Genomic DNA, 72,089 nt, shown 5'->3' with positions numbered 1-72,089 from the left:
CTGGGCTCAGGAGTCAGATGTTGTGTGCCACAACTTATAGTGAGAAACAGAACTCTATGGGGTTACCAAACACTTGCTTTATTGGGTAGAGTTTGGGTTCATAGTAATTTTATAAGAGCTGAGTCAGTTCAGGTGAAACTTTCCATGTCACCTTTGCATTTTGGGAGAGGTATTAATTTTCTGCATGGAGGAGAAAGAACTGAGACTAAAGTAAAATTGTGCCTGTCCTGGATGAACACAACCACTTGATGTTATCTCACATCACCTTAAGCATTCTTTAAACTATAGCATGTACTACAACTTTGGTTCCAAACATAGTCTTTCAGAACATTATTTTCTTAGCTGAAAAGGCAAGTTTTGTTCTCTTGCATTTTCTTAGGTAAGCGGGTCTGTCCTCATTACTGTAGACTTGTTCTTATTTTATTCTTGGGGGTTTTGTGCCATAGCAAAACATTAGTTAGGGAGTAGATTCATTTAGATAAAGGACAGGAAAGCTCAGATGTAACACAGGGGAAGGAGCAATGCTGACCTGTGGAAAGGTATTTAAGACTTTCGTGTTGGGTTTTGCTTTGTAATGTGTATGACTGAGAAGCAATGACCTAGCAAAACTCCTGAGGCTGGAGTCAGAAAAGCACTGGTGACACTTACCAAAACTGGTGCTGAGGTCCTTTATAAAGGTGTGCTAAATGCATCTTTCTATCAAGCTTTGCTTGGCTTTGTTCCTCCCTCTCTGAATGTAACATCACATCAAGGAACAGCGGTCAGCAACTGTCTGACCCACTTAAGATAAAGCTAAACTCAAGAAAATGCATTGTCATCTGTTAAATAAGAACTGTAAAGGGGAAGCCAAAGGAGGAATAACAAACCTGCTCTATTCTGCCTGCCTTGAAACTAATGACACTATACACTTTTCTCCAGTTCCACCACAGGACAGTAGCTCTGAATTCTTACAAGGATGTCAATCAAAATGCTTTGCTGCAATAAACTAACTCTAATTATCTTGACAGCTGATGGCAAGAGTTAGGAGGCTTTAAACTTTCCCAGAGGAGTAGGTAAGATGAGAGCAAGCAAACAGAGCTATTAGTTTCCTGTCCTGCTGCCTTGATGAATGGAGAGCTGACATGATGAATCAGGATGGTGGATCTGAGGGCAAATAAGAAACGGTGCCATCGTGGAACCTGCTGAGGCTGTCATCAGGGGAGTGGGTGAGGCTTGTGCTGTTGTCCCTGAGTGGGGTCTGTCAGGGCCAACTAATTTATTGCCAGCAGCATGGCTGCAGCAGCAGAAACCAACATAAGGTAACTTGTCAGGTACCTGCCCTGCTCCCCAGGTGGGCTTTGCCAGCCAGGTTCCCCTCCTGCTCTGGCTGGCTTATATTAATTCCCCCTTGAGGTGGTTTAAAGTTAGCTCAGGTACAATGCTTGACTCTTAAACCTGAGTCATGCATAGCATTTCCCTGGCTGTTGGGAAGATGGTAAGGAGGTTAGGATGCCATGTTTGCAATATCACCTTGAGCATGTGCTGTTTATTTAGCCTGCCTTATCAACACAGGTGCTTACTGAGTCCTGAACCCCAAAACATATCCTTGCTGATGTTAACACCATGTGTAATAAAGCATTGGGACTCAGTTCAGAGATGTTTGTTCTGCTAATCTCTTTTGTGCTGTGTGAATATCCACATAAACAGTCAAATCCCTCCCTGAAGTGAAGTCATCCTCGGCAGTGGTCATCTGAGGAAGTTGAGAAGACACAATTAACAAGGTGACTTTAGTAAACTTAAAAATAGGTCTGTGAAAATGCTTTTAAGGACCTGGAGAGACTTATGTCATCTTCCTGGGGCACTGGGAGCTGTGTAGGAGAGAAAGCTATATGGAAAGGTTAAAATGGAAAAGTAAAATGGGGGACAGTTCTTATTTAGCTGTTACTGATTGTTTTAAGTGTTTTGTGGTCAGGAGAGATCCGGGCTTTTAATTTGATTATAGCACTGAGCAGGTAGTTAATCACACAAATGAGAACCTTATGATGCTTTTAAATAAACAATGCATACAATTTAATGTTTGTGGCTTGTAAGCATTACAAGCTTTGTCTTTAGAGCTTGGACGTGTGGTTTATAGATTGGTGGTCAGTACTGCTCTTAACTGAATGGGAGCTGCACTAATGAAATGTGGATGCTCCTATGGCATCAGGGCTGTTCTTCCCAAGAACAAATTGTTCTGATGACTTTCTGGTGCTTCAGAAGCCCTCTGTGTAAAGCCCTGGAGAAGTCAGGTTCATATTTAAAGGTGTGTGTAGGGACCCAACTACTTTGAAATTGAGATACTTTAGGTTGTTTTTGAGGGAAAGACTCTGTTTCTATAGCCTTAACATGCAAGTGATCACATTTGGTGTCTCTAGTACAGGACAATTTTCATACAGTTTAAGATACATGATGTGCAGGTAAAATACAGACATGTAACTTTATTTGTGGCGTATTATATGTGCTTCATGCACAACCTAAGAGCATGCGTCTTGTATGTGATTACATCATCACATGGAAAACATTGTATATATTCAGTCTAGTGTGTTGGTGTGTGTCAGCTCAATAGAAGTGGCCATTTTCAGCTTGGAGAGACAGGTAATAGGACGGGAGAAGCAGAGGGTGGATGTTGGTGGGTGGATCTGCAGGTATCTTTGCAATGTTTCCTGTCCTGTGGGTTAGTTGCCCTTGAAGCTGGGGTCATCGACAAAGCTTCTGACCTCACTAGGGCTTTCTGTGCATGATCTGTGGCCTCCTGCTCCTCCCATTCCCTTCTCTCTCTCCAATACACATGGATTTTAGGCCATCAGCAGGAACTGGCTCATGCAGAGATAAGCTGAGACCTCCTTTACCAAAGACCTGCTTTCTCATCTTACTTTTCCAAACTCAACTGCTATTCCCTGCAGCTTTTTACTTTTCCTTCTCTCCTGGCTTTCAATTCAATTCCTAAGCTATTTTGTGAAGAGGTGGGCTTTTGTTGCTCTGGCAACTGGAGCCAAAGTACTTTAAGAACTGACTTGACTTTTTTTTTTTTGTCCCAAGCTTGCCATATCTCTTGTGTGGGACAGTCTTCCCATCAGTTCCAGGGGGTCTGCAAGTTAAGACTAGTTGGTGGTAGGGTCTGTGGGCAGAGGATGAACTCCAGGGGACTTGTGTGCTTCATATGGCTGGCATGAAAGGAGAAATTTATGGACCTGAAGATGGTGTCACACAAAGATTGGGTCCAGTTCTGTCTCTTGATGGACCCTTGCTCTGCTGAGAACAGTAGGGGCACCTAGGCTGACCTACTGCACTAATGCGCCCTGTGCTGGAACTGCAGCATCTCCTTGAGGCTGCTGTTCCTGTTGAGCTACTGGCTCTGGATGGTGAAGAATTTCTTCTTAAGCCAGTCACTTGTTAATTTTTCTTTGCTGATAGTCAATGATACTCTGCTTTGCCTTCAGCTGCTGAAGTAACCAGTCTTTCTTGCAGGCCGGATGCTGGTGGTAGGTATGTGGGTCAGTGGTCTGAGCACAGACTTTCTTCCTGAGCTCTGTCAGAAATGCTGCAAGTCGGAGTAACATCACTGAATGAGTTGGCTGGAGAGCTGGGCATGTTGTCAGTAATTTCCCAAGCCAATAATAGTTAGGCAGCTGCAGCAGAGGTCTAACAAATTAGATGAGTCTCTTCTCTTTCCTTCCTCCCTCAGGCCCTTTTACAGTAGTTTGCAATTTATAGTGAAGACCAGAGCCTTTCACCTTGTGCCTCATGAGGACATCTTTGCCCAAGATGTACGGTACCCCGTGCACTTTGTCATCTGACTGGTTTTACTGTATGAAACAGACCATGAGAATGGGGAGATATTCCAGCACAATGTTCAGTTTTCCCAGAGAAATAGAAACTAGCAAATGAGATGGTAAAACATGTTTCATACCGGCATAAAGAGAGCAAAATGGAGCAAAAGAAAAAAAAAGGGGGTGGCAGGGATAAGTAGGAAAGGAAGTCAAAAAGCAATTGAAACCCAGTCCCTCCCTAATGATTTAAACTAATGCAGTGTTTATTTAAAGCAGTTAATGGTTTGATGTCTGGGTCCTCATTCCCCTGGGGACAGGCAGTGGGTGGCAAGGGCTATCTGGGAAGGTACAGAGCAGGTCCTAGTATCCCCTAACAGCAGTAGTGTTAGTCACAGGTGTGTAAGCAAAAAACTGAGCTGGGACCAGAAATGTACCTCGACTTCTGTTACCCCAGCACTGCCTGGAATAAAACCTGTGACTGCTGCCCTGGTGTTGCAGGGCAAGCCGTTGTCCAGAGGCTACAGTTTGTGTCCTATTCCCAGTCCCACAGAGTCACCCAAGCCCCAGTTCTTCACTTTCACCTTCCTCTTGGGGGTGATTTGCAGCCCATCATCCTAGTGCCAAGGTTCCTCCTCCACTTTTATGGTTTTATCCTTTCCCATTTGTTATCCTTGCTTTAGCCACTTGCTGCTGCCAGTAAAATGCATGCTGTCAGTGTCTGACTGTGCCAGATGTAGCATTTTATTTCCAAAATTATTTTAAAACCTAGTTTATTCTCTGTTAAAGAAAATATTCCTTGGTAAGGAGGACACAATAAATTATGATTTGGGCATAAAGAGGGCATATAAAGAAAGGCAGAAGCTTTGAGTTTCCCAGTGAGTAACATGAAACAGAAGCTAGCCCAGTGCTCTCTGTATTCCTGCCGTGCCATCACAGGACTAGCAGTCAGTCTCAGTAAGTCCCATATTACCTTGTTCTCTTGCCTAGACATCAGATCAACATGTATTTTCCTGAGCTAGTTTTTGTTGATCTAGGCTATTTCCCCCACTCTAAACTCTGGGTTTAATGAGATGAACCTGGAGGACTCCTAGCCTGCACTGTTTTAAGGAGAGCTGTATTCTCCCTGCTGTGCTCAGCTGTCTCTGCAAGGCCCTTTGAGTGGGTTAACAGATGGGATGGACAATGTTGCCCTGGACCTGCCATCCTAAAAGCTTTCCTGGCCTATGAGATGGGCTCCAGAAGTCTGAATGTGTGAGTCACCCTGGCAAATAGCTAAAGATCTAGTGCACTGCTGGGAAACATCACCATGAAGGTGGAAACCTGAGCACTTCACCCCAGGAACACCAGGACAAAAAACTTCCTGGATTATTTTTTTTTTACGAGCAACTTGCAAACACACAACTATTTTACATAGTTGAGAAACAGGCAGAACTTGTGAGTAAATCTGAAGAAACCACTGGAGTGTTAAGCTATCTTTTAGGGGGTTTCCCCCTCTTTCAGTCAAATCTTCCATCAATGTGGTCCTGTCTTATTCAATTAAACTTGTAAGAAGTTTGACCATGCATTTCACCTCCCTAGGAACAACTGCAAATTGGGGGTGTATAGCTGAATTAACATCCTGAGTGGAATCACGGGATAACTTTTCGTTGGAAAAGGTGGCTTTGCTCTTTTTTTTCATTTATTTTTACAAGGCAAGCCCAAGTGCTGTAAGTGAGGCTGACTTGCAGATGAAAACTAATGAGTGAAATTACTGCATTAATGAAGAAAAAGCTACTAGCAAGTTGTGAAAAGTACTTTAATCATAATTAATAGGACAAAATTAAAACTGAATTTTAACTCTTCTCTGGTGTTTTAATTAAGTTTAATATTAGTTATGGCACATCTTTGCATGCTCTGAAGTACCTGTGGCAGGGCACTCAGGAGAACAGCAGTTCTAGAAACTTCTACAATGACACATTCATAAACTTTAGGCTGGAGGGACCTTTATGATCTGCTTGTGCCATCCTGTATAAACAGCCCTATAAGATCACTGGACTGAGATGTAACATGGCATGGAGCATTCACGTGCAGTGTGTTGTTACACAAGGTGTAGTTAACAGTTTGATGGGGCAGATGCTACAGGTGCCTCAAGCTATTTCTTCTACTGTTTGACCAATCTGTTTTGTATTCAAAGTGCAAGCTCTTTCTCATAAGTTTCATTATCATCCCTTTAGAGTACTGCAGATCTGAAAAATACAGGCCAGGAAATGCTGTCTGGTGATTTTTTTTATCCCCCTTGAGCTACAGGCTAGTTTCCAGAAATATTTGATTACAAGACGGTGTCACTGCCTGTGGAGGCTGGGTGGCAGCAAGTGTGATCCCCCATGGTTTGCAGTGGCTGTGCTTTTTCCTCAATGCTCAGTTCCCCAGTCCCAGGCAGAGCACTTATTTCTCCCAGCTTTCTGTGCCATGTGGATAAGTGAAAAGTACTTCTCCTGGAGGTGCATGTCTTGTGTTTAAGCTTCCTTCAGAATGTACTTGGGAAACAAGAGGAGTATGTGAAGATGTACCTAAAGTTGATGAGTGCCCAGAAGTTACAAGCAGGTCTGTAGCACTGGGTGTTGTAATGACCAGGTTCTACAATACAGTCTGAGGATGGTTGGGAAGCCCACGGGCAAAGCTGATGACCTGGCAGGGAAAAGCACTTAGCAGATGGCAACTTTTATTTCTAAGGCCTCTGCTCCAAAGCTCAGATGATGTAGTTGGGCTGACTGATATTAGTGACAGTGAAGTGTACTTGATGGCTGCTATCTGTCTGGGACTGCTGATGGATGCTGATACCAGCACTGGTTCTGCTCACTGTGTTTGGAGCCTGTGGGATGGACTGTGTGATGGTGGGTGAGGGCACTGCTGCCCTGGGGTCACCGTCAGCTCCCAGCTCATCCCCCCCTTTAGGGATCAGCCATGTGCTGACTGCTCCTTGGTACAGAGTGTGCTATCTCAAAAACATGGGTTAGGGAGTTGGCCAGCTAGGAAGGGATGATTCTGAAATTGCAGAAGCTGCAGTAGTCTTTGCTCTCCTGTCCGTGCTGACTTGAAACTCTTCCGTAGGAGCCTGACTGAAAGGAAGCAAATGTCTTTTTAAAAAAAGATAAAACAAGAGGAAAAAGATCAATCTTAAGATGTATAGACATCTTAAACTCAGGAGGTAAGGGCTGTAGTTCTGGATGTACAGGGCTGGAGAGAACCAAGGGGGATGAAAACTGGGAGACTTCCTGTGATGCACTGGAAGGGACTTACAGAGGAAGGGTGATGTGTTGTGTCCTTTGACCTATAGTGATAAATCCTCTCCCAAAATGTAGACTTGGGTTTAAACAGCTGGGGGGATTGTAGAAATACTCCTGTTTCACTTCAGTGGGCTGTCTCCCGTGTGAAACTATGCTTTGCTTATATATGTTGTGCTTTCAACTATGCCCACCTTCAAAATGAAACTGGTGCCTGTCATGGAGGTTCAAAGATGGGAGATGTGAGGAAGCTGAAGCCCTCATCCAGTGAACCAGGCACATGTGTGACTTCTTATTAGTGCTCTTTCTTAATGAGGCCATTCTTATCTATGCAGGAAGATGGCTGTGAGATGAACAGTGCTGAGAACAGTTGTTTTCAGAAGGTCTCTTCCCTTGTCTGCAGGTGCTTCTGAAGTCTCGTATTACATTGATCCAGTGGTGAACATACTGTTTGGAAGCCTTGCTAGGAACAGCTGACTCTGTTTCTGGTTTTACAGGAGTACCTTCAAAAATAGCAGTAATCTCAGGCAATTCCTTACCTCTCCCACCTTTTCCTCCAACCCGCAAACTTTCTTAATGTTTGCACTGTTTCTTCATTCTTTGAATGGTCTATAAAGATGCAGCAAACCAAGGAATCATTACAAGTTGGTAGAAAGTGAGCTTTGAGTCTACAAATGCAAATATTCATCCTGGATGGTGATTGTGTGGTTACCTAGTCAGAGAGTAAACCACTATGGAGTTACATGTCAAATCTAAGCTGTGCACCAAAGATTTGAATTTCAAATCACAAACACTTGTAATACAGCGCTCATAAACAAGTTATGGATCAGGAATTAGTCACCAAAACCATTGTGACTAATTTTAAATAAGTTAGATACAGGGGGGGAGAAAAATCTGCTCAGATCTCACTTGCAAACTGAAGAAAATAGTCTAAAAATTATTCATCAAGCCTATCAAGCTTTATTCTTGAGTAATGTTGTGTCATCACTAGCAGGTGGTGGGAGAAATGGCACTGCATACCATAATTAGTAATAGCCATGTATTTTTGATACTAGTTTATCTGTGTGATTTACGTCCAAATGGTTTTGAAAATGGAATCAAGATAAAATACAACTTCCTGGATCAGAATTTGCTTTCTAGTTAATGAGTTAATTCAAAGCTTGTTATTGTTTAAAAAAAATTATTCTAGGTTACTAAGGAATAGTATTAAATGTTGGGATCTTTCCGGCTTTATCACTGGATTTCTTTTTTAGATTGATATTGCACATAAGCACCACTACGGGTGTGTTTTATAATGCTATCTTACTATGTGCCTGCATACAGAACTTTTTCCACTTGGTTCAAATGCTCACCATGTAGCCTTGCCAAACTTTAACTGCTGATCCTCAAAAGTTACCAGTGACTTCTAATGGAGAAGACATTTGGCATGACCTGGGATAGGAAGCACTATCAGCCTTGGTTCAAAGGATGCTTAAATAGCTGTTTTCCCATGAAGGATTGTTGGGTAGCACAGTTATTGAACTGGAAACAGCAGGACCTTCCTCAGATGAGCCCAAACCTCACTTAAAGAAGTAATGTCTATTTATGAAGTATGCTTGCTGGGTCACAGAGTTCTCATTTACATGTGTGTAGCTTTTGCTAATACAATTTTGCTTTCAAGTAGCCTTCAGTTTCAGCAAACACCTCTTCGGGTTGTGTCTAAATCTCTTGATCTGGCATACTCACACATCTTTAGCAGCAGAAGTGTTCTGTCTTCTAGGAAATCTCCAAGTAATTTCTTCTTTCCTTTTTTGACCCCATGGGCAAGACCATAATCTTCCTTGCCTACATCAGTAGTGCTATTTGCAGGCAACTGTAGTGTGAATGTGCATAACTTAGTCACTGTTCTAGCTGAAGAACAGTGGGTTTCATACTAAGTTTAGACATCTACTAAGTTTAATGTAGTTGTCTACACTCCTATAGCCAGCAGAGAGAAACAGCTCTGGATCCATCATACCCCAAGAAAAGTGTCTGAATTGCAGCTGCTTGCTTAGACTGTGATAATTATTTGCAGCTTAGGTGAGATGAATTTCACCTTAGATTTCCTGGGGACCACAGTTGGTGACTAGTTCATATCTAAACACAGATATTAAATACTCTGTTTTGGTTAATATACTACAGTGGTGAACTTTGAGTTTATATCAGAACCTAATGATGCTTTTCTTTTGGGGGGGTAAAGGGATGGGGAACAGAAATCCTGTGTTATCTGGTGTTCTCTGTTACCCCGTGCCAGCCAACAAAGGTGAGGAAACCTGCTGTTAGGAGATTTGGGCATTTGTCATGAAGTGCTTGTTACTGGGAGACAAATCCTCTCTTGGTGCAGCTGAGGAATACCGTGGCTCTAAATACTGAGAAGCACTCTAGGTAGATAGAACTCTTCAGACATTTTCCTTGAAAGCAGATTGCTTGTTAGTCTGTTTTGACAATTGGAGCTCTGTATTTTCAGAGTGACTCCGCACACTTATTTCAGCAATTGTCAGCTTAGCTCATCAGGAAATCCCTAAGACTGAAGTGGGCTCCTAGCATGAGAAGTTTCTGAATCTGCTATTGGAAGCTTTTCTTCAGATAAAAGAGGTATTTCAGAAGGATGTTCATATCTATTTCCTGATATGAGTATATTCGACTCTCAATCCTCCTTTCACACACGAAGTAATTTCAATTGGCTGTATGGGGCGCGGTGCCTCTCACCAAGGACTGTGCTGTGAGTTGCATTGGGTTGCTTCCTGGTGCTGACCTCCTTTTCTGTGCTGAGACCTACTTTATGGTCAGTCTCAGTACTACCCAAGGTAGCTGGTTCTTTGGAGTAAAATCAGAATAGCAGCATATTTAAAAAATAACATATAGGGAGTTATAATGCAGATGTATGAGGAGGTTCATACTATGGGCACATTCTCCTGGAGAGGGGTCATTGCAAAAAGAAAGAATGTGTTACCAAAATTGCAGTTCCATTTGGGGTGCGAGTGCTTAAAAACAGTTTAGTGAGACAAAATTACCCTTTTATCTGGCTTAAACTGCAAAAGGAATCCAGGTAAAAATGTTTTATATTGAGTGGTCAGACTTGTGGTTTGTGAAAGCTAGCATCCTTACTCAGTGAAGGAAGAGGTGGTTATGCTTCAATGTCACATCCCTATAAGATGGTACCTTTGGACATAAGGCTGCTCTGGTGCCATCACTCAGTTCAGAGTGGGAGAAGAGGGAGCTGTGCTGAAAGATGTGGGTTTGCATCATTGCAGGTTATCCTTCTGCCTTGAGCTCCCAGAAAAGAGGCCAAGTAACAAATGCGTGCCCTTTGCCAAATGAACTCAGTAAAGTTTGTTCACAGGAATGCAAGCCTCTGGTGAGTAACTCATTCCTGGGCAGAACAAGAACAAAGCAAAAATAACCTGTGGAACGTGTCTTCCTGGGACACAGGCAAGGGAGCAAGCCCCCTCCCTGGAAACAACTGCCATTGAGCAAAGGAGGCTGTACTGTCTGATACTTAACAGGGCGAGCAAATGCCAGGTCACAAATCATGTTAGTGGGCAGGGTGAAAAATGCTTCTATCACATTGAACTGTGGTGGTGTGGATTTGTTTAATTCAGCTAATGTTTCTATTTCCAGAGATTTTGATGCAAGAAATGTTGTAGCTTCTAGCAGAAGCATGAGTGGATGTGTTAAAACTAGACAGGTGAGATAGAGAGGCTAGAAACAGGAACCCAGCGGGAAGTAAATGACAAGAACTTCTTTCTCAGAAAGTGGGATATGGGGGAAATCCCCTTATCTCTGGATCTGAATTTTGAAAGCCACAACTGTCAGGTCCTCCTAAAGCTTTTTCAGTACCTGTTACTTTCAGCTGAGCTGTCTGTCAAATATGGGTCTTTGGAAACAGATTAATACAAGTTAAAATAGATATGGCACAAGTCTCTAAAACATCTGCCTTATCTTTACATAATGAATTAACAGAGATGAGCTTGAAAGAAATGTAATAAATTATTCAAAAACTTCCTATGCTTTTGAAATGCTAACAAGTCAAATCCTTTGAGACTGTTTGATCAGATTATGGTGTATCATACAGTAAATCTAATTGGTTATATCCAGTCCTGAATTATCAGATTTACCAGTTGGGCCAAATAATTTAAGCAGGGCATATAACATGAATGCTCTGTATAGCTGAAATAATGCCAAATGATTTTAATTAAAATAAATTCACTTTTACAAAATAAGGAACTCTACCCAAATTCTCTACAGATGCTAGGAAGCATTTGTTCTTTTACCAGACTTCTGCTCAGCAGCAATGCTCAAGGCTTCCTTCTCACTTTTTCTGGGTGCCCAGCTTGAGACTGTAAGTGCCCCAAATTATTGAGGAGGTGCCTGAGACTTTCTGAGAATCAGACTTCTTTTAAGGTAAATATACAACCACAATAAAGGCTAAAAATTCAAATGGAGTTTGAATGTTTAATTTGATTGCTTCTGACCTAAATATTAGCATGATATATACACTAACGTAGCTGGCTTCAGGACCAGACACATTGTGTGGGGTAGAAATAAGATTGATGTAGGACCCACACCTTAGCACCTTCTACGTATATTGGTTAGGACAGATCCTTGAACACAGTTCACTCACACTGAGGTCTGTGAATCACATTCTTCATAATGACCTAAACTGGAAAATTATTTAGGAGCCTATCTATGTACTTTACTGAATACTGCTGACTTTACTGAATAAAAGCGAATAAAAGAAGCAACAGAAGTCCTTCTCTGTAATACATGTCCTGTCCTCTCCCTTCAGCAACAGTTTTAAGGTGCAGCTTCCAACCAAAGCCCCTCACAAAGGAGAGGGCTGAGTCTCATGCTGACTGGGGAAATACACATATCCCTTGAAAACCTATGGTTGCTGTGGATGTTACATGGGGCTCACAACAATGCTTGTTTTCCCTAGAATATTTTCCTGGCTGAGAATATGTAAAATGTGGTGATTTGTTTCCAGAGCTGCTCAGTTGCCCAACAGGCTTCTTTCAAAGGCTTTAGCTCTGTGTATGGGCTTGAGCTAGTGTAGCCTGGCAAAAGGATCCCTGGCACTGCTCAGCACTTCTTTGTCACTTAATGCTTTCTTGCTTCCCATCTCTTCCAAACCTTTGGGCCAGGCTGACACATATGAGAGCACCCAGAGATGGGACACAAATGTTGGGTGTGTGACCCTGTGCTGGTTCTCTGTTCCCAGTGTGAGCCGAGCAGTGGGTGGGGAGGTGAGCTCCTGCTGAATGGCCCTGCTCGGGACTGCCAGGGAGGGGCATGGGGTGCTCATCAGATCCACCATCTCTGACAGAATATTTATTATAGCTTACCTTCTGAGGCTCAGAGCATCTCTGGGAGAAGCTTTAATTATTGCTTTCCCTTCTGTCATAATTTAACCCCAGCCAGCAACTAAGCACTACGCAGCTGCTTGCTCACTCCTACCCCCTCCCAGTGGGATGGGGAGGAGAATTGGCGGAAGAAAAAAAGTAAAACTCATGGGTTGAGATAAGAACAGTATAACTAAAATATAATATTGACAATAATAAAATAATTGTAATGAATATAACAAAAAGAGAAATAAAACCCAAGACAGACAAGTGATGCAAAATGCAATTGCTCGCTACCCACTGACTGATGCCTCTCCCAGCCAACTCCCCCATTTCTGTACTGAGCATGACACCCTATGGTATGGAATAGCCCTTTGGCTAGTTCGGGTCAGTTCTCCTGGCCATGCTCTCTCCCAGCTTCTTGTGTTCCTGCCTGCTGGCAGAGCATGGGAACTGAAAAATCCTTGAGTAGCACTTATCCTAAGTTAGCAACAACTAAAATATCAGTGTGTTATCAACTTTATTCTCAGGCTAAATCCAAAACACAGCACTATACCAGCTACTAGGAAGAAAATTAACTCTATCCCAGCTGAAACCAGGACACCTAAAGCAAATAGCAAAGATCACTGCTGAAGAGCCTCTTCTATGCTTTTGAAGACTCTTGATGGGTTCCTCTATCTCTGGGTAAAGAAATAAGACTTGAACAGTAAAAACACTTCCTTTTGGAAATGTGTTTTCCAGTGTTTGACCTGTGCTGATTGATTGCTGAGTGAACAAATTATTCTTTAGCAGCTTTGGCAATCCCAATGCCAACTGCATTTGTTATTCAGTTGTACTTGACACTGACCAGTGGTCTTACCTCATTGCTTGGTGAAGGGGAAGAACGAATCAATCAATCCCATTTATAGATGGTAAATGTTCAGGTTCAGAGCACAAAAACTAGGGAGAAGTTGCTGTCCTTTGTCCAGGATGGCTACCTTGCGTGGTGACAGGTCAGGGTGTTTTTGTGTCTTGGAAGCAGAGGGAGGGGAAAACATTAACCACAGCTACACCCAGAAATGCTGCTTTCCTCCTTCACCACCCTTCATCCAGACCCTTCAGGCAAGTGGTGATGTGCCAGTGTGCTTGGGCCGCAAATCACATTGCTTTTGTCAGCTGTAGAACATGGGAAATTAGGATTAAAAACTGAAGTACAGAGGAGCCCTTGGATGTTCAAAAGGCTTTATATTTAAATGAGTATTTGGTGCTAAATTCTCAACTGCTTGAAAAGCTCTGATATGAGGAATTTGGTGTTGGGAGGAAATAGGGTTTCAGTGTAGAGCCAGCTCTCCACTGGTGATGCCCATCTCCAGGGAGAGATGTGACAGTCACCTAAATTGCAAACTTACCTAGCTGTGGAGCTTGTGCCAGCCTTGATGAAGACCAGGAGAGCCAGGCTGTCTCCCCACCTCCAGTGGTCAGCCCTCATCTGTCAATGCAGTAGGGTCACTCCAGCATCATCCTTCTGTACCCTGTTTCTGTACTCCTTCTGTGGTGGTTTTGCCTGAAGTTAAAACCTGGGGTGTGGTGCAAACCGAGAGTGGTAAATGCTGCTGTGTTGGTGTACAGTTGGTGTGATAAGAGCATCTTGGCCTGAATAAGTCCTTCCGTGGCATGTGACAGGGCAGTGCATGATACTGAATGCAAAAAGGAGAGGTGATGTAAACCAAAAGCAGTTTGTAATAGTACGCCTCAATCCCCGGGGAAGAGGCTCTGCAAAGACAGCACCGAGCAGCACGAAGAACTAACAGCTTGTGTGTAAACAGCATAATGCGTAATGAGACAGCTAGACAGACGAAGGCGCAGACAGTGTGGTTTAAGACAGGCTAGGGTGCTAAAGGCAAATATTGTGATGAGCGATAAGGCAGTACAGGGAGTGCTCCAGTACAGTCTGTGCTTAGGAGCAAACACAGACCTGCAGAGGGGTCTGTGATGCCTCCTGCTGTTTTGGAGACAGGGCAGACAAGTGACCTGGACAAATAGAGGAGAAAATAAACTATTGGTGGGTATGTTCTGAGTATTTATTATGTTCAAATGTATGGTGTAGCCCTTGGAGATTCCTGATGTAACTTGAATCCAGCTCTGCTGCCCAGTGCTGTGTGGATTTGGCTGGGGCACCGGGTAAGTATGGAGGGGATGTGGCCTGAACCCTTCATTTGCTGTGCTGATGCCCGTGTCAGGGTGAAAGGCTTGTCCTGAGTGTAGCAATGTGTTGTGCTTCTGCACCAGGGCCAGACCTGCCACTTGGGACCTCCTGCTGCTTCCTCCATGGCTGTGAACCGGCTAAGATGGGGCCCTGGCTCTGACCTGTAGTGCACTGGTGTTCAGCACATGGACGGGTTTGTTGGCCTAAAATGAACTGATTTTTCAAGGAGGCTAGGGACAGCTTTGGTATTTGGGCACAGTCAGATGATACTACAGATCTGAGAGTGTGAGTTGGGACCTGCAGCATGGGCATCCCCGGCAAAGCCAGGAGGGGCTGGTGCTGCGGCTGGGTACCGCAGTCGTCTTCCAGTGTATTTGTCCATTTTGCAATTAACTTTTTAAAAAGCATGAATGCTCATAAGCATATCTAATGATGCATAGTAGCAGAGAAAGCAAGCTCGGGTGTGTTTCAGTAATGTCTTTTGAGTGTCAGCTGAAGAGAACAAAGCTGGTCCCCTGCCTTCAGAGCGAGTCGTGGTTAAAAGCTGGTTATCTGCAGGGAATCACAGGCAAGTGGGTGAGTACCTGGCAGATGTTTAATCATTTTGTGGATTCTGCCCTTTCCACTTAATTAGAAATCTGCCTGGTTGCAAACCTCCACTGGAGAATACAGCTCCTTCTGCACTTCTGCTGGGGAAAGGTTTGGTTTTTTGCCATGATGAATGCTCAGACTGTAGAATGCTTTAACCAGACAGGGGTGTGATGAACTACGGAAGTTTTGACTGAAAGTGGCTGAATATTACTTCTACACATCTGGCCTAGCAGGGCTGGCTGTCCCCATTCCATTGGATGGAGATGTTGGCCAGAAGGGACTGCCTGGAGATATGCTATTGCTTTGTCCGTGAAAAAGCCCGTGAAATATTTGTACGTTGGGGCAAGAGAGCCCTTTTGCAGAGGGTTGGAGTGGCTGCAAAAAGCTTGAGGTGATTCAGAAGGGTGTAAGGCTGTTTAATAGGGGAAGGTGTCTCTGATAGTTTTCCTCTTCTGTGGAGTGCCTTAGGCTGTCTTTAAACCCCTGTGCGGCAGTAGGATGGATGGTCTCCTTTGAAGATAGACCTGGCAGAGCTGTTGGAGACCAATAGTGAGGTGATATGGTGTGTAGGGAATGTGTCCCATGGTCTGACCGCATGGTGTAGTCACACAGAGAGGGTGACACCAGTGACTGCAGTCCCGGCCTTGTGCAGGCTGGCTCCCTTGGCCACTCATTGCTAGCTCTGACAGGGGTGCTTAGCTTTCCCCTAGCTGTTTCCTTTTGAATAGGAAGTGATAACTGTGCCCATTTCCTAAAATGCTCACTCAGGTCAGTCTGACAGCCTGAAAAAAGGAATTAAATGCATCCAAGCTGCTAGCAGAAGCTCACAAATCCTTAGGCTTTCTCAACTAGTCTTCACAGAGCTATAAAATCCATGGAGAACTGCAGTGGAGAAATGATATACGTATTCCCAGCTTAAAGCTCAAAGTGCTAAGGTCCAATTTGCTGGAAATCATCTGGCCGTGACAGAGGTCTTATGTGCTGTCTGCCAGGGTAACCACTGGAAGACAAGACTTGCCAGAGCAAAAGAAAAATAATGTCCTTCTGCCTTTTCTATTTTTCTGCCAAAATTACCTTTAGATCATTGTTTAACCTTTTTATTCAAACCCACAAATGCCTGTTTTAGAGTAGGCTCTTCTCTTCTACATGTTTTAAACAAGAACGCTAAAGGCAGAGTTATATTTTTCTGCTCCATGTGATGGCACAGGGATGCAGGAGGCCCAGAGCTGCTTGGTATCTCCTGCCCATCCCAGGCATTGATGTGAGTGGAAATACCTATAAAGCTACAGGCTTTCCACCCCACACATGCAAGTGGAAAATACTCTCCTGTCATGCCTGCGTGACTACCACCACCATAGCCCCTGTGCTAAGCAGTGGCACCTACTTCTCCTCTAAAGGAGAATTTTGAAAGGGAGGTGATGGAAAGATTTGGAGACAATATTGAGTTGACCTCTGTGGATATGGCTGCAGTGCCAGCTGCAGCATTTCTGAATGCAACTCTTTTAATCAAGAGGTGGTTTTGTTTTACAGCCCCATGTGGTGTGAGAACCAGAAATTAGTGGTGATTTGCTGCTGTGTGGGCTGTTAACTACTCAAAATGAACCACTGCAGATCTGCTGCTGCAGATGTCACCAGATCTTGCTTTATAGGTGATGTGAAAAGAAAATAAAAGCTTCTTTAGGCTCCTACTGGGGCAAGATGCTGGTCCAAATCTTCAGCTAGTGCAAATCAGTGCAACTCCACTGAAATCCATAAAGATTTATTGACTGACTGTGTTGGAGGATCTGTACTGCTGGCCTTTACCAAAATCCTGCTAAAGTCACCAGGCACTTCACATGGGCTTTTGCTCTGGGGAAGGACAACTGAGTGGTTTGAGGGCAGTGAAATATTGATTTTGAGAGGCACCAATAAGCAGTTTGTCCTAATAATCAATCCCAGAACAACATTAGCATAAATCAGGATTAGAGCAGGAGTGCTGGCTGAGAGATTCCCAAAATGGGGTGTAGATCTGCAGGATGAAGAAGGAGCCCTGAGGGGGAGAGAGAAGGATTGAGGCTTTCAGGTTCAGTATTTGGAGAGGTGGAGTTTAAGATGCACAGGAAAATTTTGTTTGAAATTAAATCCATGTCAACAAATATGATGCACTAAACCTGCAAGTTTGTCCCTGCATCCGTCTCCCCCCTTGGGTTGAAGGCAGAGATCTGATTTGGGTACAGAAGTATTGATTTGGGCACTGGCTTCCTACCTTCCCTAGCGCTGCCCTGTACCACCCCTCCCTCAACCAGCCAGGCTGTCTGGCTCCCCATCTCCTTTCCATGTTATTTCTGAGACAGAATGGGGTGAATGCTCTAAACCCTCAGCCTGTGCTGGTGCTGCTCCTGCTGTCAGAGGAGCCCTGAGCAGCAGGTACTGGGCTGGCCACACCTCTGGGGAGTGCCTGGGGTGGTGGTAAGGTTGAGAGCGTGTGGATGTGTGATCCCAGACTGGGCTGGGGAACAGTGGTGCATGTTAGAGAAGATGTCTTGTTTATGTTTCCTTACACTGTCCTGGCAGAGACGTCCTCTCCCAGGACAGGGGAGAGGCTGATGCTGCCCTCCATGGAAGGACTCAGCTCAGGAGGCAGCTTGTTTGCTCTGCTGAGGGCACAGGAGACCGCTAGTGACACTGTCTGAGAGGTACCAAATCATGTCGGGTGCACTGCACCTTCTCCGGGGCAGGGTCTCCATTTCAGGTAACTTGTACTGGTTTCATGCGTGTTATCTAAGGCTTCAGCCGTATTCCTTTCTTTTTTCAGGAACTTCAGTTAGTCCTTATTTGTCCCAATAATTACATTAACATCACATCAGAACTAATAGACGCATAGAAATGCAATGTAGTACAACTTTTTACATGGACCACTGCTCTAAAATAATTTTTCTGTTGTCATTCTAAAATAGCCTAAGCTCTTAATTCCATCAGGAGTCTTTCTCCATCTTTGAAAGCTGCCCCTAGACACAAGTTTTAGTTCAAATGTTAAACTGCCTTTAATCAGCTGCATTAGAGCTTCTTCCATAGAGCTGCTGTGATTTGTGCCAGCAAGTGATCTGGTGTCTCATGTCACAGACCCATCTTTATTGATACTCAACTGTACACAGGCTAACTTACTAGTTGGTACTCTTATTTCAGAGGCAGCCATTAGTTCCAATTTTTACTACATTAGGTTTTTTTAGCAGCAACTTTATGCTCTAATAAATCCTGGTATATAAAAGTGCTGAAATTTTTGAATTTATGTAAATGGAATTAGGAACTCAGCAAATGGCTATGGACAAAACCATGCAGTCTTGCTGATGTTGGCTTGGTTTCAGTGAGTGTGTTTGAAGAAGGACACTCATCTCTGCACTGACATTACCGATGATGAATAGGCATTACCAGAATGCTTGCTGAACATGTGCCTTGTGCATGGAAATCATATTTGGTATGGGGAAAGCATCCATTAATCCTGTTGCCTCAGTGAACGTGTACAAGGAAGTACGGGGAGTGCACTGTATGCAGTGTGCCAGCTAATACCTGTTGGCTTGTAATCTGTACTCCGATGTGAACAAGACTGCAAGGACTTGAATTTGGCACATGGGTGATCTGGGAATTGCCTGAATAGGAAGAGGTTGTTCATGAGATTTCTTGAAGTTGCAATCATTAGAAATCTGGCTATAGGAAGATAGCAAGATTAGTCTGGTGACTTATAAACGATGTGGTCCTTGACAATCTAAACTTCATAGAGGAATTATCTTTAGCAGCTGACTAATCTACAAACAGAAAGAAACTCTGGCTTTAGTCACTGGCAAAACATTAGTTTGCCAGGGTCCCTTCCAAATTGTATTGCAATCTTTGCTAAGATACCCCATCACTTCAGTAAGTTTAAATCAAGCACATGGAGAGAGCAAATGAAACCTTTGGCTTGTTGCTATGACTGGAAGGGCAGGTCTCTCAGAATGATACAATAAGCCACAAAATGCATAATTCTTTCATGGTCTAAACAGTGTTCAAAATGGAATTTCCCTCCCCTCTCCTCCTCTGGCATCTGAGACATGTCATCATTAGATGATTTGAAAGGCAAACTATTGAAATTTGATCCTGTAGACTCAAATCCACCTTAAGCACCTTAATCATAGCTGGGTGATTAAGGGGTTATCTTGAATGTGTGTGTGTGTATATCACTGAAAACCTGTCTGGCCTCATCATGGGGTTCCAATTTTTACTTATATCCCACTTTTGTAGGGGTTACTGAAATGAACCATACCAAAAGTCCATCTTTTGGCAACCTTTTTCTGTCACTGGCTAGTAGGTGGTTGAGAGTCATTAGCGGCTGTTATCTGTATATTTTTGCAAGGAATGGGTTATCAAATCCTGTACTTAGCATTTGAAGTAGACTCAGCAAATGAAGATAGTGTTTCTCTTCAAAGCCCTGTGGTGATTCCTCAGGCGTTACTCATTCTGTGCTCTTTGGAAAGGTGCATTTTCAGAAATGAACCTTCCCGTCTTTTATCATGGTTTTTACTGGGGACACCCTTTGAATCCAATGTACGTGTCCTCTCTACACATATGTACAGCTATGGAAGGAGCTGTGTGAGTGCAGGGTGGGAGTTAGTCTTCTGCATGTAAATAGTGAATATATATATTTTCCTCATGTCAACTCATCTTACATATATACACCCAGCTACCATTTTGCTATTCCATGTTCTAGTTTATTTTTTTCCCCAGATCCTGGCAATAATTGATTTGGGACTTTTTTCCTCATTTCTTTCCTTCTTCAGACACAGTAATTTTCCCTTGTCCCAGGATCTATATTATTGATCTCATGTGGTCCGCTTCACTCTGGCAAATGCTTCTATTCCAACTCCAATTGGATTGACTTTGGTTTGCTGGCCAATTTGAGAGCTGGCAAGCTCCTAAGTGACTCCTGGTGTCTGTGTAATACAGTGAAAAGCAAGATTCAGCTGTAATGATTCTGAAGGGGGCTATTTATTAAGGCCACTTGGTGTTCAGAGGATCTTGTACACTCTCTGACTTTCTAGCCCTCAGGCAAATTAAATTGTTGAATATTGTCAGTCTCTCATAGTTTCCTTTGGCTGGACTGGGTCCTGGGGACTATTTAAGTTACACAACCAGCTTGTGTCCTTAGAGCAAGAGCTTAGCCAGAAAATCAGAAAAAACTTCCTGATGGTAACTATATAAAACCATTACGAAATTCTTACATAAGGCCCATTTGTGCCAATAAAAGATTTCCTACACAAAATATCTGTCCTTTTCTATTAAAAGAAAAAGTGCTACTGCACCTAGTGGCAGTTGCGATGATGACGTGGTTGGTCCCTTCCCAGGTCAGCCAGCACTTCAGAGAAGGAACAGGACAAAGCAGTTCTCAGCATACCAGTGAGAGCAGCCCTGAGGTTTGGATGAGACACTGAATAGCTGTTGCTTTAACTTCTGCTCCTAAGCTGCCTTTTTGGGTTTGCACCCTGAACTTCCACTGCTTTTTAGTTTAACTGGTAGTATGTTCCCCTTATAGACTGGGAAAACTGACTTTGTTTCCCCATCCTGAAGATGTGCAGCTCTGTTAAGGGGAACTGCATCCAATCAACCTCATCCCTAAGAAGTTGCAACTAGGGTCCATTGAACTTGTCTGTGTGTTTTTTCAAGGAGAAGCATCAAGATCAAAGTCTGAGAAAACCATTTGATCTTCCAGCTGTAAACAACTACTGAAAGAGAACATATGCTATATTTAATTACCCTCCATTGAGGTGCTTGTGTCCAAACTGACAAGCTGGTTGAGTTGTTTTCCCCTTGTTTGAAGCAATGGGTAGTTAAAGGAGATGGGCATTGCGAGAAAAGATGAGTGAAGAAGGTAGAAGAGTTGAACAAGTTTGTCCTTTAGCCCTTTTTATTTCTTGCTGGAAACACTAGAATGCAGCTGGGATGCTGGTTTTGCTTTGGGAGTGTACCCCTGGATGCTCACTCTCCCATTCTTGTACCCACTGGCTGTTCACAAAAACGTCATCCAGAAGGCTCTTGTTAATGAGTCCTTATTCTCAGAAGTTTTCTTTTCTATGTACCCTCCCAACAATAAAACTGACAGATGGTTAAATCTCAACAGTCGTTCCCAATTGTATTGTTATTTAGCAAAAAGACCTTGCTTTGCTTCCCTCCTTCCCCTCCTCCGCACTCATTAAATACTTGAACAAGGTGGAGACCTGATCACACCGAAACTGCAGGTGTTTTGTAGTGAAGACGAAGTCAGGCTGGTGTGGTGGACCATTTATGTGTTGAACTATCAGCACATCAATCCCTGACTGTAATGGAATTATCTATATGCTGAAGTTCACATCTGCTTTTACATTTTAGAGCAGCACGCACATGTCAAAATTCAGTAGAAAGCAGTGGATTTCCTAGTAATTTCTGTGAATTATTGAGTCATTATTGTAATGAGGAGTAATTATCTACGTTGCCTTGGAAGGTTGATTCACTGGATAACTGATCAATCTGGAATATTTCCAATAGCTAGGAGCACTTAAAAAAAATAGGCAAGCAGATAAAGATCCAACACAACAAATGTGCTTATCTTTCTCATGAGGAGACCCGCTGGATTATTCACTGGGTTTATGTCAACCATATTTACAAGATTCGAAGTTTGACAAAGTCTGCCTCAGTGTTTGATACTCTTGAAAAGTGGTAGTAAGTAGCTGGGCTAAATTACATCCCTGGAAACCTATTTTTCTTCTCTGTTCCTCCTTCTCCCAAGCTTCTTAGGTATGATTTTGTTCCAGAACAATGGTGCATAGCCATGAAATGGCTTTGCCCTTTATCACTACAGCATAGGAGAAGATAAACCGAACAGACCTGTTTATTCAGTTTGGAGGAAAAACAAAATTAAAAGGCTTCTGTGTATTGTGGTAATGTAATTCCTAATCAGTGACAGGGGGTTTAACAGAGATTTATGGTTTTTTAACTTGTAAGATTAATGACTACATACATTGATGCTGTCAACATGACAGCATCATGGTCACGTACTTCATGGAACAGATAACAACCTCCTGCCAGACACGTCCTTAAGGAAATGCAATTATTACTGCCCATTTTACAGTGCTTAACTTTTTTCTCTTGGTAAGTGACAACAGAATGGGTTTTAAGCATAAATTAATCTTTCTAGATGAACTGTTAACCCTTCATGCCTAGCAGCTAGTTTTATTAACTCAATGCCTGCATACTGTTTTCTGGGATGGCCCTGGCAAATATAATAAAGCAGTGCCAGAAGTACCATCTGGAGGCTCTCTGGAGCACTTGACTCCAACAGACATGTGGAGCATCAGATCTGCAATGTGATTGTCTCATATTGGACTTCATTACTGTTGCAGTCACTGACAGTGCACTTGGCAACACAACTTTTCCAAACATGTATGTACACACATAAGTGTATCATAGAATGGTTTGGGTTAGAAGGGACCTTAAAGATCATCCAGTTCCACCCCCCTGCCATGGACAGGGACACCTTCCACTAGCCCAGGTTGCCCAAAGCCCTGTCCAACATGGCCTTGAACCCTTTCAGGGAGGGAGCACCCACAGCTTCTCTGGGCAACCTGTGCCAGTGTCTCACCACCCTCACAGTAAGTAAAGAATTTCTTCCTTACATCTACTGTAAATCTATGCTCTTTCAGTTTAAAACTGTTACCCCTATCACTACACTCCCTGATCAAGAATCCCTTCCCACCTTCACCGGAGCCTTCTCTTCTCCAGGCTGAACACCCCCAACTCTCTCAGCCTGTCCTCATAAGGGACGCGCTCCAGCCCCCTGATCATCTTTGTGGCCTCCTCTGGACCTGCTCCTTCTTACACTTGGGGCCCCCAGAGCTGGACACAGCACTTCGGGGGGGGGGGTCTCATGAGAGTGAAGCAGAGGGGGAGAATCCCCTCCCTCGCCCTGCTGGCCACACTTCTCTTGATGCAGCCCAGGACACGGTTGGCTTTCTGGGCTGTGAGCACACATTGCTGGCTCAGAGTCAGTTTTCCATCCACTAATACACCCAAGTCCTTCTCCACAGGGCTGCTCTCAATCCACTCTTTACCCAGCCTGTATTTGTGCTTGGCATTGCCTTGACCCATGTGCAGGACCTTGCACTTGGCCTTGCTGATTTTTATGATGTTGCCCACCTCTCCAGCCTGTCCAGGTCCCTCTGGATGGCACATCCCTTCCCTCCAGTGTGTCGGCTGCACCACACAGCTTGGTGTTGTTGGTGAACTTGCTGAGGGTGCACTCAGTCCCACTGTCCATGTTGCCAGCAAAGATGTTAAACAGCGCTGGTCCCCATATTGACCCCTGAGGAGGTCACTCATCACTGTTCTCCACTTGGACGTTGAGCTTTTATATGCATATACATGTATATGCACATACACATACATAAAGCATAGCAGTGGGCTCCTGCATGTGCAACATACTGCAGGCAGGTAACTAGCAAATGCAGATGCGGGGCAATATCTGCTCTAGCTGTGGCTATTCCTGGGACAGTGGAGTTATGATGTCTGGTTATGTGTGATTACAAGATTATCTGACTGCCTGTGTCCCAAGAGCTGGGTCAAGTGCCAGGTCTGGGACACAGTCCAGGCTGAGAGCTGCCATTGGTGTCACCTCTCTGCTGTTGGGTGTCTGAGATGTCCCATGTTTGCTTATGGATCTCCCATCTTGTGCTGGGCTGTAAGACATGCCAGCAGTCTCTTCTTGGAACTGAAAACTGATTTTGGTAAAATGTATGTGAAATGAAATTTATCTTTTGGGAATGATCATGTTCATTTCAGTAGGAGGTAAAGTATTTCCAAATTATAGCCTGGTAGTGGATTCAGACAGGCAACAGAAATGTATTGAAAAATAAGATTGTGTTTGTCCAGAAGAATTTCCAGCATGTTCTTGCTGAAACACCTATAGAATCAATTTTTGAATATCTGTATGTATCTCATCAGCAGAGAGTCAATGCATTCCTATATTGGGAAGCAGACTCTGCTCCATAGGTAGGTCATCAAAATATTATAACTAATGAGGAAATCGGCTGAGAAGACACAGCCAGGGATGTCAGTGATAAGTAACAATGCTGGAGTGCCTTAAAGGTCCTGAAAAGCCGGGAAGCAAAGTCACTGATGATTGAGAGACTTAATTCAGCATAATTTCCTGCTTCTTTTTCACATCTAGGGTACTTATCTCTCAGAAGTGAAATATTTGAGTATGTAAAGAAAACTGTACTGTACTAAAAGGCTTCTGTGGAGGGAAAGAGCTCAAGGAACATGTTCAAGGTTATCTGAGAAGTCAGTGGCAGAGCTGGGAACTTTGACTGGGAGACTTAAATCCCCACTGGTACCTTTAAGCTGGTATTCCTTCAGCATTTTACATGTAGCAATGCTACAGGGAATTTGCTCTGGTTACTGACACCTGCCAAACTCAATACAGAAAGCAGCTTTTCTCCATGTGTGTTGTTAACACTAAGGTGAAGCATTGGCTCTTGGAACTGAACAAAGTTATGTTGTGCTCAGAAACAGAGGTTGGGTTTTTTTCAAAAGTAAAGTGGGAATTGAATATTCAGTCACATGTTTTTTTGATGATAGATGCTCCCCTACGGGCAACCGGTCTTCCTTGTTCACCTGCCATTTTTACCATTGTTGCCTCTGGCAGGGTGCAGCTGCAGAGTGGGGCTACGGCTCTTATTTGATATGAAATAAAGCTCAACCATTTGATTGTGTGAAAATTTATAATTACCCTATTAACATTTAAAACTCCAGTTAGTTTTCTTGGCTTTTCTTATAAGCATAATGATGCTTTAAGATGGCAAGAAACCGTAGAGCTTGTAGTGCTTGAATCTTATGTTTATTCAGGATTTGAAAGGGTGTTTTCCCCCTCCATCCCCCCAGGGATTTCAAGATGGTAGAAACTGCTAGAATGTGTTAATAGCCATCTTGGAAAAGTACACTGTGTCCTGGTCTCCTGGATTTTACAGCCCTGGCTCCATTTTCAGCTGGTAGCCTTCTGTCCATTTGTAACTTCTCTTTGTGTTTCACGTTCATCTTTCACATGCATTCAGTGCAAAAAGCGTAGCGTGAAGTTCTTGGCCTCTCCCTGTTAATGACCTGGTTTGATGTGTATTAAGGTCCTGTCCTCTGGAGCTGGCTGCTTGTTTCAGAGCAGAAGACAGCAATGTAACAAGGCCAGCGTGACCTAAATTGCTGACCTGGATGTTGGTACGCGTTCCCTGGAAATATGCAGATTTCTTGTTCCTGAATCTTTAAACCATTGGAAAAAAACAGCTTTTCCTCTACAGTTAAGCTATGAAGTCAAGTGTGTTTGCCGCAGGAACCTGTCCCCCGTGACCAGATCAGGTGCTGGCAGCATTTGGTGTTGATGGAGCCACATTCAACTCGGTACAGCTTTGTCAGATAACCCTGGCTTTAGCACAGCTGTCCCTGCATACAGGGCATACATCATGGTTTCCTGATGGAGGGCAGGGGTCTTCTGGAAATCATGCATTGGCTTTAAAGTGGCTGTTTAATGTTGGATCATCTATTTGCCATAATCGTTACAGCAGGTTCCTGCATCAATGCAGTTCTCAAAGCAAAGTATTTATAAAAAAATCAAGGCAGGGCTCCTGAGGAGTGTCCCCACAGTCCTGGAAAGCAGCTGTCTATCCTAAACCCAGGTCTTGAAGCAGATCTCCATACCTGCTGAGAGGCCAGCCTGGCCAGCAAAACCTTAACATGCACAGTTTGTTATAAACAGCATTCGCAAAGCGTTAGTGTGCCTGCAAGTATTGGTGTGTCCTTTTCTCTGACTCTGTACTAACTCAGCCTTCAGCTCCTGCTTGTTTATTTACATGAAGGAAAGGCTGGGTTTAGGAATTATAAAAATGAGGTGTCTTGGCGAGGACAATGTGATTTAAAGGGCTGATCCAGATGAGCTGCTTCTGAAATACCATTTTGATGAGTGGATATTCTCATCATCCATTGCTTACCTGGGAGTTCACCGGACATTAGCAGCTCATATTTCTGAGCCGCTGTGTGTTTGAGCTGTGTCACAAACTTCATCAATGAGCATTGCGTGGCCAGTGGGAATGTGCTAGCGCTGACTGAGGAGATGGGGCTTTGCAGGTGCAGGAAGCGGCTTTGCCAGGAGGCGAGTTTGGGGCGGTGGCACTTAGCACTGGTGAGAGGCTGGTACGCCGCTTTGAGAACCCACAGCAACGTTAATTTCTCCACCTGCTTCCCCCATAATATGAGAGCTGTATTTGAGACTGCCAAGCTCTCACGGCCCACGAGATTTGTGTTTGAGTCGGTTGAACTGTTTGCTACAAAAGGCTGCTGTGGCTCCAAGTAAGGATGGTAGCTGCTCATGGGAGTGCTGTATATACACATCGACTCTTAAGGAAAAAGTTGCAATATCTTCTGTAAGAATGCAAAAATTGGATTTTCCCTATCTAATACCTACTTCCATAAGATACTGATTGACAGGAAAGAGGTCTGTGTTCCTCTTTGTGAACCACTGATGCATTAGAGAAGTGGATGGGAAGGGAACTCACTGCACTCCCGTCTGGCTGTGGGTAGGTGTGTGGCTTATGAACCAAGAAGGATGTCCGATGGCCTGGGAAGGAGGAGTGATGGGCACAGATGCAGAAGGAATATATGGTGAAAACTAGCCACGCACCAAGCTTTGCCTGTTAGGCAAATAGAAGAAGGGAAGTATAGCAAAGTCTTTTAACTCAGAATGTATTAGAGTTTTTTTTTTTTCCAGAAAATTACTAGAAAATGTGTGCAATGTAGATTTTAAGTGCTCTGTATCTTGTGAGTATGTGAAGATGAGTTTTGTTGGATCCATTTAGTAGTTAATACTTTAATCTCTTGGAACATTTAAAGCTTTAAAACCTGGTATCAGACATTGTAAATGCTAGAACAGAAGCAGGAATACTGCCTTTTTTTTTTTCAAGTCCAACTTGCAAGTTCATCTTTGGAAAGGAGTTATATATATATTCATATACATAATATGAATGTATTCAACATAGAAAAGGAGACGGATCTTTTCTTGGTGACAATTCAGTACAACCCTGGCTCCCTTGCAAGCATGGGAACCCAGATGTTAGCAGACATTAAAATAATAATCGATGTAAATACTATGCCCTTTCACGTGCAACGTCTAGGGTAAGGGATAGTTTGTCTAAATTTTTTTCTACAAGGTCTTGTATCAATGTCTGTTGTTCAGTAGCTGCAATGAAATCAAGGCTGTGGTCATCTCACCATGCTGATGCCCTACGTCAGCGCTTGGGTGGGCCCTGCACCTTCATGCTCGAGGGTCCCGTCAGAGGAGCACCCAGAGACTCAAATCGTGTCTGGACCCACAACAGTTTGTAGTTTATGTGGGCGTATGTGCTGATTCTGAAAAGAGGAGGGGTTTTGGCAGTCTGGTGTACAAACAGAAAGCACTGGTGTGTTAGGACAGGGCCATGGATTTCAGAAGCTTATAAACCTGAGGTGAGCAATCTGTAAAGGTCAGATAGGGAAGACAATACATTATATGAAGTTTTTATACACTTTTTGGCATGAAAGAGTATTAAAATTGTTCAGCTGCCCCTCAGTCTAGCCATTTTATGTGACCCATTTCTTAGAGGCACCTGAGCATGAGTGGAGCTGGAGAAGCAATTTCCCTTTGCAGTTAGGTTTATGAATCTCTTTGGTGAAGTGGAGCACCTTCACACCCAGACTCAGAAGTAAATCTTTGCTAAGTCAGCAGCATTTCCACCCTCTCTAAATCTGAGAGGAGGGAATCTTGCCCAGTTTGGAGTTTTTTTCTCAACAAGCCCTGGACATTTGGTGCAGATCAAACTGGTGTTCCTGAATCTAGGACTTGCTTGGGAAGAAAATGCCAAGAGTTTTCAACTTGCAGTGTGATCTGAAAGAAAATGTATCTTGTGCTGGGCTTGGCTTTGAGGTGAGTGTTTAAATGCAGTGCTTTGCCCAGTGGTACTCATCTGCCCAGGGCAACAAACTGTCCTGCACAACTGTGCTCATCTGGTGAGGGACCCCAGAGAAGAGCTGGGAAGGGGAGCTGGTTTCAAAACCATGTGGAGCTGCTTCAATTATAGCCCCACTCAGACCTCCTGGAGTTTAGCCACAGCTTCAGTGGGAGCAGAGCCTGGCGATTTCTTAGTGTTAAACCTAATCCTGGGTCTCTGCAGGTTGGTTCTACGTTACTGAAGCGGGGCACAGTGGGTGTGCTGGTGGGCAGCATCTTCTACCATCTGGGGCTTTCTCTCCCTGATATAAATAATACCCTGCTCAGAGGGCAAGGGTAGGGATGACTCACTGCAGAGAAAAATAACTTATCCCCATACATCTCCCCAAGACTTTAACAGACAGGGAAAAGATGGCAAACTTAGATGTAAAAAAAAAAAAAAAAACCCCACCAAAAAAAAAACCCCAACAAACAAAAAAGGAGAGGAGGAGTCTACTTGGTATTTCTCTTTTCTCCTTTATGGAGTTCAAGAGGATAACCAGTGCAGAGAGACCTGAGTGGAGAATGGTTTGGTTTTGTTTAATGTACATTAGTGGCACTGATTAGTTGTCATCTCTGCCATTGCCTTTACCTGCTAGATTGTGGCCAAATCCATGCTCAAGAGGAACCTTGCAGTGTGTCAGCTTGATGCGATGCAGTGAGTGTACCATTTGGCAGACACAGGGTGGTTACCAAACAAGCACTAGTTTCTCTCTTTATTAAGTGATGCAGTTAATGTCTGTGATTGTACACAGAGCCTTAAAATTAATGTGACAGTGTGCTTTTCTCTCAGGAGGTGGTGTGCCATGCTGCATGGGCAGCTCCCTCTGCTTTGGGAGAGCATCAGGGGAGGCTGGGTGTCCGGGAGCCTCAGTGGGTGCAGAGGGACAGAACGTGCTCGTACCTCTTCTCGCTCCTCGCAGATGCGGGTAGTGCTGGTGGTGTGCAGGCTTGGGGTGCCTTTGCTCAGGGCTGGTTTTGTGGGCATGGAATCCCTTAGCAACAATGTGCAGCAGCAGGGAAATCAAGGCATGCTCACATGTGCATTTTTGCTACACTAGTCTCCAAAAGTGCTGTCCCTTCCCAAGGTTTCTTCTGGCCTGGAGAAGAACAAAGCCTCTTCTAGCACATCTGCTGGCTGTCACTTCAGGGAGACTTACGGGTGTTTGGCCCCAACATTTTCATTTTGGCATGTTTCAGTTCAGATTATTTATCTTTTCTGTGGTTAATAAAGGAGAATAGTGAAACACTGAAAATGCAAGGAAAGAAAGGACTCATTTAAGATGTTGGCTGCAGGTTACTCTGCAATGGGGCAGGTTTTGCTGGACAGAAGTAGATCTGCATCTCACCAGCTTCCCTGAGCTTTCAACTGCCCTTGCTGGCTGAGCGGCTGCAACACCTGGCATTGCTGTGGAGGTCGCAGGCCAGGACAGCAGAGCTAGGGAGAGTTTTGCATTGATTTCCCCCTTTTTGGCTGGCTGCTGGCTCTGCTTGCTCAGTGTTTATTCCAGCAGGGACTGCACCCAAATGCATACCTGACTGATGGCCCTGTCCGCTGCCTGTTGAACAGCCTTTCCTGGGCAGGACAGGTTGTGTGGCAGTTGCTAGAAGCTGCCATACACTGATGATGGTTGTGGGGCTGTTCCCAAGGGAAAGCTGCCAAAAACTCAGTCCAGGCAAAACTCCTATGAGAAAGGGACTGATCAGGCCTTGAAGGACCGTGGGTTTGAGTACTATCGCTCACTTTCCAGAGCTCCTGATAAGGTGTTTTAACATACCTGCTCTTCTCAAGGATGTCTGTTTTCTGACATGTTTGTGTTGGGGCTTTGAGTCTTGAGCATTTCATGAGCTGACCCCTGTCAGCCCAGGATGGGCCAGACGACTTTGGCCTGGGTGGGATGCAGGGAAGTGAGCAAGCTTTGGAGCCCCTTCACAGGGGCAGTGCTGGTGGATCTGAACTGGCAAAGTGGAAGCAGCATAGCTGTGAACATGGAGAAGGAATCCCATGGTAGCCTTTGGGAGGCCTGTAAAATGAGAGCTTGAAATCTTGAATTGTGCAAGGATATTTATTTGATAACCAGTGATGTGACTATTTCCAGCATTGTCCAAACTAAAGACTGATTATGCTTATGTATACAAGGAGCCTGGGGAGCATGGACTGGTTCAGACAGAAGGGAAGTAAACAATGCTGAAGTCAGAATAAAGGTGGAATAAATAAATAAAGGAACAGGACACCTGCTTTGTCAAGCAGCAAAAGGAACAGTAGCAGCAATACCAGGCTCCAATCTTAGGACTCTCTGGTTAACTCCAGCAGTTTTATTCATTATAATTATACCTATTGATACTTCATTCATTGCTATAGCTACCAACCCTCAGTAGCACAGGTAACTGCCTTGGTGCAGAGGCAGGGACGCGCTGAGCACTGTAACATCCCCGCAGCTTGCGGAGGGAGGGAAGCTGCTGAGGGGCTTCCAGGTGCTGTGTGGATGCACGTGTGGTGGGTTCACCCTGACTGGACACCAAGTGCCCACCAAAGCCGCTCTATCACTATCCTCCTCAGCTGGACAGTGGAGGGAGAATATAACAAAAGGCTAGTGGGGAGAGATAAGGACAGGGAGAGATCACTCACCAATTACCATCATGGGCAAAACAGACTTGACTTGGGAACATTGGTTTAATTTATTACCAATCAAATCAGAGTAGGATAATGAGAAATAAAAACTAAATCTTAAAACACCTTCCCCCCACCCCTCCCTTCTTCCTGGGCTTAACTTTACTCCTGATTTCTCCACTTCCTCCCTGCCAGTGGTGCAGAGGGATGGGGAATGGGGGTTGCAGTCAGTTCATCACTTGTTGTCCCTGCCACTCCTTCCTCCTCAGCGGAAGGACTCCTCACACTCTTCCCCTGCTCCAGTGTGGGCCCTTCCCCCAGGAAGCAGTCCTTCAAGAACTTCTCCAACATGAGTCCTTCCCACGGGCTGCAGCTCTTCACAAACTGCTCCAGCATGGGTCCCTGCGGGGTCACAATTCCTGCCACCAAACCTACTCCAGCATGGGCTCCTGTCTCCACAGGGCCATAGGTCCTGCCAGGAGCCTGCTCCAGTGTGGGCTTCCCACGGGGTCACAGCCTCCTTCAGGCACCCACCTGCTCTGGCGTGGGGTCCCTCCCGGGCTGCAGGTGGGATCTGCCCCACCGTTCCCCTCCATGGCTGCAGGGCACAGCTGCCTCACCAGGGGCTGCCCCACAGTCTGCGGGGGAATCTCTGCTCCGGGCCTGGAGCACCTCCTCCCCTCCTTCCTCACTGACCTGGGTGTCTGCGGAGTTGTTTCTCTCACATATTCTCAATCCTCTCTCAGGCTGCAATTGCACAGGTTTTTTCCCCCCTTCTTAAAGATGTTATCCCAGAGGTGCTACCACCATCACTGATGGGCTCAGCCTTGGCCAGCGGCAAGTCTGTCTTGGAGCTGCTGGCATTGGTTCTGTAGGGGAAGCTTCGAGCAGCTTCTCACAGAAGCCACCCCTGTAGCACCCCCACTATCAAAACTTTGCCACGCAAACCCAATACAACATGGAAGCAGCACTTCATGGTGCTTTTCTCCTACCCGCTCTGGCCCTGATTAAGAAGACTGTCCAAGGCCCTCTCTGGCCGAGGCAGTTATGGGGCAGCCCCTGAAGGAGAGCTCCTGTGTGGTCTGTATCACCCTCAGGCTCTGTGGGGATCTGGTAGGACCACTCCCGAGTTGGTGACTGGAAGGAACACTGGCCTTCCTGCTGCTTTGGACTATGGTTAGACTCTGATGTTAAGGGTCTTTTCCAACCTAAATGGTTCTATGATTCTATGGTGGCCTAATTCTTGCCTTTGTGCCTCCTGGACTCCTCCCTCCAGAGACCCACTGATGCTTTTGAGATTGAGATTTCTTTGATTTATACTAATGTACTCTTGTATTAGGTGACAGCTTAACAAAATGGCCACTACCTTTTGCCTCTGGATTCCTCTGTGCTGTTTCTCAGTTTTCCCCACTTTGATAATTCCTACTAGTTTAATTAAACTGCAAATTTCATCCCTTCCCTATTCATTTTCCTCTCTGTATCATTGGTGCAGTTGCTCACATAGAATGTGGTGGTTTTGCATGTTAAGCAGGTCTCTTCTTCAGCTAGTCTGCAGATGCGTATCCTTATCTTCATCCTACAAGCACTGCTACCCTCTCGGTGCTCAGAGGCACAAACACAAAGTGCCATTCTCCTCTTTGGTGTATGCGGGGTTCGGCTGTGAGTGGTGAATTGTCAGGCATGAGCCTTCCTGCACGCAGCTGCTGAGCTTTAGTGCTGTTGATTGCTGGAGTTTACACATACACACTCCTGGAAAAGGTCACACCAGTGCAATATTGGCTTAAATGAAAATTGGTTTATTATGCATGTGGCTCTTCCTGCAGGCAGCTGATTAAGCAGCCAGCTGTGGCCAGATGTCTGCTGGAGATCCTCCAGGATGCACACAGCTTTAAAAGATGGTTTGGATGACTTGTAGTTGAGCCTGTTTGTCAGCTCAGTTGAACTCATGGCATTTTTTATCACAGTTGGGCACAGTGCTTCTCCCCAGCATGGGAAAGGGCTGCTTGTCATAGATGCTGCTGGTGTGGGGAGCAGCAGAAGGGGAGGCACCACGTCTGGTTCACTTGGAGTGCATGGGCTGTGCTGGGCACTGAAGGGGACTCTCATTTCAAACACTTCCATCTATCGGGGTATATCAGGAGCAAAATCTATGAGAAGTACCTTGGTTATCTTCACTTAGTCTGTACTTTTCTAACCTGAGTCAGCTGTAATCTATAAAGCAGCTTTCGGCTAACTTTTCCCCACATAACTTCTACTAATACTTGTGATAAATAACAACAGATGCTATTTTAAAGAGACTATTTGATCAGATCAGAAAGATGTAGACAATGTGATTCATCTGACATCTACAATTTAAAATAAAAAATAGTAGTATCTTCTGGTCTTGGTTTCTGCACGCTAGGGCTCTGTATAGTGCTCTGTGCTTTCCAGTTTAGTGACAAGGGGTTGCTTGTAGCTGCACCTCCCCAGACTTCCCCCTTTCCCCCAACATGAAAATGTCTTGTAGCAGACTTATGCAGTGGCCCTGCCAGGCAGTGGCCAGATGGGGGGATGTGGTGTGTGCAAGCCCAGCAGCCCTTTCTGGCTCTGAGCGGAGGGATGGGTTGAGAAGGGAAAGGGGGTGGGAGTGATGTGTGCTGGGGCTGTGCAGGCGAGGAGGACTGGAGAGCAGGTGGCTGTGGATGGAGCCCAAGGGCCAGCCTGGGGCAGGGCTGGTAGTTCAGAGGGAGCCTGAGCTGCTGGAGGAGCCGGGCATTTTGCACATTGTTGTTCAACATCACCAACGTGGGCTTCTTGTCCTAAACACAAGCAAAGCATTTATCTGACATTGTTCGACCCACGTTCAGTAGGACCTGTTTAGGATTCATAGCATGACATGGGGCGTTGGGTTTTTTCTGCTTAAATTGAGCCTCCCAGTGATAGAGCTGAAAGATGAGGTAATACAAACGATCCCTCCGCTACTGTTCCTGTGTTATTTGGCATAATTATCCCTTCCTTGAAACTGCCTGCAGTTCAATTAAGTAGCTTTTTGTGAAACTCCTAAGTAGATGAAGAAAAAGGAGGAAAAGCTCCACAGTGTGTGCTCTTTTTCTTCATTAGAGGATTTGGCAGAGGGGTCCCCTTAAAAACATATAGAAGAAAATCAGAAAAGGGATCTCTGCTAAAGCCTGTTCTAAACAATGTTTGCTAAAATGCGCTATTTGGTTTAGCTGCATCCCTGTGTGATTTTAGTGTCATGTGTGGTCCCAAGTACCCCAATACCTGAGATGTGTGATAGTCAGAGGCTCTGATGGATTTTGTCATGAGCACGTTTCAGATTTAGACTTTTATTTTACTTTTTTATCCCAGAAACATAGCAATGCTGAAGGTCTGTAACTCTGGGGCTGAAACCTGTGAGAGCTCAGTCCAGCAGAATCAGTTACATTTACAAACATGACTGTGACAAATGACTAGGAAGGTACTGCTGGAAACAACCACCCGTCACCAGATTTATAGTGATATTTAATTCACAAGGTTGAATGTCTCTAATCCTGTTGTTGGAAACCCTGGCTGTCCTGAGCCTGGGCTGCAAACTCCATTATAAAATCCAGCAGGCAAAAGTCTCAACTCATTTAAATTCTGTACCCTTTTTCTAAGCCCTTTTTCAAGTGGGCAGTGTGGCTGGTAGAGGCAGGGCTTGTTTGCTCTCACTCATACAATGAAAGCAGTGACTTGGGGCCATGGCACATGGCACTCCTCTGCTGCGCTTCGGGCACTTCCAGTGACCGGGCACTTCCAGTGACCAAGATGAATTTTTTTCTGCTGGTTGGGATGAGTGGCTGATGGGGAGCTGTCTACACGACAGAAATCTCCATCTCATGAGGTGAAACCTACCTGAGAGGCAGATCTGAGGGGGTGGCAAGGGGACCAGGCACTTTCCTGTGGCTGGGCTGCCTCGCTGTGCTATGACACTGTGAGGGTGGGAGCCACTGATGTTTTAAACCACCAGAAGCTGATCCATCCTGTGACAGTAACCCTTTGCTGCTTTTTGTTTGGGGATGTGAAGGCCATCGTTCATCTGCAGTGCTGTGCCCATACCTGGGGGTCAATGCCCCATTAGGAGACAGGCTCCAGCGGCAGGACCCGTCCTGGGGTCTTTCTCCTTGCCACAGTGAGGACAGAATCATAGGGTGCTTCTCTCTGACTGTTGTGTGGTTTTTTGCCTCTCCCTTGACCCGCTTCCAAGGCTACCCTACACCTGATGGACTTCCTACAGCACTAGGCTGTCTGCCTGGACGCTGTATGTCCCTGCAAAGTCCTCAGGCCAGGGGCTGTTTCATTATGCTGCTGTACAGCACCAGCCAACACGAGGTGCCACGTTCAGCTGAAGGTCTTTGGTATGCTGTATTACAGCAAATTAATCTTCTGACTATAATATTCAATATCATACTTTTGCCCACAGTTCATCCTGTCAATTTAGTCTGCTAAGAGAAGGTGCTGAGTGAGAAATAGGTGGAGCAGGGTTTCTAGCCTGTTGGTAAGGCACGAAAATATGAGCCTTTAATTTTTTTTTGAGACAATTTTGTAATTGTAATAAATATTTATATGTCTTTGGTCCACTGTAGCAAGCTAATAGTAAATTCATTTGTGATACCTATTTATTACAAAAGGCTGGAGCCTTTCAACCCCCTTGTTGTGTCTGGCAACTCCTGGGAATTAATTGCATGCTGTCAGAAAGGCAGATCTTGCAAATCCAGACCCAGCCCGCTAATAGTGGATTATTTAACAGTTCAAGACTGCATGAGGCTGCTTTTTATTCTACTCTGCTTGGCGGGTTTAAAGAGGTTTTTAAAGAACTGAACAGCTGAGGCAGAAGTCAGTGCGAGTTCAATGGGGAATGCATTAGCAGTGGTCCCCTGTCCATAGCATCCTCAGTGAGTGCTGCCAAGTTAATTGTGGCAGGAATCACTTTGAACAACTCTCACAGCTTTCCTGCTGGCCATCTCCCTCAAAGCAGCCCCAGAGGGGTGAACGGACTTGGGGGACACCTCTGCTGTCCTTCAAGCTGAGTTAGGGACCTGTTGAGCTGCCTAGGAGGTGCAGGGGGCCAGTGCTGGCTGGGGTTGTGGGACTGCCATCTCTAAGGATGCACAGTCCCAGTCCATCCTGCTGCCTGCCTCATCTCATAACCCTGTCTGTGAACCCACTGAACTCCATTTAAAACCAGTGGGGAGATCTGGGCTGCTGGAAAGGCTTTCACTGAGCTTCCCTGCTTTGGTAGTTAGAGACTGTCTTCTAACTTCCAGGGCAAATTTACCTGAGGAAAGTTCATAACCACTTATTCCTGTTCCATCTCTGTTTATCAGATTCTTCTCTGACTACTGCTATTTATCCCTTTGTACGTGTGTGTGTGTATATATATGCATATGGCACATGAAGTCCTGTAAAATGCAATTAATACTATGCTGTATCTTTAGAAATGTCTGTGATTAAATTCTGGGATTTTTCTCGGCTGCTTTCTGTTGGTGACTCATCATCATTCAAGCCCAGCTGGCACAACTGGGTTCTTGGTTGTTTCTGACTACTGAGGTTTTATAGCAAATGTATTTTTACAGGCAGACAAGTGGAGAGCCTTGTGTTTATTACTATTGGATTCATCCTATTTATATCACTTGAATCTTCAAGGTCATCTGGTTCTTACATGAAATACCTTTCCTTCAGTCCTCTGTCGGCAGTACAATGCCTTTTTTAATAATCTGTACACATCAATACTTCTCATGCCGTGGCTGTTAATGAAAGTACTGAGACAGGCAGATCTCGGGCTCGCTCTGTAAGAAACAACTCTGATAAGCACCATCAAATCTGACTGTGCCCCTTTCAGCAGTCCCCTTTCCCCCTGCCTTGTCTCTCTTTGATGCTGTCCTTTAAAATCTGTTCGGAATCCTTTCAGAGCAGGGAGATCTGACAAGAGAGTCTTGGTATTACCTGGATTGCCCTCTCCTCTCGTGCATTTAACCCCACACTTCATCTCTGAGACACTGGACTTTTCTGATCAGTTCCTCCTCTAGTCCACTCTCTGCTTAGTTTTAATATTATTTTAATGTCCTATTACTTCTCCAGAGAAGCTAGGAGCTTGATCCCACAAAGTTTTACATCTGATGAGAGTATGAATTCTGCATAGCGTATTTTTCATTTGAAGAAATGTTGGGCTTTTTCCACATGCAGTCCCCTGAGGTCCTGAATCCATTTTCTATCTCTAGTATTTTGTATTTTCTCATCATAGTTCTTTTTTTTTGCACTTTCTTTTTCTGGCAACAGGTATAATACATTTATCATGTTCACATATTTAACAATACACACATCTGTAAGTGCAGTGTTTCATGAGGGATCCTTATCTCTGCAACAGACTGAAATACCCTACAGGAACATTGAAATCCAAAATGTTTGGGATCACCAGCTGATGGAGCAGGGCCTCTGGATGCCCATCTCAAAATGGGAGGATTTGCAAAGACAGAAGGATATCAGCCTGTAAAACACACAGACCCTGCGCATGTACAGGGAGAGTGGATTGGGAGGATTTCCTTGTTAATGCCCCCTTTTGTTCTCCAATTTGAATCAAACTGCCATTTCTCCCATTTACCCTGGCCCCTGTGTCTGAATACAGCCTATTTGCAAGGAAGCTTATGCTGTTAATTGTCACTGATCGATGGTGGGAATTAGGGTTACGTGTTTTGCTCTCCTGCGCCCGACTGCCTCGGTATCTCATCACTTGCAATGACTGGGGGCATCAGCCTGATTTCCTGGCATCACACCTGATCTGGACAGGTGTCAACAGTCCAACTTACCACTGGTATTAGGCATAGGGATTCATTGACTTTAACAGCTAAACTTAACTTACAGAAGCTGGGACTGTGGTTCAAAATGAAGAACTGGGCCACTAATAATTTCTAAATCTTATATTTCAGAATATTTTTTCAACAAATGGATGACGCCCATAATCTAAGGCCATGTTTTACTGAGCAATGGTTGCCAAGGACTGGTCTTATTTGTAGTATACCACAAGTACCTATAAATCAAAAGTCTACCATAAGAATCTATAAATCAGACAATTACTCCAAACACAGTAGTAAGTTATGCACCATCTCATAATTTATTATAATACAAACAAGTTTGTCAAACACAATATATTGTCTACTTATGAAAATATCAATATTCACAATTTAAATAGGTGATAGGTCCCATAATTTTATATACCAGCAACTCATCTAAAAAGTATTTTGTTCCTAGCTGTGGTCTTCAAGGACATATACCTATAAGTAACTGTAAAACTGTCCATTCACAGCTTATTTTTTCTAATTGTAGATATTTGAAATATAAATTAAATAGAGTACAAAAGACCATCTCCACAACAAAGATGGTTTTGTCTCCAGGATACTTTTTCCCTAAATAATGATACTATATGTGCTTGGTTAAGTTTTCACTACTGGAAAATTAGGAGGTACAAATAATACAGCAAGACATTGGCTAGTTAGCAACAGTCATTGCAAGATGCTTCACAAAACCAAAAGTAAGGCAAGTATTATCAACAGCAGCTCCCATATGGCAGACTAAAAAGTCAAGGCTTTATTATCCAAACTGGACTCTAAGAAGGCTTCAAATGACTGTTAACAAGATAAAGCTTGATCCAAAGACCTCCTAAATTGATGGGGATTGGAAAAACCAACCACAAAACCCACAAGCAACCTTCCCTTTGACTTCAAGGGGCTTTGGAAGTAAGCTCTTAAAGCCCTAAATTATCAGAAATGAAATGACCAATCCACTGTACATGAAAATTGCACCTTGTCATTTCTAAAATTATATGGAAAAAGGGTTGCAAGTTTTTTCAAATGAAGTTACAACAATTTAATGGGTTATTTTTAGTGGGAAATAAAATATTCACACAGATTTTGTTTTTAAATATGGTAATTTACAAAAATACATCATCAGGACAGGAAAAATCAGATGACGCTGCTACTTTGCAGGATAAACATTACGTTACAAAAACTAATAAATCACACCATGTGAATGGCAGCATATGCCATGCACTTAATTGAAATTTTTTAATAAATAAAAGCCCTAAACATTCACTATTTTCTGTAAGGTTACTATTATATTAAGTAGAATAGTGAATTTCTTGTATAAATAGTTTTTTCAATAGATACATTCTCAAAAATGAACCACTTATCTATATAGATATTGCACTTTAGACTCATTCACATGTAACTCAGACAAGCATTCCTCATAACAAATTTAGAATAAAAATAAGTTATAAATACAGTATTTTCCCAAAATGAAACATACAGTACCCTTTTCATAAGGTAACTTTGGTTACTATCAACTGACAAAGATGACCAGAGAGAGGCTTCTGAGAGGAGGGTAGAAGGCATGGCCACAAAACTGAATTTCTGTAAAACACTGGCAAAGAGAGCAATAATTTTAACCTTGTCATGACAAATACAGCAAGGCTGAGCATCCCTCTTACACTTTATTATTGCAAGTAAGTGTGAAGCTTCATTGAGATCACAGGATGAGGGGGCTCCTTGTTTCCCCTTTGAATCTGAAAAGATTTAGGTGGGCAGCATCATCTCGGTGGGTGAGGGTGGGAAGGGTCAGCTTTTGCTCTTCGTGCCCCCGTTCCCCAGACATGCCCCTCTCCTTGCTCTAACCAGCATGGTCCCTGGGGTGCTCCAGCACCTTGCAGAGGAGTGCTGAGCCACTCTCCCAACCGCTCTGCCCGTGGGAGAGGACTGGGTGATGCATGCTCCTCAAGGCACTGGGCATCCCCTCTCTGTGGTCCTGACCAACCTGAGTAGCCTTGATCTCTCCTGAGAAAGCCCCTCCATACATGAGCCAGCCTTTGCCTGCGGTCCTGGTCTTCATGGCTTGTGCCTTCTGCTGCCATTCCCTCCCAGGGAAGGCATGCTCAGGTTTGGTGTGGGTTTTACTCTTGCAGCACACCAGTACGAGTCTGCGTGCAAATGCAACCTCTGTGGCAGAAGGAAGCCAGGCTGTTGTCCTCAGCAGGGCTTTTGCAGATTTGGTGTTTCTTAGGGGAAATGTACCAAAGCTGAGCCATCCATGCGTTTGGGAGATGCTTTCAGCCCTCAGATACCATCAAAGTGGGATTGACTGGACGCCTTCTCAGAGAACCTCACTGTGTTAGTCCCTGATGTACCACGAGCTCCCCGTTGGCAGTGGAGATGGGTGCAGGCACAAACACAGTGCTAGCACCAGGCTGCTTCTTATTTGCAGTTACTGAGAAGCTGCTGTGTCCACTGACCACATTGTGCTTGTGTTCACCATGCAAGGAAGTCTGCTCTCACGTTCAGTAAGGCTGCATTAAGTGCCCAATATAGAAGTAAAAAGGTTGTGGTAGGTACGTGACTCTGAGAGACCACATGCCAAGATCTGAAAAGGAGAGAAATTAAAAGAAATGCATTTTCAGCCTTTCTATAAATCTCTTCCCTCCTCATTTTCTACACTCAGCATTGCTGGGATGCTGGTTTTTGAGTGTGAAGGAAGAGAAGTTAAGCTACTTTAAATAAGGTAAATATTTAAAAGCCTTAGTCCAAGCTGATCTATGTTTTTACTCCTCTTGGGTATTTAACGGATTTCTTTCACAAATAGTTTTTTAAACAATTAAATGGCAAATCTGCAATAGGATTGCATAATCTGTCAGTAGAAAAATCTTAAATTGAGGTTTTTATATGTTAATCCCTAAAGGCCTGAACACGGGGGATAACTGAGAATCTTTATGGATTAAGAAGGAACCTGAAGGCTGTGATCGCTGCAAACCTCGCAGGAGCAGCTTCGGTGGGAGCTCTGCATCAGGCAGGACTTGGCCTCACACTTGAAAGTCTTTAGACACCATAACTGAAATAGCTGGGAAAGGATGCTGCTTTTGTTCTTGGCTCTAGAAACCTCCCTCGAGCTCCCCTGTCTCAGTTGCATTCTTAAATAACAACTTAAAACATATGAATATTGGCAGCTTGCAGCATAGCTTTCCATGCCAAGGCTGCAACAGGTACTGTATCGGTCCTCGAGCCTTGTTCAAATGAGCCAAAAAGGGCTTGGCACAGTTCATGTCTCGCAGGTTGCCTCCTGCAATAAGGTCTTGACAGCAAGACTGTGTGTGGGGCTATTTCATGTCAGAAACAACACATCGTTTTTGGCAAGTGCACGCACCAGAAATGGCACCTTCCACGGTACAGAAAAGTATCCATTTGCTCTGTCGATAGTGAACTGCACGGTCAAGTAAGGTTTTGTTGTTGTATTTTAAAAGGTTGTAATTAAACACTGTTGTGGCTTCCCCCATCCAATGACTTTGGACTGCACTGGTGCTGGGATGCAAAACATTTGAGTGCGACTGAACGCTGCTACTTGAACTCTGAAGCATATTCAAAATGCTATGTAAGAGACGGAGGTGTTTGCCTTCTCACTTTTACTCCTAAAATCAAGTGCTCCTGTTCCCTCCTAACAGTCTGATCTGCCCTTGGTCTCCCAGGGAAATGAAATCAAATGACCACTCTTCAAAACAGCCATTTCACCAAATTACATCCTGAAGATGTAACCACTTGAAAAGAACTTGCACCCAGAAACTCCAACTATTGCCCTTTTCATGGTGATATTTTTATAGGCTTTCCATTCTTATCATACTGGTAAACAAGCATTTTGATGCAGTGAGAGTTGGCTGGGGAAATCCAAGGGCTGCTTGTTATGGAAAAGTTATGGTTTGTATAGAATTGCACAGGTTGCTTCTGACACTTAAAGAAGGCTTTCAGCGTGGCAGCTGCCATTGTGCGAAATCTTTTGCTAATAAAACAGTAGAGGAAGAAATTAATTGCAGTGTTCAGCAGTGCTAGCATATTGGCGATGTCCGACACAATATGTACCACCCAGCTGTTGTTTATGGGTGATACGTAGAGGTGATACAATATCATGATTATTCTTGGTGCCCAAAGTATGGCAAAAATAGACGTTATAGTAAACAAAATGGCTGTTGTTTTCCCTGTGGAGTACCCTCGCAGTCGGAAATTGCTCTTTCGCCGCAGCTTGTACACGATGATGGAATTTAGGATGAAGAAGATGGAGCAGGGCACTAAGTAAACAGTGAAGCAGTGGATCCAGATGAGGACGTGATGCATTGATGTGCTTATGTAGTCTTCGATCCAAATGTTGGGCCACCAGTAGTATGGGATGCTGGTCAAAAAGCAGGTGATATAGACGCTTACAATAACTTTTCGAGTACGAGCAGGGTAGGAGACTGTGTGATACTTCAGCGGATGGCACACAGCTATGTACCTATCAATTGTTAGCGGAACCGTAATCCAAATGGAGGTGTGGATGGAAGAAAATTCCAAGACCTCAATTATTTTGTCCAGTACCTGAGGCATCTGTTTGTTTAAGATGAAGTCTTCCATGAGGAAGTCAACAAAGACGATGAAGAAGAGAACCAGGATGTCAGCAGCAGCTAGAGCTAGAAGATAGTTGTAGGAGGACTTCTGCCTGCGAGCCACAAGCTGGGAAAGGATGATGACTGTCAAGATGTTTGCTGTGGAGACAGAAACACAGAGTTAGGCTATTAAGATGTAACACTAGCTTTTCTGAGCACTTGCTTGGAGCAGTAGCTCTGTTCAAGCACTTGGCAACATGATTGCCTTTATTAAAGTTCAAGAAACTGAAAGGAAAACACTGCGGTTGGGTCCCTCAGAGAAGCTGTTGCAATGAGAGGAGCATGTGGCCCTGCTCCCAGCTGTCGGATACACGGACCACTCGGTGTCCTGGCAGAGCACAACAAGGGACAGAAAGCAAGTTGGGACCCTCACTCCAGACACAGGGTTAGGTGGTGTCCAGCAGCCCTTTACTATCTCCTTGGAGTAGATGTAGAGTTATGGCCCTGGCTCTGTTGCTGCTCTCTGGTCAGCCCCACTGCTGCTGTGGGCATGGCAGCAGCACCCTGAGCAGGGGGTGCTGGGACCCCTGCCCATGCACAGGGACGCAGGGGTAGCAGGAGGAAAAACTTAGTATCTCACTCTCACATACACTCACTCTCTCTTATTCCCCACCCTGTTTTTTTCACTTTTTTTAAATGAGTGATAAATAAGAAGGGTAGGGTGGACTCTGGGGAGAGACATTCTGTTCCTCATTCCAGCCTGGGGTGCCTGCCTGTTCTAGTTTTGAACTCCTCTAAAAAGAGCTGAAATCAAAGCCACCTGGATTAGGTATTTCTCTCTTGACTGAGCGGGATCCCAATCGAGAGAAGGACTTCCAGGAAAACACATGTACTCAGCTCCTCCCAAGAGCTGGAGGTGCTTCACAGCACTCAAAAGTTTTCAGCTCTGCCCAGAATGAATCTCCTGTAACTCAGTCATGCCTGTGCGACCCACTCTCCTACAGATGGGGTCTGGGGAAGGATCTCCATTCCCACCACTGAAACAATCTGCTCCACAATGACCTGCTTGCTTATCCAGAGCTGCTCTTTAGAAGTCCTTCAGCTGGAAGACATTTTTCCTCTGGAGTGATACAGCTGAGCCTTTAAGGAAATCCTGCTGGTCACAGCACAGATGTGATGGATGTTCTGATTCAGCCCAAGTGTAAACATGCCTGGGTTTCCTAAAAAAGCATCTGCTTGTAACTCTCTGGCCACAATACAGACCCATCACCTAAACCAACCTAGATGTATTGCATGACACTGAAATAATATTGTGGTGAAGTGCTGAAGTGTCTTGTCTCTGCTGTTTCACTGTCTGGTTTGTTTCAGTCTTCTAAAGCTGTGATTCAACTTAAAGATAAACTATAGTGGCTGCTTGAACCATGCTGTACAGGATGCTCTAAGAAGTGCTCAGTCCTACAGCCCCTGGCCAGGCAAAGCTCCCCACCATGGATATGAACAGCCTTTGCAGTCCTTGAGAGCTTTCCTGGAGCACTAAGGTGTAGCCAAACTTTAACTACTTGCTCATGTTTATTAGAATTTACTGTGTAGTCTTGAATTGGGGGAAAAAAAAATAAAAATCCTATTATTCCTACTAGCAGTATGGCTGGAATGAGCCACGCAAGATTGTTCCCATCAGAAGTTTATATCACTTGGCTAGAATACCTGAAGTAGTGCTTAAAAATCAGAGATCTGGTTTACTGTACAAGAGAGTGCCAAATGTTTGTATTTGACATTTTCATAAGTGTTCTATAAATCACCTCTTCTGTGCATTCAGTGCTTCAAACATTTCTGCCAGCTTTGATGGATTTCCCAAAACAAATCAACAGTAATTGTAAGGATTCCTTTAAATCAGAGAGAAAGGAAGTTGCTGACATTAAGGTAATGATGACCTAGGATATATGTCCTACAACTGAAAATGCTCATTTTTTTTAAACTGTTTTACTTGGTACTGGAGCAAACTTTCTCCTTCATAAATGCCTTCAAAGCCTGCTGTTTGGGAGCAGATTTCTGCCACCAGGGAAATGAATTGCAGTGAATGATCTTGAGTAACAGCCCTCATAAAGTGTCACCTATTTTTGTATTGACTTAATATATTAATTTTTTATCTTGGAACAAAACTAAACCAAACATGACAATCAACTGACTCCTTCCCTAAATAAAAAAACAAAGCATGATTTTTCCAACAGTATTGTCTCAAATCACCTTCAGGGGAATTTTCCCAGTCTGCCCTCCATTAACATGAATGCAACTGCATTGATTTCAGCTCAGAGCAGACATGGGAGACGGGGGATGATATAGTCAGAACTGCTGTGTCATTTTTCACTTACTTGCTTATGAAATGCCTCTGTTGTGCCTGCTGATGAGCCCTAGAGGTACAGTGAGTGATGTACTGTCAAGGAAATCCTCGAGCTGGAATGTTTATCATGACTCTGCAGCCACTGTTGGTTTTGGCTAGCCAGGCTGAGTGGCTCAGCTTCACAGATACTGGATGTGACCCATGGGGTTGTTCATCTCTAAATCCTCTGGATTTGACTGACTCCAGCGGCAGCAGCTGGAGCCAGTGTGAAGCAAGGGGGATGCTTGACAACACTGGTCCCTGCTGGTAGCTCTGGCCTGACTGTCAGAGGAGCTCCTGTAGGAATGCTGAAGCCACGCCATGTCCAGGCACAGCAGCCCCGCTCCCCACTCTTCCTGCCCATTGTGGGGGTCCTGCTCTTTGGTTCTAACCCCACTCCCTTTTTCCTACAGGAGCAGATTCATGAGCAGTCCTTTTCCCTGTACCCTCTCCCCCCGCCTTTCTCAGGGTTCCCAGCAATGGCAGTAACAACATGTACTGAAATGCAAGTTACTCATCTAAAGCCAGCAAACTTTGCTTGGTGAGCTGGATTAGAAAATTGATCTGACAAAGTGCTTGCAAGCTCTATCCAATTTTTCTGCAAGGGTTACAGTATCTTGTATTGGAAATGCTTTCCCTGGGATCACATTAGGGCTTTTTCTGGCTGGATGATATGAAATATAGTAATATCATCTACTTTGTGAAAACAGATATATACTGGGGTGCAGCAGAAAGTTGCCAGTATGACAGTGTCTTACCACAGGGTTTGGGAATATTTTTCTTGCCGCATGCTGTATAGGGAAGGTGAAGATGAGCTATGGACAAGTCTCAGCCCTTCACCCATTTCCTAGCCAGTGTTGGTCCTTGGTGTGTCCTCAAGCACTATCTAAAGCTCAGTAAAATGGGAAATGGGTGAGAACACCACTCTGTGTGAACTGTGTCCTTGTGCCAGCACCTCGGTGACTCCAGCGTGCCTACTCAGTGCCCCACATGCTCTCTTGTGGGCTAAAATTACCTACTGCGGGTGAAAGGTGAGGGAATAGCACTTGTGACCACATTTAACCTTGTTTACCCTAATTTTGCACTAATATTGTAGTCAGTGATGAGGACTATGGCAGAGATGATGATGAAGATATAAATATCTGTCTCTACTGTAATGTATGTGGAGCTACAGCTGCTGGATAGGTCAGTGCCCCTAAACTGTCCTGGATGGTATATTGCCCATTTCTTGAAGCATTTTTTCCAGATACTAAGTAGTTAAGATCATCTGAATTTGAAAGAGATTGATCACTGTGCTGGGAGTTGATTAGGGGATGACAGATGGGAATTTATGCCGGCGTCGCTTGCTGCAGTGCAGTATTCTGAATTTATAAATATCTGGTTGAGAACCAGGGCTTGATTAGGGACTAGCTGGCTGAAGCCTTGAGATGCCACTAGCAGATGATGAGAAGCAACTGCAAGAAATGGCAAGCTCAATTCTTTTCCTTCAGTCATGAGGATGCCTTTGAGACACAGCATCTGAAGGTCTCTGACACACAGACACCATCGGTCCATGCTGCTCAAAATATGGCAACCTTCTAACTCAGCCAGGCTTTATCATAGGACACCTATCTCTCTCCTTTGACATCTTCTCTGACTTTATGAGTTTCTGAGTACAAATTGTAGCACTGAAATCATGCCATTGGAGGTCCTACTATCTGAGGGGGATAATGCTTTAGGAGTAACCTTGGTTCTCATGTGGACTTAGGTTTGCTTCCTGTACCAAAGCCGTGCTGCCTTGCCTGCAGAGCATGGGCAGTCTTCTGCACCTCCTCAAAGCAGTGCCTGTGACCTAAAGGCACAGTTTTTTCCCCAGCTTCTTGTTTCATCAATTACAGTGATAGTTCAGATAGCGTCTAACCACAGCCTTTGCAGGGGATTCGCAGAGCTCCTTCCGCTGACTATTATCACCATGTGTGAGCTTAAGCAGGAGCAATTGTATCTGTCTAAAGAAGAAATGGGCATGTTTCTGGGCTTTGGGTTTTTTTTATCGAGAGCATTTTGCATGTACACAGCAGCCTGTGCAGTGAAATAGCCTTTACAACACAAGTGGTAGTGCTGCTGCGTTGGGAATAGGGCCCGCTGTGTAGTTCAGTAGTTCAGCATCATAAACTACCTAAATGAAGTAGCCATGAGTGTCGCTTACTGAGCGTGATAAAGATGAGGTCACTGAATATAATGGGTACCTTTTACCGAATACAGTTGTTGCTAGGATCCCTACAAATTATTGTGCAATGTATGAAACTACTCTGCAGGCCTTGCATTAGTCACTTGACTGGCACAGACAGACGGTTTACGAATGGGAAATTTTAAATTGTTTTAGAAAATATGTTAGTTACATGCCTTTCTTAGATTTAGAAACTCTGAGACTGCAAGTAGAATATGCTAAAAATATACGGTGAAAAAAAAAGTGATGTTTTGGCTTGATGGGAATAGATGATTTCTTCTAAGCTAGGAGTCAATATTAAAATGTAAACAGGTACTGTGTCCAGCAGCCAGATCTGACCATGGTTACTAACGCAGTCATTTGCCAATAGTTACCAGATTGGAGAGGAGAATGGCATTCAGCCCTTACTTCATGTGGGAGCTCTCTGGAGAAGATGATGACAATGCATGATTTCTGATAGAGGCTACGTAACAGAAATTATTTTTTTTAAAGTGCCGTGGCAATGTAAACATGTGTTTATTACTGATGTTGGCTATAGCTGGCTATATGGTCTTTTAAAATGACCCCTGGATGCTGTTTGCCCTTAAAGAAGACAGCGCAGTTCCGTGTTTTCCTCTTACAGCCGGTATGCATTGAACTCAACACTACAGCAGATGGGGACAACCTCTGTGAATGGTGACTGCTCATGGCTAACGTAATTTGTTCCTCTCTTTTATTATTGTATCCTGAGATCCTTCCTTAAACCATTGTGAAGCGTAAAAAGATACTTTATAGAATATAATTAGTGCAATACAAGTTTTTCTTTTCCTGAGAGTTCCTGTGAGGATTGATTTTTAAAATAAATTGATTTATTTGTTGTTCAATTGTCTGAGTGCTGCTGAACAGCACACACCCACTCACCCTCGGGGGGAAGAGCTGTCAGCCCCTTCTGCTGGTGCCTGCATCATCTCCCAGGGGATGGAGAGGGATCTAAGCCAAAAAACAAGCATCACAAAATCTACGGCAGGCATGAATGCAGGACTGCCACTGGACAAGGTTTCAGACCTTGTAGGAAGGCTCTTGAGTGGTTTGTGCTTAGAAATCCCACGTGCGGGGACAGACCACACCAGCTCAGAAGGTGAAAGTGAACGTGGAGGTAGAGGATGATGAAGCTCCTGCTCAGGACAACCCAAACTTCCCTCCATATGCAGGTTAGTGACTGCCAGAGAAAATGCAGCATGGCCTTGCACTTACAAGTCACAAGTGAATTAAAGAGTTAGTGTCAGAGGCCAGATTCTGATGATGAAATCTGGCCTCTGGGGCTGTTTTTCTCACTGACAGCATTTGTTAACTGAGGCGGCTCTGGGGAAGGATGCAGTGAATGGGTTATGCTGCTCCACGACTGGCATTACTCGTCAGTGGGTCATGGATGCCAGAGAAGGATTTTAATCCAGCCAAAAGCATTTCCTCACTGTTGGAGGGCAGAGACACGGTAACAGCACGGAGACGCCAACGGCCGGTATTCGCTTTGAGCCTTGCCAACCATTCAGGCTTAAGTGCAGTAACCTGTCTGGCAGACAGGTGTGATTACATTGCACTGCTTTTGGCTTTTCTAGACCATTGGAGTAGGCTCTTTTCCCTAGTCTTTATAAAATAGAGCTATTTCCACAATATGAGAATGGCCCAGAAGGAACGCTAGGCTAAGATGCGAGGAGCTCCGGTACATGCTCACTGGTGACACGTGTGTGTAAATGCAACAGGGATCTGGTTCTCCTCTTGCTGTCTTCACCCTCCTCGTTCACCTTCCTGAGGTGGGCCTTCAGTGCAGAAAGCCTCTAATGACTGTCAGACATTCTCCCATGCCAAGGCTGTCTTAGAGGCACCCACACAAGGATAAAAATGTCTAAAACTCACATCTTGAAATCTAGCCTTGCATCTTGCTACCAGAGCAGTAAAGCTTTCTAATGGAAATTGGTGCTGGGAGGAGAAAAAGCAATCTGCAAAATAATGCAGAAATCATAAAAGGAATTTGGTTATTCATGCAAGGTATCTGGACAGACGGAGATTTTCAAGGCAATTTGGGTTTCTTATTTGGCAGGTGTCTGTGGCTTCTTAATGTGGGCTGTCAGTGAAGTTTAAGAGGTCTCAAGCTGAGTAACTTGAGCTTGAGGATGACAAAACCATTCTACCCTTCTGATACTGAACGCCAAAGGACTGAGGCAGGTGCCAAAGGTATCTGATGAGATGACTAGGATGGAGGGGAGGACGTGATTTCATAAGGGCACTGGCATGAATTCTTTACTGAACATGAATAATTAAGAGGATTTTACCTTTGATTGTGGTTTTGCTAAAAAAACAAAGTCTTTATGTCTTCCTAAAGCATTAGCTAATGCAATAGGAGCTCATGCTTGCAAACCCCATGGCCAAGCTTTCTCAGAGACTATGCCAATTTTATACAATATGCAGGAAATTACAGACTATGTAAAACCATTGCAGTTTGGCTTTATTTCCCCCATGGAGAATATACTGCATCCACACTAGATATATCACTCTTTGGTGTGCTAGTCTGGACGTTGAAGAAAACACACCTGGAATGAACAAATGTTTCCGAAATATCCTAATCTGATGTAACTGACTGACAGGTAATTTGTCTTGAAAAAAGCAACCTCTAGTGCATCTATCTGCGCAGTCAATGCACCATATGATTGAAAAGATGGAGAAGTTAAATGACTGTACATTCCAGGGACTCTCTGTTTCAGGTGGTAGAAGAGAACAGTTTCAGTGAAAAAAGATGTGTTCAGTCTTTCAATAGGCAGCTTCTCTCCTCTTCCATGGATAAAGGGATAAAACTCATTTGGTCATTTTCTGTACCACTAATTCTGGTCCTACTGGGTTGCCTCTACTTCATTCCCTCTGCACAATCATACTGGTGTCCTGGGGGGCAACCCAACACCATCTTTTCCCATCAGGTCACCCCCAGAATGGCACCAATAGCACTCCAGACATGGGGGTTTAGGATCCTCAAATACATACGTATCTTTATTCTGCAGAATGAAAATGGAATTGTGTGCAAGGTCTCCTGTGCTCAAGGGATTAATATTGGCTTTGTTTCCTTTTCTGGTGTCTCAAAGTTAACGGGAAAAGAGATTAAAGTCTCAAAAAGTCCCCCTGAAACAGAAAGTGAACACTTTTATGGCCAGGGATTGCTTTGCGCTTGACATGTGAAAGCAGAGAGCATACCACGTCAGGACATCTCCGTGTTGTTTGTTTGCCTACGGCAAATTGTTTTGACGTATGCGGATGAAGGCCTTCTCCTGCTGGCTCATTTCTGCTGATTCACCCCCATTTTACAGAGGGGAGCAGAAAGAGGAGGAGGAGGAAAGAACTAAGTAAGGGGGCGGATGAAGAACAGCAGGATATTAGACTGCCTAGTGCTTCTGAATGGCTTGACTTCTTAACAACTGGGGGCTCTGCATTACCCACCTACCGTGAAAACTGGCTGTGCTCTCTCTTTTGTGACATTGTCATTTCAAGGAAAAATCTCCTTTGGAGTTTTTCCTTCCCAATCCATTTTAGCAGCCTGCCATGCAAGGTTGTGCACTTCATAGTCTATTGAGCCTCCCAAATATTGCACCTCGTTATCATTACAGCCCTGACAGTGTTGTTTCCTATTGATGTGGCAGAAGAAAATCAAAGTTAGCAGTTGTACTCTGTAGTGGCATTCAGAGATGCCCAAGCAAGTCCTCTTCTGCATTAGCATGGGTTCAGCTACACGCTGCCTTTCAGGTTGCAAGGCTTTGGTGGCCACAGTCTCCAGACATACTGACCAAACTAAATTGCTCCCATCTGCACGCCTTGCTGTCACCGGTTCTGTGCAGGAACACTGTAATGAATCTATTCTTTGTCATAATGATTCTTCTTAAAGAAAAAGCAGTCCTTTTACAATAGGAAGTGACTCATTTTAAGCATGTTAGCAGCAGTTTTGTTACCCTCTGTCCAGCAGTGCTATTATAACGTGCTGCAGTGCCCTTCGGTTGCTCTGATAGCTAAGCTAAAGTCCTGCCAATTTATTTGTCCTCCTTTAAGAAGGATGCAATGTTCTGGCTTTGCGTGCAATTCAGATTTTAAGTCGGAGAAAGTATGGTCTTTGAATAAAAGGGGGACTGAATCAGGCCTCAGGAGGGTTCAGTTATTATTCATTGTGTGAACTCTTATCTAATGAGTGACAGCTCAAGAGTGCTGTTTCTTCAAGGTCATAACTCCGCATGTAACAATTCTCCCACTCATATTTTCAGATCTTCCTGTAGCACTTCTATTGTTCAGGTGTGCTGTTATGAGAAAGGCTATTTATTCAGGTGTTGGAAATGCCTCTTTAATCAGAAGCCTGTACTGTGATTGCAGAAGAATATACTAGGCAATAGATGGCAGGAATCCAAAACGGGTCAGACACACTTGTGTACTGCTGTGTGCTGTATGTACACCTACCTTCTGCCTGCTTTGGTATTTACTGGGTATTACATGCCATGTGAGTCATCAGCAATCATTGCTACCTGCCTCCCTCCCTACTCGTGGTACTAACCAGGTCGTGGCTGTCAGCACAGAGATGGCAATGCTCTTCAGGTCTCATTCCCCCTACGCTGCCGGGGAGCGGAGGGAGCACAACTGGGCTGTTCATGGTGGTGGTCTCTGAGATCAGGGATGCTCAGCCCACAGCCCACCGGCAGTACCTGCTTTGCCAGGACAATGACCTTGGCTTGCATGCCTCCCAAATAGCCTCCTTATTCTAAGCCGCATATGGGGAAAAGGCTCCAGAAGGACCAGTTCTCCATCATTTCAGTTTGCCTGTGACTGTGCTGTAGTTTGTACGGGCCCACTGCAAATATTACAGACCTGTGTGTCAATCTAACACTGTAGGAAGCATCTGGCTTGCTGTGCAAGGACAGCCGGTCTGTTATCTGTTAGAAGAAGGTCCATAACATGTAGCTCTCTCTTGAAAGTGTGCTAAAAAGGTTAGGCACCCTTGCTGAGCTTACACATTCCTCTAGGTCAGGACTACAGCTTCCCTCCCTCTGCATGGAGCCCACCGACTGCACTCTGTGCATGACTGGGCTTTGAATGACCTGGGTTGTCCCCATCTCCACAACACCTCATTCAGCAGCAGGTCCAACATGAAAGTTACCTGTTCGCACCCTCCAGCTGGGAGCATCCAAGTGTGTCCAGGCTGCTTTCCCAAGCTTGCAAAGTCCTGAATCTGTGTTTAAATCGATGTGATCAGTTTTAAGCAGATGCCTAAAGCACAAATTAAAGAAACATTCGTGGACCAGGCTCTCAAAGGTTGGAGTGGCACTTCCCTGGGGTGTGAGTCTGTTACTTCCTGGGGATGCTGTAAGGGTGCTGGGTATGTGCCTGTGCTTTGTGTCACTGGGATGTGATGACCCCTGAAGACAAGTCGCTCCCCAGGTAGGTGACTGATTGGGGAGCAAAGTGAAACCAGCAATCACACAGTAAGAAAGCCAGATTTTACTCTGTCTCTCCGCACTGTCAGGAGGAGACCCCTGGAAGCACAGGTCAGGCCAGGCCCTGGTCTAGGGAACGCTGCCAGTTTGTCCTTTCAGCAGCAATACAGTATACACCCGACGGGGAAGGTGACTGCATGCAAGGCAACTCAGTTGCTGCTGCACCTTCTAATGAAGCAGGAATCAAAGCCAGGTGTCTGCAGTGAGCACTGCTGCTTTTTTGCCTGACCTTCCTGGCCATGTTCGGTGGCACTGCCATAACAGGAGCTCTTTGGTGTAGCTGCTTTGTGCAGCTCTCACTGGCACAGGGATGGACTAAGAGTTGGCACCTGTTGCTCTTTGCTTCCTCACCTTACCAGCCCCTTCCTAGGTTGAATCAGAGCAATTTCTTCCCTCTCCCACATCTGACAACACCTCTTCTCTGGCATTTTCTCTCACTAAAGCAAGAAATGCTTCCTGCGGCCCCTCTCTTGCCTCCTGGTTAACTGGAGGTGATTCAGAGGTTCTCTCTGACAGACAAGGGGAGTGCAGGGATGGTAGAGCATGGGCTTCAGAAAAGCTCTGTAAATTATAAAATCCCCCCTCTAAATGGGAGTGTGATCCTACTTCCAGTGCTGCTACCTCGCTCTGCTCCCCACCCTTGCACCAGCAGTTTCTCCCTGTCCCACACAGCCTGCTCCTGGGGTACCCCCACTCCTGGCAGCGGGACTGCACGCCTGTGGGACACCTTTGCACATCTGCTCTCGAAACAAGTTTCAGAGAACAGTCTCTGTCTTGCCAGCCTCTGCTTAGAGGGAAGAGAAGAAACCTCCCATCCCAGCTGATCCGAAGGCGCAATCACCTGTGGCAGAGTTGTAGCCACCTCAGCGCGCGGTGCCTGCTGCGGCAGGGTCGGTGTGCAGTGGTGCCTCTGTGGTTGCCCCTCTTTGCAGGACACAGCCTGGCATTTGCCTCTGTGTGCTACTGCCAGAGCAGGGGTGAAGGGAGTTCACTTTGCTCTCTCTCATCTCTGCATTTTTCAGACTTTCTGGTGCCTGGTTGAACAGGGAGGAAGAGCCACTGCTGAGATTCCTGGGTTATACGAGGGAGGGGAAAGGATGCTTTCTCTGCATGCACAATCAGGCCTGGCATCGCTTGGCCTCAAAGTGGAGTTGTTGAGTTAGTGAAATTTCCTTCAGACACTAGAGCAGGAAAGGCAGAAACAGTTAACTGGTTTCTCCTCTCATCAGTCTTTCTCCAAGACTTGTGGCAAGGAGTTAACTGTTTCCATTTCAGCAAAACATTGCATTAGTGCTGTATTTGAGGACAGAACCTAGACTGTGTTTCCCTTAAACTCTTGGCACCATGCAAAGCTCGTTACTCAGATCCCACAGACTTCAGGGTTCTTTTTCTAACAGGTAATAAGCGTGCTACCTTTACAGTTTTCTAATGTTAGAATACTAAAGAGCACCTTCAAATTAAAACATGTAAAGTTCTTTTTAGCATTGATCTCGCCTCATACCACATCCTCAGTGAAGCTTGGCCATGTGAGTCTTCCCTAAACACATCCAGCTTGTTCTCATTTCTGTGCAGTCTCAGAGTGAGAATCATAAATTTCTCATGCACTAAGCATACTGTGCATTTAGTCAGCATACTGTACATGTTTAGTGTTTTCAGGTGCTAGTGACAATGTTATTCTCTGAATATTATCCACTGAACAAGCTGACAATTCACACCTGATGTAAGTCCACTGAATTCAGCAGTGTTGCACTGCCACATGCTTTGGCTGGTTCTGTTAAGCCCTATCACTGGTGCCCCTGCTCTAATCAGCCAGCGTCTGACCCCTTGAGAAATGCATGTCACCATTGCTAATTTGGATCATGTACCAATTTTAACCATGTTCTTAGAATGACAGCATTAGGTCTGTAATTACAATGTAGTAGCCTTAGGGAGCTGGTGCAAGTATGTGCAGAGCACTCATTAAGGGGTTTTTCTTGTCCGTGCACGTAAGACTTTTCTCCTGTTTCAGAGACATAGAAAGGCAAGCTTAGCCACAGACTGCTTCATAACAACTTCTTCACCTGATAATCTTGAGAGGGTCTTGGTCGGTTCCTAGGGGACAGGTGTTGAAATCAGAGCTTGTCATTACTGTGGAGATCTAAGCAGATCCCAAGGAATTAATGAAGGGGAAACTACCTCCTCATCCCTGCTGGTTGGGTCTCTTCAGGTCAGGGCTGAGACTCATCAATGCTGTGGAGCAGAGACACTTGCCTATGCCCTACGTCCTTTGTGGGTAAATGCAGGACTTAACTTTCCAGTTCTCTTAACTATTAGTCTGAACTATTAGCCAATCTTCAAATTTTAATTATAAGCCAGTGAGAAAAAAAACCCAACAAACAACACAAAGAACATCAATTCATATGCAGAGTGGTAATTGCATGTGTGCTGTTCAGAGGCAGTCTTCTCTTCATGTCTGATTAAATTTTTTTCTATGAATTAATTGCTTGAAGAAGGAATTAAGGTGAACAAAACATCTAGAAATTGTTGACTATTAGCTGTCATTGCTGCTTGCCATTTTACATGGCACTTTAAATGTGTAGCTGTACATAGACACAACTCTCTTGTATTGCACCCTTAAAATACCGATTCACCTTGGTGCATCTGATTGCTCTAACTTTTCCCCGACTCATTCTGCCTGTCCTTGAGATCGCTGTAAGTTACTCTGAGACTGGAGGTGTTAAGCCAGGGGGCAAGCCATGATGTTCGCCCACCCAGGCTGCACTGGGATGGCAGCTCTGCCTGCTGAAGCCCAGGCTGTAACTGCAGAAGGGGTGCTGCACGAGCAGCTCACTGCGGTCCTGCGTGCCAAGGCATCTCGCTGACAGCCTCAGACAGCCCCCTCCGAGAGGAAGAACCTGCTCAGTCCTCAGTCTCGGCTGGGGCAGTAATGCTGATGTGATGCTTGTGTGGTATCTGTGCATTTTGAGCTGTGGATACCTGTGTGCTGGCAACGGTGCCTCACAGGTGTTCACACCTGAGACTGAAACATCCTTTCCTTCCCCATTTGGGGTCTCTCTTGCTTTTCTCATCCCCAGCATCTCTATATTGTCTTTATCCCCCTTTTAAGTAGGAAATTTCGCTGAGGGTTGTACAGCTTGGCGGCTGGTGCCTGTGAGCTGGGACTTTCTTCCAAGCCCTGTACCTGCACTCGGAGATCTCAGTGTCAGCATTGCCCTTGCAGGGTGCTGACCCCAAGACTAGACTTTCTAGATACTGTCCTGCTCCATCAGCTGCGGGGACAGGCTCCTGAGTAGGACAACTGCCTGCTAACCTTCTTATAGCATGCTCCTTCCCCAGCCAAGTTCCTCACTGGTGGCATGTCGCTCCTAAAGCCAAGCCTGCCCCAGGGAGCCGGGCGGAGATTTGCACCAGAACAACTCAGCAGCTACACTTTTGATTATTGCCGGCCCGGCACACAATCGATAGGGGACAGAGCCGGCTGTCCTCGGTACCGCCCTGTCTCCAAATGGCCAAACTGATTATGGCAGAAACTTCACGACAGGCTGAGCCTTTGTATGTCAAGTTCAAAGTCAGAGCGCCCGAGCCCGGGTGGGAAAGCGTCCGCGGCGGTGCGAGGGCGGGCAGGGACAAACCCCGGCGAGAGAGAGAAGGCGCCGGGTCAGCAGCGCGCCGGGCAGCGGGGACGCTGTCCAAGAAACGCCGCGCGACCCCCGGTACGCCGAGAACACGCTCCCGGTGCCTCCAGCAGCCCGGGGACGCCGCAGCGCGCCCGCACCGCGCCGCGGGCAGCCGCGCAGGAGACGCTCCGGCGGCAGCTCCGCGGGGCCCCCGCAGCCTCGCCCCGCCGCGGCAGCTGCCCGGGGCAGCCCAGGCACGGCGCCCGGTCGCCGTTGGCTCCCCGCGGGCCGGGGCGCGGCACTCACCCGGCAGCCCCAGGCAGAGCAGCAGGCTGTAGTAGACGACAGGTGCGTATCCCAAGCCGCAGCCATAGCGGTGGTGCGCCAGGAGGGAGCCGTTGTGGAGGTGGAGGTGGTTGTGCTCCATGGACCCGCTCTCCCCGCGGCCGCGCTGCTGGCGCTCGCTCCGCCGCACGGGCCGCCCGCCCCTCGCACGCTTCGGCGGCGGCGGCGAGCGCGGCCCCCGCGGCGGGCGGCGGCCCCCGGCGGTGCGGGGCCGGGCCGGGCGGGGCGGGGCGGGACCAGCCCGGCTCCCGCCGGCGGGGCGGGGCAGCCCCCAGCCTCAGGCCGCTCCTCCGCCGCCCTTCGCGTGATGACGCCCGCCCTGGGACCCCCTGGTCGGCGGAGAGGCGGGAGCGGGGCCCCCAGGAGGAGGAGGACGAGGAGGGGAAGCGCGGCGGAGAAGGGCCTGAGGAGACCCGGACTGCTCCTCGGGGACCCTCGGCCCGGCCCCGGCCGTGAGATGAGGGTGAACCCCCACGGGTGAGCCGCCGCCTTCCCAGGGGCCGCGGGCCGGCTCCACAGCGAAGAGCGGGAAAAGGGGATCTTTCTCCGAGTTGGCACACAAGTCAGTAGGATCGCAGAGGAGCACAGGCAGGGGTTATTAGCGGTGTATCTGCTGGGCTGCCCTGGATTACGCTTCAAAACAGGCTGGGAAGGAAGTAGTAAATCTAGAAATGAGCATTTATATCTGCAAAATTAAAACACAAACCCGGGGTCAATTACACTGTCACCTGTGTCCCCACAGCGCTGCGGGGCGAGAGATCGAGGTGGCCAGCAGTGACATATGCCATGAACGAGAGGTGTGTTGGCATTCCCGTGAGGCAAAGCAGAAATGAAATCAGAATTTCTAAAACCTTCTCCACCCATTCCTCACTGTATTTCAGTACTTAGTCTCAGGCGTAACTAACAAAGAATCTAGAGTTACGCTTGGTACGTTAAGGTGGTGGAGCCCTGTGCTTTGTGCTACTGATCAGTGGGCTGGACAGATGATAGCACATTGGTATGCTCAGGAGGTCATGGTTTAGTGATAAAATAGATGTTTGATGACAGTGCACTTCTACTGAGCAGAAAACAAGGCCTTTGCATAGGGGTGAGCCCCACAGCCCGGCACTGTGTGTGGGAAGAATCCCCTGGATTTCTGTGACTGCCAGAGCAGATGTATATGTGCAATACACGTGAGGCTGGTCAACAAGGCATGTCTGTTGGGGTACACACATGATATACAGTGGGTGGGTTACAAAACTAAATAAAGATGTGGCCCTTGCTCTCTGAAACCACATGACCATTTAGCATGGATAATAAAAAAGCATGTTACAGGTGGGAAGGCACCATTAGGGCAAGTGATGTAACAGACCATCAGGTGACTAAGCACAGACATGTGTATCTTTGCGTTTCCACGATCCTGTTTGAAAAGTATTTTAGCCTCTGTTTGGAAACACAAGGAGCAAGCAAGGCTCTGGTCCTGCAAGGACTCAAGTAGGTTACTCTGCTGGGAAACTCAGTGAGATTATTCACACACTTAAACATTTAATAGAAGAAGGCTTTTTTGAACTATACTGAAACTGCTGTCAAGCTTTCTAGGTTAAACGTGCTGCAAAAACCATACATTTTTCCTCTGCTTTTTCAACTGCTGTCTTTGCAAAAGTGGCGTTAAGGATGGTTAGAGTCTGCTAGTATGGCCTTTAAGTGGATATGTTTCTTTTAAAGAGAAATCTTTTGAAACCATTCATTCAAATAACTAACAGAATTGTATAAAGCAGTGAGATGTGTGTGATTATTCAGTACAAAGCCCTGTGAATTCAACTCTGCCTGGTTTTTTCTAGATCTTTAACCTACAGGGTTTTCTTCTTGTTATTTTCAAAAGTGTAATTTCTTCTCATGTTCCTGCAACAGACCTGATGAGGAAAGAGATCTTTTATTGCCTCACGAAAGAGAAGTGATGATTCCTGGAACCTTTTCTTGGGTGGTGTAAGTGCATCAGCAGGGCTGAAAACATGACTCGCTGTTTTGAAGCTAAGTGAAGTTTATCAGCAAAGCAACGTACAAAAGGAGATGGCAGTGGATCAGTAGCTTCGCAAGCGATGGTTAAAAAGCCTCACATCCAGTTTTCAGTGCCATGGGTCTCCCTACTTCCCGATTAACAATGATGAAATCCTGCAGAAGCTGGAGGCTGAGGAGGCGCCTCTGCCATCCATTTTCTCTTGTGCTGCTGCCACTGTTCTGTCTGGCCTAGTTTTAAACATCCTGAGCAATAGGACTTCCCTGGAGAGGTTTCTATAATAGTTGTATTCGTTTCTTCAGAGTTAGAGTTGTCTCCAGGGTGCTGTTCAGGTAGCTGCTTGTGTGCTGAGAAGAGCTTTTGGTCGTAAGAGAAAGAATCTTTTCCCATCTTCCCACCTGGAGCTCTCACTAGAGCCTCACAGCTGAAAGTGGCTCTGCTGCATCTCATGTGTTCCTGTTGTACAAGGGGGAAAAAATGGAAAATTTGGTCACATTCACTAGCACTTCCTCTGGCCTGCCCAGCAGATGGAGAGTCCAGAGACCAGAAACTGCTCCTGGTACCTCAGTTAGCTTGATTAAAGCTTGTTGAGGAACTTTTCTGCCTCACTGTGCCAAGAGCTTCTAAGGCAGGATGGACCAGGTTTCCAGGCCTGATTTGCTTTTGCTTCACTGAAGTCAAATGAATGAGATACTTGGTAATATATCAGAATTAAAGGCCCAGAGTAAATGGGAAGATTGCTCTTGTGTCCAGTGTGTAAAAGATGTTTTGAGGGGATTTTGTCCTTCAAACAACTTCCAACGGGTTTTTGACCTAAATGAAATGAATTTGGTTATTCTGCTCTCTGAATTGTGCAGTAACAGAACCTTAGACATAAAGAAATTTCAATAAAGCCAATTCAAAACTGACCACAATGCTTGCTTCTACTTAAAGCTGTTTATTTTTAAACTTCTCACTTTTTTCTAGCTACTTTCTAAAGGGATGACATTTACGTGTAACATCAGGCCTGCAGTGAGAAGAGCACTGGTCTGCTTCTGAATTAACAGTGAGGGCAGAATGTCTCTGGAGCTTTGAAGAGGATGGTTTCTGAATCTCATCTCATAAACAGCCACATGCTCAGGCAACGAATGACATTTATTCTTTTCCAAAGAGCGGTTTATTCTTTGTATGACATGCTACATAAGAGGTGGATGTACTTTACTTTTAAAACTCCAGAGCCACTTGAACTTTGTTAGCTTTCTGTTTTTCAGAGGAGCTGAGCCTCTGTATAAGCTGCTAGGCAGTGATCCTGGGGGAAGGAAGATCGAGTGACATATTAGTCACATATGCCCCCATCCGCTGCGGCTGTGGAGCAGAGCAGTGGTGACTTCAAGAGAAAAGAGTCATTGACTCAAGGAGTCTGAAAGAACTAAATGTTGCGTTGTTGCAAGACTCTGGCATGAGTAACGTGCCTGGAAGATAGCAAAGGTGAAACTGGAAAACTAATGTATGGGGTGTGTATGAGGGATTGGGAGGGGCAGCATGGAGGTAGAGAAGTCTCTCAAAGGAAGAGGTATCGCTTGGCCAAAAAAAGGGGGTTAACAGTTACAAGAGGCAAGGGACATTGGCAAGAGAACTGGTTTATGGCCTGATCAAGGTTGTCTTACCTGCATAGCAGTGTTGCAGGAATTCATCTCGGAGCTGCTGCAGAGAAAATGATACCTATAAGAATGACGAGTCTTAGATTATACCTTATTAGATGCTTGTATATAATTTTGCTGCAATTAAACCCTTCTCTTCAAAGCAATATTTTAATCTTTCCTTACTGTTAGTCTGCAGAATAATTGAGTCAAATTCTGCTCCTTCTGAGTTAAAGGACTGTCCTAGTCAACACCATTCTACAGGTCTCTCCAGGCTTGGAAGGGGAAGGAGACATTTCTGCATTCTCATAAAAGCCATTAAGGAAAAAATGTGATTGTGAAAGTTCTTTACTGGAGCCTTCTCAGTGCCTCTGAATAGGCAGGCTCCAGCTTTACAAGAAAACAGTGAAGATTTATTCATTTTTAAGGTGAGAAGGTTTTCTTGTGCTGGTGGTGATTGCTGGGGAAGGCTTGTGTGGCCAGAATACTGGTGTGTCGTGGCTTCTCTGGCTTGTGCTGCAAGTTCATAGCTTGCACCCTCAGGCTTCACACTCCTGTAGACTCCTCTTTGTCTCCTCTTCCTTTGGCATCATATCTCCTTGGAGATGTCATGAAGGTTACAATAGGTCTGAAAACAGTGGCTGTAATAGAGCTTTGCCTATTTGAACCATCTGAAAACATGTTTAAAGCTTTTAAACACCTGTTCTTTTCCTGGTAAAATTAAATGTTTATTCCCTGAACTCCCTTTTAGGTTTCAACTGACAAATCTCATTGTAATTCATTTGAGCACTATTGTGAGTATACTTTCCAAGGGAACAGAAAACAGATGTGATAAATGCCTGAACATGAGATTTAACCTAGCATCTGTTGTTTTAAAGAAGCGTTACAAAACAAAGGAGGGTGACAGTGTTTTGTTTGCCTTTAATCAGTAGGTGATACACCTGATTTTCCATAGTACTCTCTCAGGTTATATTGAAAACACATGGTAGAAATGCGCATTGAGATAAACTCATTTGACCTGTCCAGTTTGCAGTGGCTATGACAAATTAGTACTATTTTTGCAACAGTCAGCATATAGGTGATGTTTTATATAAAATTAATCCATTACTCACAATAGAAATTAAACTCTTTCTGCAAGATAAGAAAGTGAAAAGAATCCGTCAGAGCTTGTATGATGTACTTGTATGATGCTTAACTGTAGAGTTAATGGGCTAATTCATATGTTTAGCATAAGCATATGCTTAAGTGCTTTGCTGGATTCAGGCATAAATAAATTAGAATTAAAATGTAACTACTTGACAAATACTTCTAAAGATGGAGGCTAATTTATCCTCTCCCCAAGGTGAAAAGAAAGCACATGAGATTCATGTCACAGAGATTCTCTGTGTTTCTTCTACTGGGATTTTAAAAAGTTGAATAATAAAGTACTTGAATATTTAAATTTTTGCTTGGGCTGGAAATTCCACGTGGTTTAACTGTAGAAAAGGTAGGGTGTGCACAGACCTTGCAGTGGAATGCTGACAAATGGAGGTAAAACTTTCTCACTGCATTACTGAGCAGAAATCAAGTCCAGCCGGTGAATGCCAAGAAAGAGGGTGAAAACAGGTTATATTATCTCTTATTTTAACATCATTGTACCAATTATTTGTACTAATTATTATTACAATGTAACAGTACATTCATATTCATCATGCTAAACCTCTTTAGACCTCATTTCAGGACCAAGTCACAAAGTTTCGTACTTTGTTTTGTAGTTTAGGGATTTCCATGCAAATGCCATGTTTGGCTGGTTTGGTTAAATCCTCCCTGCATATCTCAAGATTAAGTTATGTGATTTTCATTTAGATTTGGAGCTTTTCTTCACTTTAAGAAAATATATAATCCTTCCCCATATTTACTTGTTGATGCCTTTGCGTTACTGGAATGTAACGAGTGCCAGCAAAATCAATGCTCCTCTTCATGAGAGCTGGGAACGGTTTCTGTATGGAGCAGTCGTCACCGGCTGGTAACGAGGCGCCTACAGAGAGTGTCTTGTCAGAAGTCGTGGCTCTGCCATTGGCGTGCTTGTCACGGGCATGCACAGCAGCAATCCCTGCAGCTGCGGGAGCCTGAACGCTGAAGGCAGCTTTTCCACTGACTTGTATTCAGCTTATTTCTGACAGCCTGGTAGAACTGAAGGAAGGTCTTGCAGCATCACCTTCATTTTCCATGGAGAGGGACAGGAGGCATAAAAGAGTGCAGCTCCATGGACGAAAGGCTGATGCAGACTCTGATCTTGTGGCCAATTAAATAGATTGCAAAGCCCCTTGTTAACTTCTGCTCGTCTACCAAATGAGCAGTCAGCCTGAGCAGAATAAGATTGCTTTCTCATTTTACATAAGGCTTTCACATGCTATCCTCCCTATTAATTAACCAGAGTAAAGGTTCTGGCTTCCTTGAACTCCTCTTTTCTTGTCTGATACACTTTGAATTAGATTATAAAACGTATCAGAAGCAAAAGACTAAGTTTTTTCTAACTTTCTAGGTATTATGGGTATTTTTAGGTGCCACACTTAGCAGATACAGCAAAATACATTCCTGCAAGTGGATGTTTTAAGTGGCCATAAAAGCCACTGTTCATCTGGCTTTATTTCTTTGATGTAAAAAAATCTTATTTTGAATTTTCAGCAAGAGTAGTTTGTCTGTCAGTGGACACGTATTTGCCTGCTTTGGGCTTGTGTGGTTTTGTTGTTGTTACTGTTCTAGACAAAAGAGTTAGTCCTTATTCAAAAAGTAGCGCCATTAAAAATGTTAATGAGTCTTACTCTCATGTAGTCCACTGACTGTGACATAATTTCTCTTGATTTACCTTGGCATAAGTGAGGCATAAGCAGGATCCAGCTTAGGTTAGCCACAGTTTTACCGTAATCCACAAGGCCAATAAAAGCACAAAAAGAAGGAAGCTCTACATAATCAGAAATCAAACAATGCACTCCCCCTACATCTCCTCTTGGTTGCTTGCTGGTGATATCAAACACATGTCCAAGCCTACACTAGAGGCACAACAAGCAGTTGCCTAGGGGAAGAGCAACAAGACCAGTGTGTCTGAGCCCTGAGACTAGAAATGGTTTTGATTAAATTCATGTCATTTTACAGGCAGGTGCAGCACTCTGATATCCTTATGTTTATTCCACAGCTCACCTAGTTCTGTCTACGGCAGGAAGAAAAGGTGTTGGAACACATCATTGAAGAAAGAAAAAAAAAGAAAACAAACCAAAAATTGAACTTGTCAGTATTAGCAGGGAGAGGGATGTAACTGCAAACTAACTGATGTGATTCAACTCAACAGAGACAGTCGAGCAATTCTCTGTGCAGCGGCAGAGCTGCAGTAAGCCTGTCTTCTAGGTGGGGACCACTTTCATTAACTTCAGTAAGATTGCTTCACTGAGTAGGATGAGCAGGATTTGACTTTTAGAAAACTGCAGAGAATATTATTGCAGGGTTCTCAGATTTTTTTCCCTGTTTAAATTGGCTCAGCAGGCCTTGCAAAAATCCCTGTGGGTTTGAACAAAAAATGATTTGCAGTTTCCTAGAGGCCGACAACTGTTTCTCCTCTAATCAGATATTGCCCTGAAGGGAGCTTTGGTCTCCCTGTGGATCAGGCAGCGGTAATCTAAAGTTACTTACATGGGGCCAAATCCTGCTTGTTGGCATGTTTTGAAGAGGGTTAGGAGTTTATTTTACACCTAAATCCACAAAGGCTCTGGATGATATACAGAGTGTGGTAAGATTACATGGCAAAAGTTTCTGTCCTTGATGATATTAGCGCTTGGGCACACTTTTGACAAAGACATACGGCTGTGATTTTCCTACCTTGAACTTGAAAGAGAAGTCAGGATTTAATTTTATGTCAGCACCCGGAGGCTCTTTATTTCTTGCCTTTGCTCTTTATTGCTCCCACACTGCAAAAACATACACCAAACTGAAGTCTCTAATAATACGGTCTATGGAAATCACAAACGCAAGGTCACACAGTGCTTGCTATTGGCCCCTGAAGTCCAACTTGGGCACTGCTATAAAAGCAGAGACTCTTCTGCCATTGACTCTTCTCTTCCACTGCTGTTGGCCTGGGAACACTAGAGTACTTACTAGACTACAGAGCTTTTCTTCCAGATACGTCACAACCAGAATGGTTTTTTCCAAAGGGGCCACTGATGTTCACCTGGAGTCAGTGGAAACTGTCAGTGGTCAACATTTCCAGTATGAGGCCTGAAGTTAATAGTCATGCACCTGCTCCTGACAGTTGATATGCAAGGGCTTTGTCGGATCGATGGCAGAATTAAATTCCGAAGTCAGACTTGGCTTTAATTTTTTTTCATTAGATTTGGGTTTATGTGAGAGGGGAGCGACAAGCCATCAAGAGGACTTATCCCTTTCCTTTTCCTCTCTGTGTACTGGCCAGTGTTCCTGGGCCAGATGATGCAGGTGACTCCCCTGTCAATTTTGTTAAGTTCCTGTGGGTGCATGTAAGCATTGGTGGAGTACTGTGCTACCAATGAGTTGCCTGCAGATGTGGGTTGGATACTCTCCTTTTAGTCTTTGAATGAACCTGCATATTTCTGAACTTTGCTTCTCTTGCACGATACTGATGGTAGATCTTAAAATACAGCTGAGTGTTTCCTCATTTTCAGAGTTCTGTTCTGTTTTGTGATGGTTGTACAATGACCAATGAAATAAGCATTTGTTTCTTTTTCAGTTTGAGGAAGCTAATGGATTTCAAAGCTATTTGCTATTGTAATTTTTTGCCTAATTGTTTTCTCTCTGTAACTGTATGCCTTCACTTCCAGGATTTACTCTTACATTCCCATGTAGTTAGATTGATGCAGATTCTGTGCACTTCCACAAAATGACACTCTGTTCAATAGCAATCAGGGATGCAGACAGAAGAGACAGAGGCTGCAAGATTATTTTCATGTGCCACTTGAAATGTAATTTCTAACCTGCTTTTGGAAAAAATGACACCCCAATCTCAGAAAGTGGGTAACATATCATTTTATGTGGCAATCATTTAAAACTGCTGGGCAGCTGACTAATGAAAGAGACAAATAAGCTGTACATGAGTCAGATTTCTGACTTGGTTACTCGATGTTACAGAGGCGGTTTTTGCACAGACACCGATTTATAACCAATGTGCTTATTGAAATCCTTGATTTGGTATGGCATGTGGGAAGGCTCTTTTAGGTCGGCACCATGTCTAACGTTAGGATGGTATCTAGTTTCTGTAAATATTGATTTCTCTTTAAACAGGTTGACTTTAACTTGTTTTTAATTAGTAATGGCAGATGTTCAGCTGGAAGAACATCTAGGGATCATTATTCTAATAATGTCCTATTAGCTTTTAAACCTTCCTCTTAATGTAAAACTGTAATTAGAGTGCTCTGTCTATCTGCTGCATCCTACTACAAAATCTATCTGTAAGCCAATACACTGGGATGCCAAAAAGCTGCAGGGATTGTAAATTGTGTCTTATGACTCTGTGTTTTGGGTAACTGCACTCTGAGGACAAAGCAGAGTAGCACAGCAGAGCTGCAGCAGCAGCCCTCACCTTCTCCCAGTCTACAGGAAGGCTGTTCCCTTGGGTGGAGGATGCTTTGACAGCAAGGGAGGACTGGACAGGTGGAGCAGCGATTGTAGTTATCGTGTCCCATGGGCACAAACAGAATCCAGATGCAGAACAGCCCTTGGGACCAACGGTGGTGTGTCCCACAGCCCTGTCCACTGCTCCCTTGCAAGGGCAAGCTTGGTGATGTCTGTCGCAGCAGGGCAGGGCAAGGGAATGCCTCTGGTCCTGGGGGGGAGACCGTTGTCCTCTGAGTTTGGCCAGGGATCTGGGAGAATTAAGACTGCTTCGCATGGGTCTCTGGCTACATGACTGAGATAACGTGTGGTGGCTATCTGAGGAGGCTTTCCCTCTGCTAGAAGCTTTTGACTCGGTGTGTGTTTAGATGAAGGTTACTCCCCTAGGTCACTGTTTCACTGCCTCACACATGTGCAGTTCCCAACACAATGGCACTGACTAGGCACTTAAAGCAATTTTATATCAGCGCAGCTCTGCTGACTCTCACCAAGCCATTCCAGCACTAAACTGATATAAACCATCAGTGAATCAGGCCATGAGGGGTGTCTGCAAACACATATGTGTAAAATTTAGCTGGTTTAGTTATTTTATCCTTGTAACTTGTCTCTTACAAACAAAAACCAACCTATTTCATTCACTGCCCTCTGGTGGCATATTCTCTTTTCCTTGTATTAATCCTTCTCACGACAAATACATCATCCATTTCATCTGTGGATCCCAAAGGAGAAGTTAATGTCATTATTTGCACATGGCACAAACTCGATGTGCAGAGATCTTGTTAGTTGTCTACAGTAACGTCAGAAACATCCAGACCTTTGGTGGCCCTCAGGGATTCAGGAGTAGATCCAGAGTCCCCTGGCTCCAACCCCACCTACTGTGAGAGGTGCTCTTCAATGTATTACTCACAAAACACTAATCCCATTCACATTTTCTATTGCAATAGAAAATGCTAGTTCTTGCCATCAGATAGGAGGGCATATGTGACCGTGTCTATATATTTAATGTTTCCCTTAAGAATGTAGTGTCATTAAACTCCTTCAGTGTTGAGTCTTAGTCGTGTACCCACCTTGAAATAAAATGACATTCTAAAAAGCTCATTCCAACCTTCCAGCCTCCTGGAGTCAAGCCTAGAGTGGCATAAATCTGCTGTACTGTCTGTGAGAGACTTATTTCTTGTCCTGCAGTGACACAATCTTTTTGACTTATCTGCAGAGATTCGCTTCCTTGTTCTCTTCCCATCCTGCTCACCATATCTTTCTTTTCTCTTTCTGCAGGCACAGTGCTTAACCACTGGTTTAATTTAAAATAAATAAATAATGCTCTAAGGTATCCATAAGACTCTCTTCTGGATCACACCTGAAAGGTAACTCCATATTCACATGGCATATTGAAGTTACCAAAGCCTACTGACCTGTTTCTCTTATATATTCTACAGCCTTCACACTGGCAGTGTCTGCCTTTAGTAATGAGATAATCTGTGCAAATGGAGTCAACAGGCAGCAGATTTTATGCTGATGTAGGACAAGAACCAGATTCCGTATCTATCTTTGCATTTCTTTTAGAAGACAAAGATACCTGATACTCTTGAAAGCCAGAAGGCCTGTTGGTAGTGATAGCTTACAAACTGCCATCCTGACATACATGCTGATGTGTCCAGTTTATTTCCTTTAAATCCATACCCTGCTCGTCCCAGTATGCTGTGCAGTCTTACTCGAAGACTATCCTGTATGTTACCTCTTGCTGTTTTAGGGAAGAATCCAGTAGGGTTCTTTTTTTTAATTACCTTGTATTTCTCAGTGTTTAACTTCATTCTTTCATTCAGGCTGTGCTTGAAGCATATCCTGCCTGATGTGACTAAGCTGTTGACTCACTTCTTTTATGGCTGTAATAAAACTAGATCTAATGACCAATGTCTGGATATCAACCACCAACAGCATTTGCAAAAAAAATCCAGATTGTTCCTTCTCATGGTTGTGTGTCCTGGTATAACATTCACTTAATTTAAAATACCAAGTGAGCATGGCCCAGTTGTAATCACAATTTTGTTTTCTTCTTTTCTAGAGATTATCTGCTTGGCTTTAGCATTATCCCAGACCCTCCAGTTCTGAAAGTTTTAAATAGCGTTCTTTTGGAATCTGCCCCTGCAACCGTTAGCACTGGTAATTGCACTCAAAGACTTAATGTAGATAATTAGCTTTGTACCAGGCCCTAGGGATTTCATAATCTTATGAATTTGCAGCTCGCCTCAATTTTGCCATCCATCTGGTGTAATCTGGGGGCCTCTCAGCCCCTGCTCTCATCTCAGGTGGGCTGTTCACTGTGATTCCAACATGTCTGTGTCACACAGGGATGGGGAAGGGCAAGCGTCTAATTTTTGTTTGCAGGTTCCCACCAGCAAATTTCCACCATGTAAGGAAGGCTGCGGTGAGCATCTGCATGAGAACGTGGCCCTTCCACTTCTGCTCATGTCTTTGCTGAGTATAAGGTGAATTTCATCCACAAGAACGTGGAATGAGAGAATCTGTTTCCTCTCTATATATCCTTGGTAGTTTTCTTGCTAGTGGCAAAATAGTGGACTATTAAATGTAGTACAGGGCAAGGATGGGAAGGAGAAACAGGGACCTGGAATTGATTCCCTAGAGCCTCCACCATCTGCTGTACTGAGGAAAGCCCACAGTAATACTACACATTCAATCCAGACTCAGGGAAATGATGGGTCTTAGCCCCAAGACATCTGCAATTCCAAGTCTTCCAAATTGAGATTGTATCACAATATTTGATGCTGGAGTCATTCAATTACGTAAGATTCTCAGTTTCATTTAAAAGAAAAGATAAGTTTCTGTAGTGCAGAGCAGCAAAGATTAGCTTGCACAGATGAGCTGAGCGACTAGGAAAGGCTCACAGTCCAGTGGACTAAAGAGTCCAACATTTCTTGTTTAATGTCTTATGATTTTAGAATCCATCTCACAATAGAGCCAATCTCATAATGGGAAGTTGTTTTCAGTGAATGCTAAGTTTTATTACTTAAAAAAAGCCCCAAACCCAACAGTGGCATTTCAGCAGATCTGAAGTTTTCTGTGAGTTCAGATGATATTCAGCAAATAGCTTGGGAGGGAAACTGGAGACGTTTGCTTTGGAAAAGCTGAATTATTTTTCTCAAACATTCTAGCTTTTGCTTTGACACGGTGTTTACATTCCAGAATTGAGCTGTTATTAAAAAAGTAAACTAAACAAAGAAGATAAACGAAACAATAGGGGATGATTAAAAAAATTTGGAAGGTGCAGACATTTTGATTTGACAAATTATATATCCATTATATGCACAACTATTAATTTAGAGATACAGCTGGCAAGCTTTTGGTCTGTTGGGGATGAATGCTGCAGGGAAAGCTGCCCTGGAAAAATAAATTGAGGCTGGACCTTAAACATGCTGCACTGGTTTGTGCCCTTAATACAAATGGAGAAAAATCCAGCACTCCTCAGAATCTGGCCTCCTCTTTCCTAAAGACAGCAGAAGCTTTTTTGGCATGTGTGCAAGTATTATGGACTTCCTTTCCTTTGGCTTTCTCATCTTGTCACAAACTGAGTTCATCCGAATGCCTTACCTTCCTGAGTGTAGTCAGCAGGGTGTTAAAATACACGTCTAAGCCTTGGTTCAAAAGAAGTTTTGAGGTTATATTGAATCACTTTGTCAAGCCCAGCAACACTGACTTGGAATCTGGCTCTTCTTCTGACTGCTGCTTCTTGCTGCTTCTCGTGTGCTTTCCCATGGGCTGTCAGCCCCTGCAGGCTTTAGCCAGGGTTGTTTAAAGTGGGGGGACTGGCATGGGGAGCAGGACTGTGCCCCCTTCCTGCAGCACAGCCGGTGCTCCTCGGTATGTGACAGGGAAGACACCATGACACTGTGTGGTTCTGCTGGCACCACTGTGATGGCATCCACCTTGCCTAATCCAGCCAGCTAGTAGAAGAGGGGACATCTGTGGCATTAGTTGTGTGTGTGAGAAAAGCTTTTCTTCTCTTTTTTGCCATGATTTTATAGAGTGGAAGGTCTTTGGGGCAGGGATGGTCAGTTTTTCTTTTATAGAGTGCCCAGTATGAGCTGAGGACTTGAGACCTCATAGGTGTTGACTAGCGGCATCATTTGTATTAACAAGATAATGGGTGTGTTCCCAGTGCCAATACTGGTACATACTGCTTTAACTGGCTTTCTGGAAACATCTGACCCTAGAGAAAATGATCCATATACCAAACCTGTTGGGAGGACACCTATCCTTTATCTGTGTTATTTCATGCAAAGTTCAGCCTCTGAGATTCCTTAAAGGAACAAAATGCCAGAGAAGAAACCAGCCTCTTGAAAGTTGGGGGAAGAAATAGCACCCTACTTTCTGCTGATAAAATCAAGCAATGGTCCCAAGGAGGTGTCTGAGGATCTGATCCCACTTAGGGAATTCTGCCTGGGAAACCTCAGGTTCTGGGCTGACCATTGTATTTCTGCAGCTCTCACAGGGTCCAGGATTCCTAAAAAAATACAGACTTTTCAGTGGAGCTGAGCAAGTTTTTCTGCTCAACTCTAAGAGCAGCGCTGGCTTTTGATAAGTGGTTGAGTGGTTTTAAACAATGAAAAATTAAAACAATCATTCAATTAAATGTGAGCAGATGCCCTGAAGTGAACTGGTGTGGCTAACTTTACAGTTTTATTGATGGTATGGCTTGGAAGTATTTGATCATTCTTATTTCATGATTCTCTCTTGCTTAATATTATCCTTTTTTATGGCTGAGGTGGTTCTAAAATCTGAGATAAATTTTTGCAGCAGCAATACATTTTCTAAAAAAAAAAAGGCAAATCTCCGGGAACAGCTTATTTGGAGTGTACGGAGCCAGAGGGGGTTTTACTAAATTTTTATTTAGAGAAAAATTTTAAAAGGTATTTAGATGTCTATGGAGGAGACTAACAACTGGGATTTTCAGAATCACTTAGGGAACACCCCCCATGAATACTTTTTGAAAACGGGCCCTTATTTCATATGGAGATAAAAATCCCTATTAATAAAGAAGCCAGTCTCTTTGCTCCCCTGAGAGCAGGAGCTGTTCCATCTTGGCACCTGCAGGGACTAGCATTGTGTGAAAGCAGGATCTAAACTACTGTCAAAGAAAAATCACCCCCTTTTTAAAAATAAATATTTTATTTGCCTATTGTTTTGTAAAAACTGAAAATTTCCCCTTTAGCAGACTTCATCCCTAACTCTCTTGAATGTCTTGTATTAATTGACACTCAAATACTTTTTGAAGGCCTGGGTTTATGATTTTATTTTGTTTTTAAACTCTTGTAAGCTTTTTGAGTTAAGGGAAAGCCATGGGGAGAAGCCCCAGCCTGGGGATCCTTCATGTTACTGCATTCAGAAGAGGGAATGTATTCCTGTAATCTGGATCTAGTATAAAAACAGCTTGATGAAGAATCCCCAAGTATGGGAAACTGCCCTGTTTCATTCCCCTGTGAAGTGGAAGCAACTTCAAAGCCCACATTTTTGTTAATTTAGTTTTCACCAGCTCGACTGTAGACTCATTCCACTCTTCCTTCCAGCCTGGCTGCGTTCTGGCCAGGTCGGCAGAGCTGTGGCGTTAAGCGGGTTCCATCCACCTGAGTTGTCCCGGGAGTGATGCGGCCTCGCACCGTGGTGCTTGATGAGCTCTGCCCCAGGAACATCCCCCTCCAGCCTCTCTGTGTGGTGCAGGGCTCGCTACACCCCGCTTGTGTCATGTGTGCTGGAAATGGTTATGTCAAGTTCAATATGCGAAGTGCATCAGGGACAGGAGGCTATGGCTGAAGGATCAGAGGGCAGCTGACTGGCCTCTTCACTGCCAAAGATGGACACTAATGAGATGACATGTCTTAAAAGCAGTTTGTCTTGTCACTAGATTTGACCCTTTGTTTACCTCTGGTCTGTCATGTCGTTTTCAGGAGGATTTCCTTGTTTCTGTGTATACTGTATATACTGGTTCTGCTACGTTTCTGAATAAACCAGGCAGTAGCTTCACACCCATTGCAAATTAAGAAGCTGGTGCAAGTACTGAAAAGCAGGAAGAGGGCAAATAATGACTTCCTTGGAAAGGTGAAATGTGGTTTACCTCATTACAGTAAACTAATTAAAGCCTTTGGGCTACGCATTGACACCTGGTGATAATACGGCTAAGTACACGTAAATCAATGGGAAATAAAAGTCCCAATTCATATTAATATAGCAGAGTGAGCTTTATGCCTTCCTTTTGGGTTTCTAATACTGGCTATTAACAATTTGTGGGAAAATGATGTTCTAAGGCTTCTACCTGACCTTTCAGCATAGTACATGGCAGCACAGAGTCAGGAAGGAAATACGCAGTTCTGGACAAGTATTTAATTTTCTGGAGGCAAAGCCTGTAAAGATGCTGCCTGCTAGAGGCCTACTCAGGCTTTACCTCTCTCTGAAGCTACCTCACACCCCAAAATGCCCTGCACTGCTCCCTCAAATCAGATTGTCCTCAAAAGGTTCACATTTTCCTTCACCATCAGATGAGACGATGACTACA

The 72,089-nt window shown here is 44.6% G+C and overlaps 1 protein-coding gene across 1 annotated transcript; it reads right to left on the bottom strand.

Moving 5' to 3' along the window:
• Positions 1-37,949: 37,949 nt before the first annotated feature.
• On the bottom strand, positions 37,950-56,375 carry GPR139 (G protein-coupled receptor 139). The gene is made up of 2 exons (XM_074885895.1): positions 56,255-56,375; positions 37,950-42,412 (listed from the first exon to the last, which is right to left on the bottom strand). The coding sequence occupies exons 1-2, from the start codon at positions 56,373-56,375 to the stop codon at positions 41,478-41,480; spliced, it is 1,056 nt and encodes a 351-aa protein (XP_074741996.1). The 3' UTR covers positions 37,950-41,477.
• Between the last annotated feature and the right edge of the window lie 15,714 nt (positions 56,376-72,089).

The sequence above is a fragment of the Strix uralensis genome, chromosome 16 (genome assembly GCF_047716275.1).
Source record: "Strix uralensis isolate ZFMK-TIS-50842 chromosome 16, bStrUra1, whole genome shotgun sequence".
Taxonomy (NCBI): Eukaryota; Metazoa; Chordata; class Aves; order Strigiformes; family Strigidae; genus Strix; species Strix uralensis.
This window is presented reverse-complemented; position numbering and strand designations above follow the sequence as displayed.

Coding starts and splice junctions, on each gene's coding strand:
- GPR139 (XM_074885895.1), bottom strand. CDS start 56,375: ATGGAGCACAACCACCTCCACCTCCACAACGGCTCCCTCCTGGCGCAC. Junction 42,413..56,254: donor GCTCTGCCTGGGGCTGCCGG/GTGAGTGCCGCG, acceptor CTGTCTCCACAG/CAAACATCTTGACAGTCATC.